Genomic DNA, 61,985 nt, shown 5'->3' with positions numbered 1-61,985 from the left:
TGACACTCTTTCAGTACCTGGAGGGGAAAAAAAAGATTTAGAAATACTCTTTTTTTCTCCCCCAGTTTTAATCTTGGGATTCATAAGCACATGAACTAATACATTCCAATCTCCTCCACTGTAGGTTTTCTTGTCAGTTTGAGTTGGATACCCTGTTACATCCAACTATCCTGACTATATAGATTATCACAAAAGCAGGATATCTTCTCTCGGTAACTGCCAACCTCCTCCCTCATCTTAACGTGTGATCCAGGCAGCACCATGCCTTGCGGTGTTTTTAGAGTTCAAGGCTTATTTGCTCTCCATCTTGTAACAGAAGTTGCTTCAACCTTTTGCATATTGTCTCCTTGACTTCTTCCCCCACACGTCCACATGTGCTTATTTCACAGCTGCAGGTGGCAGGAGAGAAAGATATGAGGTTCAGAAAGATCTGAAGTTGCAGGCTACTGATGGAAGAGTTTTTGTGCAAATCAGAAAATAACTCTCCCTCTGAGCCTCATGCCCACCTCTCTGGGTCCCAAGCTAGGTCTTCACCTCCATGCCTACCTTCCTCCACCTCCACCAGAGGACCCTTTGTAGGGTACAAATGACACAACACTGCTGAGGTCCTACACTACTAAGAAGCAAGAGTTGGAGCCCTGAAAACAAGCCTTCTGCTCACACACACTGTTACTGTGGACTCTCCCGAGGCTGATGACAGGTGCGGATTCTGTGTGTCTCGGGGGGCACCCCCACACTGGGCATACCCCACTGTGGTCTCAGCAGTCATCACAGATGTCGACAGGTGGAAAAACAGTATCACTTGCACTTGAAAGCAGCATTTCTCAATATCATTTACATCTTAAGGTATGGTTTCAGGAGGGCCTTCCAAGTTCAGCGTGGAGACATTTAATTCCAGTCTTTTTTGATGAAAGGCAGTGCTTCAAGAAATCCAGCTTAAGGCCACCTGGTAATTGGACATTAGAAGAGAACAGGGCACAGGGTAAAGCAGGGCGTTTGGCAAGGCTCCCATGCCACACACCAGTGACACACCTTCAGGGGCCAGTCTAGGAGCCCCAGCTGGTCTTTAGTTATTCAGTCTCCTGCACTCCTGGGGGAGACCGTCAGCACTGTGTTAGGGTTAAAGGAACAATAAGCAGGAAACAAGAAAGGAAAGGCAATTCCACTGGCTTTGGGGACGCGGGCTAGAGCATCGTCGCTGGGCAGGGGTGTGTGTGTGCCTGGGGAGGATGGGTGGGGGGTAGAAGAAAAGACCCTAACGAGGAGAGGGCGATTGATTGGGAGAAGGCGCGAGGTTTCACGAACCATCGTTGGGGGGCGCCAGCCAGGGCGAGGGTGGCCCCATGTGCCGGGTCGGAGCGCTTGTCCTACCTTTGCCCAGGCTGAGGGGCCACCAGACCTGGCGGGAAGCTCGGGAAGCAGACTGGAAAGGGCGAGCGCAGCCTCCCAGGGGCACCCCTGACGGCGGCCTCCGGAATCTCTGTCTCTGTTCCCCACGCTCTTAACTTGCCTCCCCAGCTCCCTCTGTCCACCCCCTCACCTCCGGCGCTAAAACGCGGAGGGCGCCTTTAAGAGCGAGCTTTGGTTACCCTGGGGGCGGGAACCCCCAGCAGATCGAGAGGCGGCGGCTCCCGGCCGCGGAGGTCCTCACTTTCTGCTCCAGCTCCCGCCACCGCCGCCGCCTGGAAAGCCCCTACCTTCTCTTCTTCCTTCTCTTCCTCCTCCTCCTCCTCCTCCTCCCCAGCCTTTAAGCGTTGTTTTCTGCAGCGGAGGAGAGAAGTGCTATGTCAGGAAAGTTCCGGGAGGCACTGGATGGGGCCACGCTCCCTGGGCTCTGCGGCCGTCCGCGCGCAGCCCTTTGTATGAGGTGAGATTCGGGGTCCCAGGGCGTCCGGGACAGGTAGCCGGGGTCGGGAGCCCCTTGATCACGACGTTGGGAAGGGCTGTGCGGTTGGGCGGAGTGTGTGGCGGAGAGGGAGACTGGTTAGACTGAAGTTGTGCGGGAGAAGCTCGGGTTTTCGGGGAGATGTTTGCGCCTGTACTTGAGTGATTTCAGCGGCCAGCGCCGCACGGTGGGGCCGGCCGGGACTCGGTTTCCCCGGGCGCCGCCTCGCCTGGCCTTCCCACGGCCCCTGCCCCCATCCCCTGCCCCCATCCCCTGCCGGCCGGAGCAGTTAGGCCTTCTAGGAAAGCGGGAGGCTGCAGGTTGGCTGCCAGTGCCAGATTTCTCCCCGCAGGGCTCGCTCCCCGGGAGGCTAAGCAGCGAGTGAAGGATGGGGTGGAATCCTATTGAACTTTTACACTGTGGACTCATCACTCTTGGGGGTGGGGGGTGGGGAATTCACCTCGTTTGCCCAAGTGGGAAGGCTCCTTGCGAGCTCCGACACTTCGGAGAGGTTGCTTCTTGCATGTGGGTAAGCTTGCGGCGCTGTGTGTCTTTTCTGCCTCGGTCGTTCAGCATCGCCCTGATTTTCGTTTTCCCTCCCCCGCCCCCTTTGCTTTTGGGAATTTTTTTTTTTTTTAAAGGAAAAATATCCTAGAGGCCCAGCGTGCTAAACAACAAACAAACACACTCAACAATATATCTTTCTGAAATTGGCACGCCACCCCTAACAGTGGCCCGAATTTTCAAAGTGATCATGTAGTCTCCGATTGAATATTTAGACTGAGTCTATGCACTTAGGACAAACAAGTAGCCCTTTTGCAGGTTTTTTTTCGGTGATTAAGATGAGTTTTTACCCATTTTTTTAAAAAATAGTTTTCTCTTGCTGATTTTCATCGTCTCACATTAATAGGCTCCAACTAATTTTAGAGTACTTTTTCTAAGAATTATAAATAAAATCTGATGTTTCTTGCATAATATGACATTGCTTCTGACAGTTTGACCCTTGGATGAGGTATGTAATGCATGTAATTATTTGGTGAAACCTAATTTGTGAGTACATTTATTACGCAAATGAGTAAGTTTTCTTTTTTCATGTGTCCTTTGGTAACTGAAGCCTATTTTCTCACATCCCTAAGTGTCTCCCACACCTGTCTATTCCTGTTTCTGTCTTCTCCACTGATACTGTGTATGTCTGATGTTAGCTACAAATCAACGGTGCTGTTGAAAAGTCCCTATATTTTGTGAAGTGTTGTAATGGCCCAAATTTTAGTGACATAATTGATTACATCATCCAAATTATTTTGAACAATAAAAATAGAATGTGGGAACTTGTTTGAAGAAAAAGGTATCATGAAGTATTTAATCAAGTATATGCTTTACATATAATTTTGTGTGTGAAAAATATACTGCCAAAATAGACAGGGAATAGTGTATCTAACATCTCGTTTGCAATGGGGAAGTTATGAGAGAAAATTATTCCAGAACAACCATTAATACAGCATTTTACTTGCGCTATAGATTTTCATCTCTGAGCAGTTTTGTCACACTGCTGTCAAATATACCAGAGCTGAAACTTTATGTAAAGAACTCATAATCCCAAGGATTTTCTGAAAATTGCAGCAAACTGAATATTCTTGGAAAAAAAATTTGCTTAGAAAAAGTCACATACTTAAACCCTAACTGCAGTTACCATTTTACCTTAAGTGTGCTGGACTCCAGGCCATACGAATTTGGGTTTTTGAGGTAGGTGTGACTTAGTTCTTGAATTACATTGATTAATATTAGTCCCTTGAGATTTTGTATGTGGTTTATTTGATTTGAGATGATTGCTTTGTGAATGATTCTTTTTGAAAATAAATGTATATGTATATCACAACATATACTAAAAAATCCATATATATTTATATGTATCATATATATAACAGGACTAATACATAATATTTATTATATAACATGTATTATGTATAACTATATATAATAATAATATATATAACAAGGAAAACTTCAGGGACTTGATAATACACATGCATTGAGAAGAGCAGGCCTAAAACACCAAAAGCTAAACATCGTTACTATTAGAGCTTGTCATCTCTTCAGCATTTTCATAAATACCAGTTAGGTTAAAAAATACTGTTTCCCAATATTTTCTTATTCTGGCACAAAGCTAGGACCAGGGAAGCCATATGCCAAGGATCCCAGTCACATATTTATTGAGATGGACTGAACTATTCCATCAATGGAAGATTGAATCAGGCATTTCTTAACCTTCAGTAGAGGCATCCCTAGGTCAAATTCCCCGTGCCAATGTAGGTTTGTTTAACTCTTCAAATGACCTTCAGGGCATCCCCATTGGTTTGGGCTTAGAGCAGGGGTGACCAGCCTGTGGCCTGTGGGTGGTCAAGTTAGTGGTCACAAACTTGGAACCTGCTTGATGATTTTAAGAGATTATCAAAAGGGCCACTGCATAATTAGGGTTATTATGTGAAGACCTTTTTGCTTATCTGTGGTGGTGGATATCATGAAAATTATGCATGAACCTTTTTTTTTTCCTCATCAGTTTTTGTTAGTGTTTGTGTTTTTAACGTGTGGCCCAAGACAACTCTTCTTCCAGTGTGGCCTAGAGACACCAAAAGGTTGGATACCCCTCGCCTGGAGAGTAGATTTCAAAGGCATGGGGAGGCAATCTTTGAGAAGGTTTTGGTATTCCAGTTTGCGAAATGATGTCCTAAGTATTTGATTTGAAAGAGGGACCCATTAATGCCTGGAAAAATAATACCTACATTAAAATTTTAAGAAATTTGGATGAGCATAGAAGGAGAAATTTAATGTTTTACATGGAAATACAGGGTCAAGAGAGGAATTTTTGCCTTGAGGATGATAAGTACGTAATTTGAAGTTGTGGGAAAATGGAGCATGTTTGTAAGTAATAGAGCAGTGAGAATAGAGATAGACAGATTGAAGAAAAGGGGGGAATAATAGAGTTTTTATCTCAAATGTTTATTGTGATAATTTTTAATGTCCACAGTTTCTTTGCTACTGTCCCATCAAGAGGTGGAGACTCATTCTCTTTTTTCTAGGGGACTGAACTTAGTGATTTACTTATAAAAAAAATAGAACGTGGTAGAAGGGATCCTATGTAATTTCCATAGTAAGTTTAGAAAATAAATAGCTTTTTCCTGGCTCTTTCTTCTGAGATTTAGCTATTGAAACTCAGTTACCATGCTATGAGGAAGCCCATCCCACATGGAAGGAAACCTGTAGGTATTCCTACTGAGATCTCTGCTAACAATCATGTCAACTGCAAGATATCTGAATGAGGAAGCATGCAAGATGATTTAGCCACCTCTTACTTAGTAAAAACCATCAAGTGAATCTGTTCAACCTCAGAACTGACGTAATAATAACTGTTGCTGCATTCCACTAAGTTAGGAGAGATTTATTATGTAGTAATAGATAGCTAGACTGTTTTTTGAGTACTTACTATGTGTCAGGTACTGTGTTAAAGATGAACCATATAAAGGTGTTCAACATCAGATCCGTTCTCCCTGTCCAGAAAGAGGTTTAAATCTGATAAAAGACATTATTGTATAATCCTATACTATGTGCACAGTCTTAATAATAAAGTGCTCAATTGATGAGGAAAAAAACAACACAAAAACCGATAATACAGGGCTTCAGTCACTCTAAGAAAAGCTTTGAGATATTTCTCACCACATTCCACAGCTGAAACTGCTACATTTCAGCATGTGTATGAGAATTAGAAATAGAAGGAAATAATTTTTATATTAATTTTTTTGCTTTAATATGCTAAGTATTTACCAGAAATGTGTTTATATTTGCTACACATGCCCTTGCATGTAGCAATTTTTTTTTTGAAGCTATGACATGTGTGTATTTAGGGTGATTTCTTAGTTGTTTACTTGAAACAGACAGTAATGTGTTTCCCAGAGTTTATGTTGTGAGTCTTGGGCTCTCAAAAAACAACATTTGAAATGTTTGACTATGAGCTTGAAGTCACAGACTTTCAGTATTGATGGGATTTGGGTCAATTATAGTTTCAAGTTTCCTGGGAATTTTCTGTTAAAGGTCAGATGTGGCCCTAGTTTCAACGGGATAATCCACATAATAGGTACTTTTCCAGCCACAAAACATGCAGAACATTCCAAATAATTTGCAGTGTGGGCAGCCCAACATGGTTTCACATTTAGTTGGCTTGAGGCAGTTTGCCATGCTTGTAAAAAATGGTTTCTGAAGCTGACAGACAGCAAGCTGTTTTAGTCTTTGAGTTTGACACATAGGATAAAGTGCCTTTTAGTTTCTGTGCCAGTAAATATGGACAAGATTGGTAAAAGTAATTTGTTTCCATTTCTGTCTATGTGGCAGAAGATTCAAAAACTCAGGCATGAAACTCTAGCTTAATATACTGGAAAGTTTATTCATGTTCATTAAAAATGTAGTGAAGAGTTGGAAGCCTGGATTTTATCATCGTTTTTAGGCCTTGGGCAAGAGTGAATGTCCATTCACAGTTAGGAGGATAATCCTGTGATCACCTATTGAAATTAATAATAACACTGTTATTTTCATTATTTCATTAAGGGAGAATGCTGAAGAAGTTATACCCTCCCAGACCCAATTTAGATTAAAAACCATCCCCAGCCAGATACTGTGCCAATCACCTGGCATACATGTTAATCGATTCTTAGATAATTTTCAGTTGAAACCATTATGTGTCATTATAGTTGTAAGCTTTACTTAGCCTTTCTAGGTTTTTGACCAAACCTTCTTAGTTAACTATTTTTCTTTCAATTGGCTTGATGAAACCTATGTCACTAAAGCATTCGAAAAATGTTTTGAGGAATTTTTTTTTTAAATCCTCACAAGAGGGTATTGATTTGAGAGAGGGAGAGAGAGAAAGACGGAGAGAGAGAAGCATCGACTGGTTTTGCCTCCCATACATGCCCCAACCGAGGGTCAAACCCACAGGCTAGGTATGTGTCCTACCGGGAACTGAACCCTCAGCCTTTTGGTATACGGGATGACTCCAACCAACTGAGCCACCCAGTGAAGGCTAGGCAATTTTTTTTGTAATGTGAAAACTCCTAAGACTCTGCCTTGGGCAGGTAGTACAAAATAGATACAATTCTTACTCTAGCTGTTATCTTCTAAAGGGAGGACACCTCTTCCTATTTTTTCAAACAAAAATAACTGCATGGGTAATTTTAGAGAAAGAATAGTTTCAGGCATTTAAAGGTGCTGGAAATTTGGGTCAGAATAAGTGTTTCAACGGAAGTTATGCAGCAATCAGTTGACGTCTGTGCCGGGTGTTAGTGCGGTATATGGCTGAGGGTTTCTGCTGCAGGGTTTTTGATCTAAGTTACTACTGGGAGAATGTAGATTCAGAGGGAGTTGATATAGAAAGGGGCTATTCCAGGCATAGCATCCGTTGCCTTCCAGAGGGGAAAATGCTTGCCTAATAAACTTACTTCTAATAAAATTAATTCTTTTCATCTTTTAAGTGTATTTTTTTCCCCATTTCCTCTAGGCTATATATGTAGGCTGTTTTCTTGCTCTATTTTGATTAACCTTGCCCAATTGTGATACTTTCTAAAGTTTCACAGTTGTCAAGCACTGACAAAAAATTGGGTCTTTAATTCTTTCAGTTCATTCCCACCTTTTTCTTTTTCAAGCATTTTTCCTTCTCTTGAATTATTGAATTCTTTAATGTATATTATGAGTTTTGCATTTGTTTCCTTAATTTTCCATGATAGGCTTTGGGTAAAATTGTTCTTACTTAAAGGTATAGTAATGTTAGGAACTTCTCATTTTTGTTTCCATATTTCATGTATAGTTCCTATTGTAAAGTTTCAGATCTTTATCCTTTTGCTATAATAGATATTTTCTTATTATGGAAGTAACATGTGTTCATTATAGAAAATTTGGAAAATTCAGACAAGCAAAAAAACAAAGAAACAAAACCAAACCAAAAAACAACAAAAAGAAGAAGAAAGGGAGAATTATGTCCAGAGATAACTATTGTTAACATTTTGGTGTATATTTTTATATACATAGAGAGATGAATACTATAATATTTTAATTTCTAAAGATGACACTTTATTATATGTATTTTTTCTATTTTCCATACAAAGAAGAACCATATTTCGTATCATGGAGTGATCTTCTGTAATATATTTTGAATATTGAATAGTATTTTAGTCTATCGATGTACTATAATTTATTGCCACCATAATATCAGACAGGTTTTCTTTCCTTTTTTTCCTGTCTTGTACAATGGTATCTTACAGTTCAGTTTTTGTACACACCTATGGTTATTGTTTCTGACTAAAGCCCTAAATATAGAAATTTTGAGTGGGGGTAAAAGGCAGTGATGTCTTTCATTTGATCTCAAGGCATTTCATTATTCTCAATATAAAATGTATAGACTTATTCATGGTCTTCCTTCATTACCTCTGTAGTTTTCTGGGTCAGTGGAATATGGAAGATTCACATTAGATAGTGTTTGAATGCAGACCTGACTGACTAGGGCTTCCTTCAAATGGAGTAAACATTTACGCACTCAGCTGTAAGGTCCTGCCTTGGCAGCGAACTACCCGTTAGTCCTCAGTCAGAGCTGTAAACGCTAGTTCCACCGAAATTGGCACATCAGTTGATAGTGTGCCCTGAGAATGCCCTCCCATTTTCACTTTCAGTCTCCTTACTGTATTACCTTCTGACCTCCTGCCCACCTGTATTGATACTGATGCATACATAATTGCTGTGTGATTGAGTGGATAAATGTTGTTTCCTGTATAGTCATACCTACAATTTAAAACTATTCTATTTTCTGCCCTTTGCCGCCAATTCCTGGACTCTTTTTCAAAAAGATTTTATTTATTTATTTTTTAGACAGAGGGGAATGAAGGGAGAGAGGGAGAGAAACATCAGTGTGTGGTCGCCTTTCACGTGCCCCCTACTGGGGACTTAGTCTGCAACCCAGGCATGTGCCCTGACTGGGAATCGAACCAGTGACCCTTTGGTTCTCAGGCCAGCGCTCAGTCCACTGAGCCACAGCAGCCAGGGCAAGGACTCTCAACGTTTAGGAAAAAAAATTGGAAGATTTAAATGTATAGGATTTAGCTTTGAGCCCTGTGTGTATGTGTGTGTGTTCAATATCTATATATTTAATCTATATATTTATCTTTTTCTCCCTTTCTTTCAAAAATAGGAAACTTTATTTTAGCCAGAAATTGCCTTTTGAAACCAGGTATCATTCTGGCTATCAGAAAAACATGATCACTCCCAAGAACAAAACTAGAGATATAAGATGGGCAAAAATTAGTCAAAGGACACGTGTGCAAACTGAAGAGGCTGATGGTTAATGTTGGGAGAAAGTTTTTCTCTTCATTTTTATAACTAAAGTTGTCTTTAGCCATCAAACATGGCCCTAATGAGTGCAAGGTCACACTTATATTTTCATTACAATTTTTCATTTTTAGAATTTAGTGCTGGCTGTAAAGGAAAGAGAAACACTTACCACAGTCAAACATTTTCTGGGCCAATATTCTTTTTTCAGACAGTGTCTTCACTGTGAAAGTATCCTTTCCTCCTTCGCTGAGGTTCTCTGTTCCCTTAGTACCTGGCACGTGCCCCTGTTCTAGCATGTGCTGTTTGACCTGTCTTTTTTCTTTGATATTAATACAGTAATACAAGGTTCTCTGTAGGTTGGGATTGGCTTGATAGATCTCTCTCTGACTTTGAAGTTGGACCTGTGTATTAATGTTTTAAAATGTTTTTTATGAATAGCTGGATATTTGCTTTTAACAAGAGAGTTTAGTCATTATCCTATTTAGAATGAGGATTGACATATTTGGATTTATTTATCACACTGTTACATATTTTTTTATTCTGTTTCTTGTGTCTTCCTATTCTCCTTTCTTGCTTTTTTGGGGATAGATTGATTTTCTTCCTTTTTTACTATTTTTATTTTTGGGTTATGGGACTGGCTATAAGTTTTGTGTCTATTTTAGTAGATACCCAGACAATTTTGCTCTGCATACGCATCTTAATCTAAAGTTAGTATCTTTGCCTTCTGCTGTGAAGTGAATTGTATCCACCCCAAAATCCATATGGTGAAGCCCTAACCTCCTATATGATTGTATTTGGAGACAGGGTCTGGAGGTAATTAAGGTTACATAAAGTCATAAGAATGAGGCCCTAATACAAGAAGACTGGTGTCCCTAAAGAAGAGAAGAGACACCAGGGATCTCATTCTCCTTCTCTATGTGTGCACAGAGGAAAGGCCATGTGAGGACACAGTGAGAAGGCAGCCGTAAGCCAGGAGGAGAGGTCTCAACAGAAACCAACCCGCAGACTCCTTGTTCTTGAACTTCTAGCTTCCAGAACTATGAGAAAATAAATTTGTTGTTTAATCCCAAGCCTGATGTTTTGTTAGGGTAGCACAGGCAGACTAGTACATTCTCCTTTTTAAAAAATGCAAATTCCTAAGAATATTTTAACTCTTATGATATCTACTTCCAACTTATGTGTCATTGCTGCTGAATATTATAGTTGTAGCATGATTTTTTTCCCTTAATAAGTCAGACATTACTTTCATGGTGGTATATGGCATCTACTATATTTAACCATGTATTTATCAATCCTTTTTTAACCATTCCTTTTTGTATATCAAACCTTCTACCTGGGATCACTTATTTTTTTCTGCCCCAAGTACATCCTTCACTTTTCCTTTATTGAGTGTGTGTGTATTTGTGTGTATGTGTATAAAAGGCAGAGGGGAGGGGGAAACAGAGACTTTGTTTTTGTTACAGCCCTTTTACTTTCTTTCTTGAAAGAGAGATTCCCTGGGAATCCAATTCTATTTTGACAGTTACTTTCTTTTAGAACAGCAGAAAGTATCATTCTATTGTCTTCTGAATATTATTGTTGCCAGTATGAATGAAGCAGTCAAGCTAATTACTTTTTCCTTTGTGGGAGAATCTATTTTCCCCCCCTCTTTTAAAAGCTACTGGTTTCTCCCAGTAGCTTTTAAAGATATGCAGATAATCTCCCTTTCCTTGAAGATTCTTAAAAATTCTCTCTCTTTCTGTACCATCCTTTTCCTCTCCCTTTTCCTGCCTCCCTCCTCCCCTTTTTTAGTTCTGAATTTTCATTCTGATGTTTTCAAATATGAATTAAAAAAAAAATCCTGATTGGCATTAGATAGGCTATAATTGAGAATTGTCATCTTTCAGAAATTCTGAAAAGTTTTATTTATTATCTTTTAAAATATTTCCTCTATTAATTTCATAATCTCCCCTGAAATTCCAATTGCATGTTTGTTAGGCCTTCTATATTTATCTTTTTTTGTTTCTTATCTCTTTTATTTCTTATCTTTCCTTGTTTCCTCTTGATTACGTTTGGGAAAAATTTCTTAAGTTCCAACTTGCGGTTTACAGATTCACTTCAGTTAGGCCTAATATTCAACTTTGTTGATGTAATTTTTAATATTAGTTATTACATTTCTTATTTCTAAAGCATTGACTCTTTTTCATATCTGCTTGTCTCCTGCTCACAAGTTTCAGCCATTTTTTTTTAAATTTTGATGCTCGTCTAGTAACTTCTATAACTGAAGTCTTTTGGTGGGTCTGTGTTTTTTTTTTCTTCCTCCTGCTTTTAATCATTCATGTTGCTTTAATTATTTTGAGGTTTTATGGGTTTTGATTATAATCTGCTCACTTTCCTCACAACTTTATGGTGATTTTTTCAGGCCTAGATTGAAGGAAAATTCCTCCACGGAGGAAGAATATTTTGGGTGCTCTATTGACCTGGGCACATTTTAAATCAGATTTGTGCTTGGAGCTTTTCCTTTCCTTTTTTTATTTGAAATCTCAGAGCTACTTTATGATTACAAATTCTGGTAGGGAAACTATTTCCCTTTTTGGTTTAGAGGAATTTATTTCTTGTTCATCTTTAATATAGCAAAAGTGGCCTTTTAAAGTCCTGGTTGCTGTTGGGATCCTCTGACAAATATTATACTTCTGTAATCCCAACTCCAGTGATTTAAATTTAACTATACTAAAGAAATTACTTTGTTTCTGAGATTAAACACAGTGCAAAATAAGATAATTTTGTTATTCAGGTTCATGTGCATACCTTACCTAACCATTCTATGGTATTTGTTTTTGAAAAGAAAAAGACACGAATGTGTCAAGATATAATGGCCAATGCTTACTTTTATTTTCCCCTTTAACTTCAGTTTTATAATGTATCATTTTCCTCTGCTGATAAATTTGAAATTTCGGTATAGGATATTGGTATTCGCACTTTCTCTTTCTAAGCCCTAAACATCATCTTGTTTACATTCATTTAGTATTGACTTATATTTTTTCCTTAGAAGTTAGTGCAGGCATGTTATTTTAAATTTCTCTGTTACATCTGGTTACGTTGTCCAGCTTGAAAGACACTGCCAATCACATTTTGTTTCTCCTTTTTTCCCAGGTTTCTGGGCCTTGCCTTTAAAATGCTAATAGGGAAAGTGAAAAAACCAACCATGGGTTTCATTGCCGTGGTTTGTGCTCTCAAAAGCAAGTTAAAGGTGGCACGCTGCAGGTTTCTTCTAGGTAGGTTCACTTCTGAAAAGCAGTAATTCTGTGCTTTTTTTCAAATACTTACATCTTGGTAAACATTTTAAGAAACATTTAGTTTTTATCTTTTGTTATTATAACATACTCAATTTTTTTCTTTAACCTTACATGATATAGATATACGGTACAACCTTGGCTGTGAAGAACAGTTAAAGTAGAAGTTTAAGAATCTCAGCATTTATATCTCTCAGAACTCAGTTACCTTGGATTAGCAGTAAAAACTTAAATACAATGGTAAAATGAACCCAAATTAAAACAAAAAAAGACTAACATGATTATTCTGGATAATTATTCTATTTATCACGTGATAATTATCCATGCCATAAAATTAAGCTTTTACTATTTTCTGTGCTCTTTTTATGAAATAGTTTTTCTTTTGCATTCTGAGTTTTAAAGTTTTTTTGTACTCTTTTTCCACATCTTGCATAGGATGCACCAGACTAAAAATGATATCTGCAGCTCACATGCTAGAATCTCATTCTTGGAAAGTCTTTGTTCCTATCTACATTCTAGGTTGGAATAAAGTTCCAGGAACAGATCCTTCTGGTAATTATTTTTGTTTTTAATAGATCAGGAACACTCATATGACAAGCCACATTACATAAAGTGTCTATTTAGTTTGTAGCCCTTGTAGAAATGGAATTTTCTATTTATTTAACATAAACTTGCAATTTGGAGTGGTCATTTTACTAAATATTGTCCCTCCCAGAATTTATTCTGCTGCTTCTACTGAATTCCAATATAATCAATATTCTACATATAAGAAGAATTTTTACATTTGTTTCATCAACCATTTGGGCCATTCTACTGCAGTGATTCTTGCCATTATTGAATATATGTTGAGTACACATACACATACATGTACACATACACAGTATTTTCTGGTATCACTTTCTCATAGGCCATGTCGTCTAGGAGAAATTAAATGAGAAGTGGTTATACATGAAGTATAATAAAATTGGGAAAATTTCACATAGTATAAACAGTGATGTTTATATAGCAATATTTATTACTCTTCTTTCCCCTTTTTTGTGTAAGAGGAAATCCAGGAATTGTAGTTCTGATTACTGTGTGTATAGTTGATACTGGGCCAGTGAACTCCCAATGGGTCCATGGTCTTACCAGCGATATGTCAGTTTCATCAGCACTCTGTGAGCCTGCAAAATTTTTATTGATGCTTTGATCTCTGAGTAGAGGACCAGAGGACTAGCAGCAAGCACCTTACTGAATGGCAACATCATTGGGACACTATCAATGGACAACCCAATTATGATCAAACAACACAACCTCACCCCAAAACCTTTCTCCCTTGTGGTTTTGTGATACACAATGAGACATTGTTCTTTGGCGTTTAGAATACAGCCATTTTTTACCTTGATTTTTTCCACTTCTAAAGGTTTGAAGTGCATGTTGCAGATTAAAATATTTCTTTGCCAAGGCATGCTTTTCTGTGTGTGGTGGGGGCAGGGTGGGTGTTGGCAGGTGATATACACAGTACTTTTAATGACATTTATGTAATACTTTTTACTAGACCAATTCCTCCCCATTGTTGGATGCACTGAAGACTTGATTGAAAATTAAAATTCAGAAATAACAGAAATGGAAATAAGGTTGGGTTGTAGGAGGCCATCATTTCTACGCAAGAACTCTTCTCTATGGCAGGATTTAGTACAGAGTCCTTCAGCTAGTTTGATAACTACAAAACCAAAATATACTGGTTTTCAGTCTAGTACTTTAGGATTCATGTGAATGGATAATATACTGTCCATGAAATTTAGAGAATGTTGCAAGAAAATATGGACACACATGAGGAATTATGCTTTCTCTGTTTTCTACTCTTGGAGCATCCTGAGGTTTTCTTCACAGCACACATAACATGGTGTAATCCAATGGTTATTTTGCATATGTATGTATGTTTATGCATGTTTCATATGAGTTGGGGATTTTCAAAGAAATAGAAGAGGAGATGTATATGAATTATGACAAGGAATTGGCTCACATGGTTTTAGAAGGTGAGACATCCTATGATTTGCCGTCTGCAAGCTGGAGACCCATGAAAGCCTCGGGTGTACTTCTGAGAACGGGTTGGCTAATGGTATAAGTACAGGTTGAGGGTAGTTGGGTTTGTTCCAGCTCAAATGGGCAGAATGCGAATTCCCCTTTCCTCCGTCTTTTTGTTTTATTTAGCCTTCAACCAGTTGGATGATGCCCACCAATCAGTCCACCAATTTGAATGCCATTATCATCCAGAAACACCATCACGGGCACACCCAGAAATAATGTTTTATTCAAATACCCTGTATTCTGGTCAAGTCAATCTGTGAAATTAACTATTATAATGGGTATCTCCATTAGATTCCTGAGTTACATAGGATCAGGAGATATATATTTTGTTCTTCATTTTATGCCTTGCTTAATTAGAAGCTGGCTTAGAACAGGTGCTTGATAACTACTAAAGGAAGGAAGGAAATAAATTTAAAGAAGTGTGTAAGTCAAGTTAAAAAGTATATTAACCAATGATTTAGATAATGTACATGGATAATATGGTTGAAGACCGAGGATCACAGAAAGATATGCAAGTGCCATCAGTTGGCATATGATAACTCTGTTGATGTTTCCTCTGTCTTTATCTGGTGGCCATTTTGAATACTAAAACTAAAGTCTTACTTTACTCAAAATATTCAGAGAGATTTGAATACTAAAATTAAAGTCTTACTTCATAGATTTTTGAATGCTAAGTATTTTAAGCATGACCTTTAGATTTTTCAGAATCTTTCCAAGTTAACTGGAATTATTTTGATCATGGTCAAAGAGAATCAAGGTCAAAGAGATTTGCCATTTATTTCTGAGAATGAGTCAACATTGCTCTTCAGCAATCATATTTTGAAATAGTATAGTAAGAACAGGGAGATCTTTAATTTTTTGCTGCCTCTCTTACATTATTTTTTAGCTTTTCACTCATGAAAACATTTGGTACAGCAGTTTCGCCTTGTCTGCAGGGTGCCCAGGACCCACAGAGGATGCCTGAAACCACAGATAGTTCCAAACCCTACATGTACCATGTTTTTTCCTATACAGTCATACCTATGATAAAGTTTAATTAATAAATGAAGCACAGTAAGATATTAACAACTAGAAACAAAATAAAACAATTATAACAATATACTGTAATGAAAGTTACATAAATGTTCCCTCTCCCTCAAAATATCTTACCCTCCTACCTCCCCTTTTCACTTAAAGGAAACACTTTATGGCTTCTTGTTGGCATTGCCAGCGTCACTACTCTTGTGCTTTGTGGCCATTATGAAGTAAAATAAGCGTTACTGGAACACAAACGCTAAGATCCCAAAGCAGTTGATTTGATAACTGAGGCGGCTTCTGAGCAACTAATGGGCAGGTGACAAACATAGCAGGGATGTATTGGACAAAGGGATGATTCAGATCCTGGGCAGGATGGGGCAGCATGGCACGAGGTTTCATCACACAGCTCAGGACAGCGTGCAGTTTAAAACTTATGAACTGTTTATTTTTGGAATTTTCCATTTAATACAGTTGGACCACGGTTCATTGCAGGTAACTGAAACTGCAGAAAGCGGAACCGTGGATAGGAGGGGACTACTGTAATTCCATACATCTCTTACGTTTATTGGAATTTGCTCTGGTAATGGATTACATTTACATGAGACAGGACCGAGGACTTAGCATCTCCTTTTCTTTTAATAAAAAAAGATATATACAAAATATAGTTAACTATTGTATATACAGGTTATTTGAAGCCTCTGTTAATCTCATTAGGGTATTCTGATTTCACATTCTATGAAATGTTTATTATACCAGAGGAGAACATGTGTCCCGTTGATGTGGGAAGGTGAGGTGCTAAGATGGTGGGGTAGGGAGTCTTCTGTCTTATGCCAAGAGATGATGTTTTAACCATCTTAGGCAGTGGTGTGCCCAGATGTATAGGAAGTAAGAGGAGACCATGGTGTGAGCATTTGTATCCCTCATTTGTTTTTAGTAGACAGATAACACATCTTATGAACCTGCAACAGTTAGTACAGTGCCTGGTGCATGGTTGATGTCCTAGCCATTTCTGTTTCATTAACTTGGCTGGAACTCTCAGGATAGTCACAGTCAGCAACAAAAGGTGTTATGAAAGAACGAGTAAGCTGTAGTATAGTTGTATCTGGAGACATAGGGATAAATTGGGCATGGTTGTTGTGGACCGTTTCTAGAAGGTCTAGGAAGGACTATATAGACTCGCATCGTGTCTGAATCACTGAAAGAACAAAGAAGTTACATCTCTTTTGTTCTGTAAAGAGGTTACTGAAGGTCACTTTTCTGAAATAAAGGGTCCAGAAGCTGGAGTGGAGATGGTCAGAGGAAGAGAAACAAAAGTATGTCAAATTCATGGTGTGGAATCTTGAAATGAGAAACAGGTTTAAATTCATTTTGGAGTGAGATATGGACAATAGTCCTTTGCAAGGGTGAGGGGGTAGAATCCTCAGTGTCACAGAAGTGCCGATACTGTGGAGGACATGGTTTTCTTTTCAGGCTGCATGGAAATTCTGGCTCATGTTTACTGAGCTCTGACTGTGTATCAGGACTGTACATTTGCCATGTCATTTCACCTTCACAACAGCTTCAGGAACTAAGGCACACTATGATCACCTCCATTTTTCTGACGAGGCACTGAGAGGTTAAGTAAGCTGCCACACGACACAGGGTTTGTAGATGGCAGCCGGGTGCTCTGCTGACTGCTCAGGCGGCCGCCGTGGGCATCTGGGGGAAGAGCCCGGACGTGCTCAGTAAAAAGGGTCCCGTGGTCCTGACTGACTTTCTGTTTCCCACAGAGGACATGCCAAAATCATTTGTGGTCAGAGGCAATAGAGAAGAGAGTACCAGCATTTTTAGAAGAAATACCAGTTTGATGGAGCTTATTTGAAGGCCTTGGAAACTTTCACTGTGCTAATTAGCTTTATGACTGGTAAAGAAAAATTAAATGTCTAATTCTCATGGAGATAGGCATATGGGATCCGATGAGTTACTGTTTCTAAAGGGAACAGATTTAAAAAGTGGAATGGTGAGCGGGGCCGATGACTCTAATGCTGGATTTAAAAATTTAAAACAAACAAATAAGCACAATTATTGCTGAATAGAAAAAAATACAGCTTTTTCTTTTAAAAAATTGCATTGATTATTCCCAGGGTTTATTTATGGAACCAGAAAAGCGATCTAGAAATTAATATGAAAAAGTAGGTACTGCTTATTTTTAAATTAGGAGGTAAATAATTGGAAGAAATAGAGGGTTCTTTTCAAAGCAGTGACTAGATAAATAACTATATTTAAATTTTGTGCTTTTGGGGATAAAATAATTATATTCCACTCATAAGTCTGTTATGCCCTTTGCCAATGAGAGCACATGTCTTGCATCATAATAATAGTAACACTCGCCTGAAGGATAAGATACATTTGTGTAAATCCTCTTGTCATCAGTTTCCAAATTTTTAAGTATTGTGTTGTGTTCTACCCAAGGACAACGGGCATGATGAGATAAGTAGGAAAATGCTTATTTTGCTTTCTTCAGATCTTTTCTAAGGAATATAGTTTGTTTTAAAGGTATATGTCTTAGGATAATTGAAAGGAAATATTAATATATATTTATAATGTATGAAAATGTTCTTCAAGAATTTTTTCTTGAATATAAACAATCTACTCAATTTACAAGATTTGGAAAATAAAGAAAAGAAAAAATATATCACCAATAATCCTCCTGGTCAGGAACATCTTCTCATATTTTGATGTGTTTCTTCCAATCTCTTTTAAAAATTAAAAAAAAAAAAATAGAGCATATTGTATATACAGCTTTGTAGTCTTCCTTCTTCACTCAACATGCTTCTCTTGTGACATTGCTCTTCAAAAACAGCTTTAATGGCTATACAACATTCTATTATATAAATCGCATAATTTGATCTATGTCCTCAATGTCAACAATTATGTCCCATATTCTTGCTATCATGTACATGAAATTTTTAACAGCATTATTTAACATATATATGTTATAAGTGAACTAAAGATATATTTAATATAAACATAAATTTAACATATTATAAAACTCAGCCATTTCAAATGTACAGTTCAGTAAGTTTACTAAGTGTTGGGACCACTACCATTATCAGTTTAACAACATTTTCTTAACTTCATAAGATCCCTTATACATATTTATAGTTAATCCCCCTTCTATACCTAGTTCCAGGCAACCACTAATCTACTTTCTGTCTCTATACAATTGCCTTTTCTGAACATTTCATATAAGTAGCATTATGTGGGTTTTTTTGTGATGGTTTTTTGCTAACTGTAATATTTTTGGTTCATTCATGACGTAGCATGTATCTGTATTTTTATTGCCAAACAGTATCCCATTGAAGAGATATTTTGTATACCCATTTACCAGTTGCTGGACATTTAGGTTGTTTCCAGGTTTGTACTATTAAGAGTAATGCTGCTGTGAACATTCATATGCATCCATTGTGTGGACATACATTTTCATCCCTCTTGGATCAATACTTATGAGTAGAATTGCTGAATTTTATGGGAGTTTTATGTTTAAATAATTGAGAAACTGCCAAACTGTTTTCTGAAGTGGTCCTATCATTTTACATTGCCGCCTGCAATATATAAGGGTTCCTATCTCTCCATATTCTCACCAATACTTGTTATTGTCTGTCTTATTTACTATAGCCATGCTAGTGGGAGTGAAATATTTCATTGTGGTTTTAATATGCATTTACCTAAAGACAATAATGTTGAATATTTTTTCATGTGCTTATTACACCAAAGAGGAAGGTATACAAATCATAGGGTCAAAGTTCAGTGAAATTTGGAAAAATGAATTCACGTATATAACTACTGCACAGATTGAGAGAATATTATCAGCATGTCAGGAGCCCCTCAGAACCTCCCAGAAGCCCCTTCCTAGGCATTACTTCTACTCTTCCCCAAAGATAACCAATAATTACTAAAGCCATAGATTTATTTTGCCTGTTTTTGAATGTTATATTAATGGAATAATACTGTATATACATTTTTGCGTCTGTGTCTTTTGCTCAATATCATATTTACGAGATTCATCAATGTGTTCTAGTAGTTTGTTCATTTTCATGGCCTTATAGTATTTCATTATAGGAATATATTCATATTTATTTATCAATACTGTTGATGGACATTTTTGCTTTTCTGGTATTTGACAATTTTTAATGGTACCACTAGGAGTATACTTGTACTTGACTTTTGGTGCACAAATATGAGCATTTCTGTTCAGTGTATATTCAGGAGTGAGTTTGCTGGGTTATAGAGTAGGCATAACTACACAATTACCAAAATGGCAAATTGTTTTCCACAGACAGTTACCAATTTCTCCTCTGAACAGAAATGTATGAATGTATTATTTGTATCACTTCCTGACCAATACTTGCTTTTTTCTGTCTTTTTAATATAGTCTTTCTGTTGGATTTGTGTATTACTCTGGTTTTATTTGCATATCCCTGATGAATAATGAGGGAGAGGATCTTCCATGTTTTTGGTGTGTGTGCATGTGTGCATGTGTCTATTTGGATACCTTTCTTTGTAAAGTTTTTGTTCAGTTTTTTGGTTCATCTTTCACTGGATTTGTGTTTTTCTTATAAATTTATTGGCATTAAAATATATATATTCAGGGTATGAGTCTATTGTCAGTTATGCAATTTCAAGTGTTTCTATCATTTGACTTGCTTTTCATTCTTATAATGACACCTTTGGTCAACTTATTAATATTTCCTTTATATAGCTAATACTTTTGATGTTTTATTTGTGTCTTAAAAATAAACTTGAGTTGTTATCAAAATAAGACTCTTCTGCATGGCTAAAGAAAACATCAGGAAAATGCAAAGGGAACCAACCATATGGGAAAATATATTTGCCAGTGATACTTTGGACAGGGGTTTGATCTCCAAAATATATAAAGAACTCGCATGACTCCATTCCAAGAAGACAAAACAATTCAATTAAAAAATGGGCAAAGGACCTGAACAGACACTTCTCCAAGGAGGACATAAACGGGGCCCAGAATCATATGAAAATATGCTCAACATCACTAGCCATCAGAGAAATGCAAATTAAAACCACAACAGTATACTACTTCACACCGGTCAGAATGGCCATCATAAATAAATCAACAAACAACAGGTGCTGGTGAGGTTGTAGAGAAAAGGGAACATTGTTGGCGGGGTGCAGCCACTGTGGAAAACAGTTGGGAATTTCCTCAAAAAGCTAAAAATGGAACTGCCTTTTGACCCAGCAACTCCACTGCTGGGATTATACTGTAAGAATTCTGAAACACCAATTCAAAAGAAGCTGTGTACCCCAATGTTCACAGCAGCACAATTTACAATAGCCAAGTGCTGGAAGCAACCTAAGTGCCCATCGGTAAATGAGTGGATCAAAAAACTATGGTACATGTACACAATGGAATACTACGCAGCAGAAAGAAAGAAAGAGCTACTACCCTTTGTGACAGCCTGGATGGAACTGGAGAGCATTATGCTAAGCGAAATAAGCCAGGGGGTAAAAGACAAATACCACATGATCTCACCTATAAGTGGAACCTAATCAACAAAACAAACAAGCAAGGAAAATAAAACCAGCAACATTTAAAGAAAAAACAGACAGTAATGAGAGGGAAGGAGGGAGGTAGGTAACAGGGAAAAGAAGGAGAACGATCAAATCAAGGAACGATAAAGGACCCATGGACAAAGCCAAAGTGGGGGAGGATTGAGGGTGGGAGGTGGGGGTGGGTGGGGCAGGGGAAAGTGGTGGCAGGAAAATGGAGACAGTGTATTTGAACAATAAAAAAAAAAATTTAAAAAATTGATTTGGAGACTCAGTTAAGGTTAGGAAACACAAACGAGCTAGTTAGAGGCTGGTGTTGGCTGTTATGAGGCCTTTTCAGTTTCCTGTTCATGCCTATTCCTGGAGTAAAGCCCTTTAGAAGTTGTTTCCCCCACTGCCCATGAGCCCTGAATGCTAGCTTCCTGCCCCTTGAGACTGTAAGATTGCTCTGTTCAGCTTCTCAGCCCCCAGCTGCCTTTCTTACTCAACTTTAAGCTTCTCAGCTGCTGTAAAGCCTTTCAGCTGCCATTTTTCAGGCTTTTAGCTTTCCAGTTGCTTTGAGAAAACTTTTGAGCTGGCCTTTTAGAATTGGCTCATGCCTCCAGGGGAAAGGTCAAGTGCCTCCCTTTTCCACACTTCCCTCTCTCTGAGATAGTGGCCTCTCAGGTTCTCACTGCTTTGGTAGCTCTTAGATCCCTTCAAAGAAGTTTAAAAAAAAAATGTATGCAGCTTTCCTGGTTGTTTTCGATGGGAGCATTTGCCTGTTTTTTTGTTTTTTGTCAGGGAAGGAATTCCCTGAGAATGTTTTTTAAGGCTGTTAATAAAGCTTGTTGAATTACTGTGAGGTTGTGTTTTCATTACTGGAGTGCTAGTTTGCCAGAATTATTTTCATATTTTTTAAATCTTTGAAAATGTGCACGGCAAAAAGTAACATTGCAATTTTCTTTTTCTTTTTATTTTAGTGAGACTGAACACTGTTTCAAATGGTGGTTGGTCTTTGACATCTTCTCTTTATTATTTACCTATAATTCTTCCTTATTTTTCATTGATTTTTTTTCACTCCAATAGACTTATTTTCACTGTAAAAATAAACAAGGAATGGTACGTTTTCCCAGTTGTTTTGGAAGATGTGATTTTGTAATCTATCTATTACCTTTGTTTGAAAAACTAAGGAAAACAACTTGACAATAGTTAGCTGATGACAAATAATTAACTAACAAGTACTGTCAGAACAAAAAATGAATATTTTTTCATTGGAATCATTGAAAACAAAGTCAATGCCACCTGTGAATATGCAGTTGCATGAGTGCAAGTATGTGTCTACTTGTACGTTACAGGGCAGACCTGAACCCCATGTGAGTCCTAGTCACTCACTGCCACGCGTCATATGCTCTTCTCCAGAATAACACGATCAAGTCACTGCTGTAGGAGTTCATATAAGTGTGTAATGTTCAAGTGTGCTTTGGCAGCACAAACGTAGGGAAATTCCCTTCAAGTGGATGAACAGTTTTAAAGTGCTGGGAAACAACGAGATGGTAGAATACAATTCTCAAATGTGTTGGGACACCAAGGTGGTTTTCCCTAATTAACAGACCATCAGAAAATCGAGTTACAGGGCAGCTCCATAGCTATTGAAGAGGTCAGTGCCTGAGAAATCTATTGTTCAGATGAGAGATGTGTTAATTATTGGATTTTTAAAAATACTTCTCAATTCTTCTGTAGTGACAACCGTGTCACTGAAAAAATGACAGAGCAGGATTACCTTGTCCACAGGCGCTGACTGCATTTCAAATAGAACAAATCTGAATGACTTTTTATCTTTCCTTTTTCTATTGACCAGGGGACATTCTAGGAGTCATTGATTTTTAAGAACTGTGTAACATTGCTTCTAATAATAAAGAATTCCTGCATCTGAAGATAAAGGATTATTACTTTAATGAACTTAAGAATGGTGGCGTTTCTGTTGATCTTTATAATGCTTGAAAGCTTTTGAAGTCAAGGAATGTATCTCCTTTTCTACCGTATTCTTTCTTGGTATCTGGTGTGTGGTATAGTCCATGTTAACATGAAGCAAATTGTATCAAAAGTAATGCAGAGATGGGAGCAATAACTTCATGAAGATTATTTACAGTGTCATGCTATATTCAGTGACTAATCACTGTGAAAAATTTCTTTAGTTATTGATTTATGTCATTTCATTTAGGATCATGGTCTCAAGTCTATGAGGCATCCCATTTTAGAGTTATTATCTTCTTTCTCACATCTATCCAAATTACTAATACAGGATCAGATTTTTCTTGGTGTTGTACTACATCTATGGGAGATAACTATCAGTTTGATAAATCTCCACAAATGTAAAAGGGGAATTAAATATCTTACCTTCCTCCCATGAAGTTAAATTAATGTCATCCCTAAAGTATTATATATATGCTGAATAGCAGTTTTATGAGTTATATTTTGAGGCATTTTAAGTGTAAAACAGTTTTAGACTGACTTCAGAGTTCTAAGGCATGCACATAAAATGTTTTAAAATCTAAAGCATTCTTCATTCACATAGTTTATCCAACTCTCACCAACTGTTTGGATTTCCAGAAATTATCCAGACAGTGTAATTCTTAGTGAACATAATGAAAGTAGTGTCTGAGGATAAGAGATAGTGGAATTTTCCTTATCATGTTAGGCATACTTTTTAATTGTGGAAGTATAATTTACTGCCAGAAATGTCCTTATTTTAGTCACTGCTCGCTCTCTCTCTCTTTTTTTTTTTTCTGTCATTTCATCAACTCTGCATAAAAATAATGCTCTCCTGCTGCCTCAAGCCCTCAGGGAATAGTTTTCTGAAGGAAAAAATGAAACCTTTGGGAAAGGCTGGTCTAAAAATAAAATTCTCAAGGTATTAGACCAGGGGTGTGGGCCAGGTCTAAGGACAGCATTTTTCACATTGCAGATTGCTCTATAAAATGAGTAAAAGTCTCTTTTTCCTTCCTCAGATGATGAGGATAGCAGCAAAATTTTGGAAAGAACAGGAACTTTAGAACCGAGCTGTTTTAGGTTCAAATTTCAGCTCTCCCACTAGCTGTGTGATTGGAGGTACATCACGGTCTGAGCCTTGGTTTACTTGCCTTCAAAACTGGTGCAATAACTTCTGTCTTTGTGGTGGTTTGTCAGAATTAGTAATGATATTTGTGAAGGTCTGATACATGGTGGGTGTTTAGGAAATGGTAGCTATGATTGCACACCTTATTTTTTTCTCATATTATGGAAGAAGAATTTTTTTCCGTCTGACATCATGATTCACAGACTAGAGCCAGACTACCTAGGTGCAAATTCTAGCTTTGCTATTCATTAACTGTGTGACTTGGGGCAAGTTACCTAGTTTCTTTGTAGCTCAGCTTCCTCACCTGTAAATGAGAATACTTATGATACCCACCTTCTGAAGTTGTTGCAAATATTAATGTTCATAAGGTACCAGAATAGTGTCTGGCTAATATGTAAGCACTAGGTTAGTATTTGATATGTGAAAGTAAATGCTCAAAGCCAACATTAATTTCTTATTGTTATTAATAAAGGTAAATAGGTTAGAGATGGGACTGGAGGCAGCCATGCTACACGGTAAATGATTGCTCATGGGTAAGAGAAACAGGCACAAAGAAGCTTACGGAGGTAAAAATTGGCACAAATTCAAATGGCTGCTTTTGACCAATAGAAATATCAGAGTGGTGGACATACTTACTTTCAGTTACTCTTATGAGAACCTGTAGAGAAAGAATAATCTGACATGAACGTTTTCTGCTGTGTTCTCCAATGTCAGGAAAGAGACCAAAAGGAAAAGGAATGTGACTTGGGCAGAAAATACTTTTACGCAGCACTCCGCTGCCACGGCATTCACCAACACCGTACATTTTGTCCTTTGGTTGTTGCGCGCACGCACGCACACAGTGTGTTTCAGATAGAAATTGTATGTTGAACAAGTCTATGGATTATTTTCTGAGTACTGTTGAATGTCATTTTGCATGGTACATAAAATGTTTATCATTTTTTCCATTTTCTTTGAATTAACATAAATAATAACAGTTCTTTTTTCTTGACTTCTTGTAATAATTTTATCTCCCATTTTAGGTAGTGCCAATCTTCACATAGTCTTTGTTTTAATACAAATTGAATATCTGGTAGACTATGCAGATGTTCATATGTTGCCATTCTTATTGGCCCACTCTCATGTTAAGAAACCATAGCTACTGCTCAGAGATAAATCAAAGAATAAAAGACATCTTAAAGGTAAAACAAACTTATAGAGGAAACTCAAGAAGGCGTGCATGCCTATAAAATCAGAACTGATATGCTTTTTATGGAGGAGTGATTTTTCTCTTCATCTCATATATTACAGAAATTTTTAAAAAGAGGAAGAATAAAAACAGATGGGTTCAGTAATTTCTTAGTGTGAACATTGAGAATCCTTTTATGACTGAGAATTTTTGAAAGTTCACCACACCTTGTTTTTTGTAGACTTCTATTGGCCATGATAGGTATTTCAAGTTAAGAGAAGATTCACAATGTTGTCTTAAGTGCAATGAAGGGTCGGGGGTAGAATAAATAGTTAAGCCACAATCTACACCTGCACTGTTTTCCTCTATCTGCAGCCATATGCTATAGGATAGAGCAGCGTAGCATTTTACCCAAGTTGAAAACTAGAGACTTCTTTCCTTGAGAAGTCAAAGGGACAGCCTGGGGGATAATTGGAGCTGATGAGGGGAGTGAAGCCCTTGCCCAAAGTGAAACCCTTGTCTTCTTGATATTTGAAGACCCACTTTTGCTCAACCTAAAATAACGCTTGCCTTTTGACAAGGCTGATATCTCCATACACAGAACTCCATGCCAGCTGCCTTGTAGGTGAGACTGTTAAAAAAAAGGCAGAAGAAGCCAACAACAGCCATAGAGGCAAAAGCCTCCCTGTTCTTTAATCAGAAATATCCACAAGATATATGACAGGACAAAAACAGTATCACGAAAGAGTGATAAACAGAACCAATGTCTTTGGAAGAAACACATACTTAAGGAATGGAAGAGAATATAAGAAAAGAAAAACTTTAGGGAAGGTTTAGGAATACAATATCTGGAAAATAATAGGATATAATAAAATAGGAACAAAGAATAAGGAACTTTTGAAAATTAGACATTTGTTTTCTAAAATTAAAATAATTCAATGGAAGATTTGAAAAATGAATATAAGGCAATTTCCTGGAACACAGTGCAAAAGGGAGGCAGACAACTTGAAAGAAGGGCAAAAAGACAGGCTTAGTCAAGTTGATATCTAAATGCTTGGAATTCCAGAAGATACAACAGTAAATAAAGAGTTGAAAATACCAAATAAATAATAGAAGCTCCTCTTGTGCTCTGGGAAATAATCCAAATCTTCAGACTGATGAGTTCTGAGAGTCCAGCAAAATGGATGAAGGCATCTTTAAATTCAGACTAATTCTTGTGAAATTGAAGAACATTCATGATAAAGTAAAAGTTCCTAAAAGCTTCTAGGGAAAAGTGAGGTTGTCAAGTTTCCATTAGTCTTGGAGCACTTCTTTGCTTTCTAATCCAGTGAGGTACTTCAGCCTCACTCATCTCAACTTTTCCTATCCCACACCTGGAGCCAGACATTTTTCTAAGAAGCCATGGTTCTTTTAATGGCGTTTAGAAACCAAGACCTGGATGTTCATTGTATCTGCAGTGTGGCTTCTAGACCCTTTCACTGCATAGAGCTGGGTGGGGAGGTGACATAAATGTGTATATGCTTTATCCTATGGTGCATACAAAATAGTTTTACCAAATATCAGTATCACAACTATCAACAAATGTGTGTTAAGTAAAGGGAAGAGTTTCTTTGTCAGGTTGTATATATATTTTGTCCTTAGAATGTAGGTCATTCATTTTAAGGGCATACAATCAGAGTATATGTTCAGAAGACAAAATCTTTCTTCCTGTGGTTATTAATTTGATATAGAGGTTTAGGTTCATTTATTTTTGTATATATTAGATTTTGATGGTTTATATTTTTATCCCTTTAATATTAAATTTTGAATATGTAAAGTATTTAAATGGTTCAAAAGTCAAAACTGTAAAAATATACTCAGAAAAGACTTTCTAATCTTAACCTTTTCTACCTCAATACCCTGCACTCCCCATTTTTGGACTATTCTTTTTCAAAAATAAGCAAATAAATACATATATTCATGTTTGCCTTTTACTTTACAAAAATAATTTATTATATATACTCTTTTGCACTTTGCTTTCATCACTTTACAGTACAGGTAGGGCAAAAGTGTAGGATTAGGGTTGTTTGTATGGAAAATGATATAATTAACAAATAATACAGAATAAAAAACTCTGTGTTTTGCATACTCACAACTGTAAATCTACTTTTGCCCACCCCTGTATATCTGGAAATCACTATCAGTTTACTGAAATCATTAATCTTTTCGACAGCTCCATGGTATTCTGTTTTGTGGCTGTATCAAATTTATTCACCCAGTCTCCTTGATGAGCAGTTAGGCTGTTTTCAGTATTTTGTTCTTACAATCAATATTGCAATGAATAATTTTATGCATATATTATTTTGTATTTGTGAAGGTATTTCTTTAGGGTAAATTCTTGGAACTGTGATTTCTGTGTTAAAGGGTAAATGCACATAAGGTTTTGTTAGATTTGCCAAATTTTCTTTTAAATAGGTTGCATTATTTTGCCCTCCCACCAGTATGGAGTTGGCTAACAGATTTATCAATGTCGAGAATGTTAAACTTTTTGCCAGTCTTATAGGTGAGTAATAGTATTTCTGAGAGTTTATATGCCTTTCTTTTAGTGAGAATAAAGTTGAGCAGAGCATCTCTGTATGTTTGAGGGCCATTTCTGTTCCTTCTGTCAACTGTCTGTCTTTTATCTATTTTTCTTCTTCTTTTTGTTTATGTAGATATTTTATAAACTTTCTTACTGATATGCAACATTCTCACACAGTAAAGTACACAAATATTAAGTGTTTACCTCAATTACCTCAATTAAATGTTAAGTTGTACTGAGGTAATCACGAACAGATAAAGACAGAAACATTACCAGTTCCCAGAAACTTTTCCTGAGCCTCCTCTCATTCTTAACTCCTCTAGCAACAAAGATAACCTCTGTTCTGACATTTATTACTGTAGATTAGTTGTTCCTGCTTTGGAACTTCATATAAAGTGGAACCATATATTATCATTGCTGTATATATTTTTTAGTATGAGTATACGAAACATTTAATCTTACATTGTTAATGGACATCTGGGTTACTTTTGGTCTTTGGCTCTAAGAACACCCTTACATGTGTCTTGATATATATATCAAGACCTGTCATTAAACCTGTCATTAAACATTCCAACATCTGAATCATATGGGTGGCAGAAGGAGAAGAGGAAGGGCAAGAAATTGAAAACTTATTTGAAAAAATAATGAAGGAGAACTTCCCCAATCTGGTGAAGGAAATAAGACTTCTAGGAGATGCAGGAAGCTCAGAGAGTCCCAAAGACCCAAGGAAGCACACACCAAGGCACATCGTACTTATATTGCCCAAGATTAGAGCTAAGGAGAGAATCTTAAAAGCAGTAAGAAGAAAGGAGACAATTACCTACAAAGGAGTTCCCATAAGACTATCAGCTGATTTCTCAAAAGAAACCTTGCAGGCAAGAAGGGGCTGGCAAGAAGTATTCAAAGTCCTGAAAGACAAGGACCTACATACAAGATTACTCAATCCAGCAAAGCTATCATTTAGAATGGAAGGGCAGATAAAGTGCTTCCCAGATAATGTAAAGTTAAAGGAGTTCATCATCACCAAGCCCTTATTATATGAAATGTTAAAGGGACTTATCTAAGAAAAGGATGAAGATCAGAAACTATGAACAGTGAAATGATAATGAACTCACAACTATCAACAACTGAACCTAAAAGCAAAAACAAAAACAAAGCAAACAACTAGAACAGGAACAGAGTCACAGAAATGGAGATCAGAGGGGAGGGAAAGGGGAGCAAATGGGGGAAAAGGTACAGGGAATAAGAAGCGTAAATAGTAGGTACAAAATAGACAGGAGGAGGTTAAGAACAATATAAGAAATGGAGAAGCCAAAGTACTTATATGTATGACCCATGGACATGAACTAAGGGGGGGATGCTGGTGGGATGTGGGGTACAGGGTGGAGGGGAAGAAAGGGGAGAAAAAAATGGGACAACTGTAATAGCATTCAATAAAATATATATTAAAAAATTAAAATTAAAAAAAAATTTCAAAAAGAATACAATACCTGGGAATAAATGTAACCAAGGATGTAAAAGACCTGTACTTGGAAAATTATAAGACATTGAAGAAAGAAATTGAATATATAAATGAGTGGAAGCACAAACCATGTTCATGGATAGGAAGAATGAATATCATTAAAGTGTCCATGCTACCCAAAGCAATCTGTAGATTCAGTGCAACTTCTATCAAGATTCCAATGATGTATTTTACAGAACTAGAACAAATATCTCAAAAATTTATATGGAACAACAAAAAGCCTGCATAGTAACAACGATCCTGAGAAAGAACAAAGTTGGAAGAATCATGCTACCTAATATCAAGCTATACTATAAGGCCATAGTAATCAAAACAGCATGGTACTGGCATAAAAACAGACACATAGATCAGTGGAACAGAAAAGAGAACCCAGAAATGAACCTATACCTTTATAGTCAATTAATATTCAACAGAGGAAGCAAGCAGATACAATGGACTAAAGATAGTTTATTAAATGATGTTGGGAAAATTGGGCAGACACATGCAGAAAAATAAAACGAGACTACCTTCTTATACCACGCACAAGTATAAATTCAAAATGGATCAAAGATTTAAATGTTAGACTGGAAATCATAAAAATCCTAGAAGGAAATATAGGCATTAAAATCTTGGACATTGCTCATAGCAGTATTTCATATGTCTCCTCAAGCAAGGGAAACAAAAGAAAAAATAAACAAATGGGACTACATCAAACTAAAAAGTTTTTGCACATCAGAATTGGTGCAGCCACTGTGGAAAACAGTATGGAGATATCTGAGAAAATTAAAAATGGACCTGCCTTTTGACCCAGTGATCCCACTTCTTGGAATATATCCAAAGAAACCCAAAACATCGTTAGAAAGAAGATAAGCACCGCAATGTTTAGCACAGCATTATTTACAATAGCCATGATTTGGAAGCAGACCAAGTGTCCATCAGTAAATGAGTGGATAAAACAACAATGGGACATTAACACAGTGGAATACTACTCGGCCATAAAAAGAAGAAAATTTTATCCTTTGTGACAGCATGGATAGACTTGGAGACTATTATGCTAAGTGAAATTAAGCCAGTCAGAGAAAAACAAATGCCATATGATTTCACTCATGTGGAATCTCTGAACAACCTGAACTAACAAGCAAAATAGAGAACAGGATGACAGCTATGGTGGGGTGCGTTAGGAGGTGGAGGGATCGAGCAAAAAGGAGAAAGGACTCATGGACATGGACAGCAGTGTGGTGGTTGGGCGGGGGGAGGAGGGTATAAAGGGGATAAACGGTAATGGAAAAAATACAATAAAAAACCCTGATTTGTCTGTTTTTAATTACTGACTTGTAGAGGTTCTCTGAGAATTCTGTATGAGCCCATCATAATTATCTTCTCTCTGTCTGTGGCTTGCCTTTTTATTCTGTGATGACTTCTTAAATCAGAGGTTGTTAATTTTAATGAAATATTATTTAACCATATTTCTCTTGAGCACGTATTTTTTGTGTGTCTAGTTAATACATTGCTGCTTACCTAAGTTCCTGATATTATCTTCCAACATTATCTTCTCGACCTATTCATATTTAGGTCTAAGATTCTATTTGAAATTGATTTTTACATGTGTGAGTTAGGAGCCAAGGCGCATTTCTTTCCTTACAGATACCTAATTGATTTAGCAGTCTTTACTGAAACCCTCTTCCATTTCCCCCTTGAATTGAAGTGACACCTTTGTTGTAAATCCTGTGACAATATATGTGTGGATCTGTTTCCGGACTGTCTATTATCTTAAGTTACTCTTTGTAATGGGAGATACAATGAAAAGCTTCAGGGCAAAGCCACATTCTTTTTTGAGCAAAACTCTCATCTCTTTATTTTGGTCCTCTCTTGTATTCCAGGAATATGGAGTTCATTTCCAAAGAGAGCCTAAGATATTTCAAAAGTTTCTTAAATGAGGAGCATCAGTAAGTAAATTAGCAAGCATTCATTGAGCACTGACTTTGCTGTGTGCCTGTCCCTGGGCTGGGTGGGGCCTGAGGAAACAGGGTTTGGTTTTGTTTTGCTTCTATTTGTCCCTCTGTGGTTATTAAATGATCTCAAGGCAGCATTTATAAATAGTGGAAGGTGTCTGAAACTTTATTTCTGCATATTTCTGTGATTATTTTCTTCTTTCTTCTCCTTGCACCACAAATAACATTAAAAATTTACATTGGAACTTCTGCTTCCATCAAGGGGGCAATAGGCCCATTCTTCCCGGGTCCTCATCTTGGACATAACACAGAAACATAAGAAAACTGGAAAGAAGGCAGGCTGCCTAGGGCCCATGGGACTGAGGAACAACACAGCAATGACTTTCATAAGTGCCTTCATTGCCGTTGATGATATCAGAGTGCTGCAACGTGGACAAAGATAAAAAGAAAGAAAGAAAAGAGCCTGTTCCCTTATCCCCCTAGCCAAAGGATGAGGAAAAGGGTGGCTGTACAACAGGAACGCTTTTTGTCAAAACCTCCCTATTTTTCTATGTTTTTGCAAATATAGCTAAACTTATTCTAAAACCTAGATGGAAAAGGTCAGGCCCTAAACTAGTTAAAATAATCTTGAAAAAGAAGTGGAAGGAATCCCTCTACCCAGTATTATATAGCTGCATTATCAAAATAGTATGATATTTGTGGAACAATGGCACAGAATAGAACCCAGAAGTACATCCACAAAATATGCTCAACTGATTTTTGACAAAGCTGCAAATCAGTGGAGGAAAGGGTAGGCCTTTCAAAATGGTGCGAGAGCGATAAGACATATGTAGGCGGGGGAAAAAAAAGAACCTCAACCTAAATTCCATACATTATATAAAAATTAACTCAAATGGACTAAGGACTTGATGTAAAGCATAAAGGAGTAAACCTAAAAGGAAAAAAAATAGAAGTAAATTTTCGGGATCTAGGATTAGGAAAAGATGTTTTTAAACCTGATACCAAAAGCACCATGCACAAAAGAAAAAACTGACAGATGGACCATATCAAAATTAAAAATTTCTGCTTTGCATTAGATTGTTAAAAGGATGATTAGACAAGCTAATCACAAAATTAGGAGGAAATAGTAGCAAACTGCATATCCAACAAGACAGTATGTAGGTATATTGATAATTTTTAAAGCAGTAAAAAACAATTCAAATAAAAATAAACACAAGATATGAAGGAGACATTTCACTGAAGGTGTTACACAGATGGTAAATAACCTCGTGGAAATATCTCCACATCACTAGCCATTAGGGAAATGCAAACTAACACTGTCATGAGATACTACTACACATTTGCTAGAATGACTAAAATTAAAAATAGTGACAACACTAAATGCTTGTGAGGATGTGGAGAAACGGAATCACTTACGCATTGTTGGTGGGAATATATAATGGTACAGCCACTCTGCAAAATTGATAGTTTCTCATGAATTTAAATATGCATCTACCATATGACCCAGTAATTGTACTCTTGGGCATTTATGCTAGAGAAATGAAAATTTACAATCACACAAAAACCTGTATATGAATGTTCGTAGTAGCTTTATATGTTATATACAAAAACTGGAACCAAACCACATATCCTTCAGTGGGTGAAAGGTTAAACAAACTGTTGTAGATTGACCGAATATTATGCAGGAAGAAACAGGAGCAAACTATTGACATGTGAAACAACTTGAATGACTCTCCAGAGAATTAGGCTGAGTGAAAAAAATCAGCCCCAAAAGATGACATACGGTATGATTCCATTCATATAACATCCTTAGAATAACAAAATTGTAGATACGGAGAATAGATGAATGGTTGGCTGGGACTCAGGGAGGACTTGGGGCTCTGGGAGGGCCCGCCCGGGGTGGGACTCTAAAGGGGCAACAGCAGAGATGCTCGCGGCGATGGAACTATTCTGTACGTTAACTGTATGGTTTGCAGTCTCTCGTTTGTGATATGTACTATAGTTTTGCAAGAAACTTGGGGAAACTGGGTAAATGGATCTCTGTATTATTTCTTAAAACTTCTAGTGTATCTACAGCTATCTCAAAATAAAAAGTTTAATTAAAAAGTACATGTTACTTGGTTTGGTGTCTAGATGAGATGCTGCCAAAAATATAGATGTTATTCTAAAGGTGGAAGAGGATATATTTAAATTAGAGCAAAATACTCCATTATTGATTTTAAAAATGAATTTAATATGTCCAGCCATAAATTTTTGATAATTTGTAAAGACTCAGCTTATGAACTAGAGGCAATTTGTATTTCCTCAGGGTTTAGCTCACCTGGGCGCCAGTGAAGATCAAGAAAAAAATCAATGAGAAAGTATTTTTTTTCTCTGACTGGGCTTCCCCTAAATTTCTCCAATTTCTGAATATTTGATTTACATATTTAAAGACTTCTGAAATACAGGATAGAACATAATACAGAGTTTAATTTTTATGGAATTTGGAAAGCATGTTAAATAAAGCAGTAGCATTTTAGGAATTGGTAACTATTCTGTGTTTCCACAAGTCTGGACCAGTGTAGAGCTTAGTTGATTTAACCTCATTTGAAACCTCGGCAGCCCTGGCAGAGAGCCCTGTTCCCAGAGCACAGAGCTGCACATCCTCACGGCTTCATCCCTGCTGCTAGACTAGGAGTGAGTAATGAGCCTGCTTCTGATTAAAACTGCTAAGGTGGAGGGCAGGCATAGTCTCTGCTTTCCTCAGGTTAGAACAGTGCTAAATGTGTAAGTAGAGCCATAGACTTTTGGCTACTGAAAACAACCTAGGCAGAGACACCTAAATCAGTGCATACATAGTGCTCTTCAGTTCACCTCGGAATCACCTCAGGATCTTTTTAAAACACAGATTCTGATTGAGTAGCTCTAGAGCTTGATATTCTGCATTTCTAACAAGCTCCCAGGTGATGCACATGCTGCTGGTCCACAGACCACTCTTTGAGGAGCAAGCTCCTAGCTAATGTCGCAGATTCGCAACTCTTTCATTTGGCATCCAAAGACAAGGGACAAGATAGCAACTGATTTCATATTAAAGGCTTATCCTTTCATTCAAATCAGGGTAGGAGCGAAATGATAGGAGTTAGGAGATACAGGAAAAGGAGGAGGAAAGAGGAGCAGCTAGCCAGTGCCGTGGAGAAGTCCTTTCGAGAGCATCCGCAGCCTGCATTGCAGGAGGTCAAAGCACTGGAGAGAGTGGCAGCTGAAGGCACTTCAAGCCGGAGGAGCAGTCAAAGCCGATGTTGAAATAGGTCTGCTGGGGTGATGGAGGCTGGGGCAGAATAGCCACGACTCTTCTTTGCTTTAGGGCTTCACATACAGTTCAGTAACTCCCAGGGACAACCACGTGTCCCATTAAGAAAAGCACCCCGTGCAGAATCTCTCTTTCTGCAGTCTTTCGGGAGCTCTCAAGATGTATAGTAGCAGACCAGTTATGAAGCTGAGACCTTCAGCCCTGCGTCCTGCACATCTGATCTGCATCTTTAATGACATCGCAGCATAACTGAAGAGGCTAGGGAAGTGAATAGTACTTGTCCAAATGTGTCTGTCAAAAAGGTGAAGTACATTCACTCACCTCAGTGTTACCTGGATTGCTCAGCTATAATGAATAATTCTTTTAGAATGAAGTTTTACTATATTTGAATTTTTTTTTACAATTCTGTCATATATCATCTGCATATTGTATTATGTGTTCACCACCCCGAGTCAAGTCTCCTTCCATCACCATTTATCCCCCTTTTACCCTCTTCTCTCTCCCTCCACCCTCTTTCCCTCTGGGAATCACCGTGCTGTGTTTGTGTCCGTGGGTCTCCCCAGCCCAGACCCGTCAGCCTGCTCTCTGAGTCTGTTTCTGTTTGTTTGTTTACTTTGTTCATTAGAGTCCACATAATGAGTGAAATCACACGGTACTTGTCTTTCTCTGACTGGCTTAACCTTGGTCACTCAGTTATCATGAATAATTCTTATAGAAATAGGTTTTACTATATTAGAATTTTAATGAGGCATGGCTTTATGCTTCCTTTCAAATACATTGAAAGTGTTTTTAGGATTCCAGTTAACTATTTTTATAATAAAGGTAATAGAAGTACGTTAAAATGTGGAAAGAAAAAAAGCCCATATTTCTACTGTCATTAACATTGCTTTCAGCATTGGAGTGATTATTTCCCCTGAGCCTGTGTGTGTATGTAAAACTGTTATACTTTATATGCAATATTCTATTGCATTTTAAAAGACTTTACATTGCAAGCGTTTCTCCATGTTTTTACAGACTTCATAAATAACACGTAAAGTGTCTGAATCATGTCTCATCGAGTTAACTAGGTCCCTAACTGTTGGTCATTTAGGTTGAAAGATACTTAAAGAACAGTCAGTGTTTGAATATATGTGGGGAAATTGGAAGCAGAAGTAGATGACTAGGAAAACAAAATGTTCTTGTTTTATGGTACCTTTTCTTTCCTCTAAGTTTAAAATTATCTCTAAATCTTAAAGTGTGAGACAGTTCTGTTACTCTGTTAAAGGGATTCACAGAGATGGGTATTTTACTTTGTGGGTAGTTATATTTACAGAATGTATTTACTCCAGAGGAATCCCAGATTACTTTGTAAAGTCAGTCTTTCCTCAGCACCTGGCCTTAATTAAAATCCTAATAAAAACTTCTTACAGGTGCCTTGCTCCTGGGGCGAGAATGTCTTTGTAACACAGTGCTAACCTGGAGGTGTGCACAGAGTGCATCTGGAGCACAGAGAGAAGGTGCTTAGTTTAGTTTGCATTATTGAGAAGGATTCCTGGAGAGAATGAATCTTAAGGGAAGTAAGAGCATGAAGGAGGAAGCTGACAGAAATGTGGAAGATCCTCTGGGTAGAGGGGTCAGCAGGTGTCATGGACCCATCTCTAGAATGGTCACTTTGTGGAGATGGAGTGTTTGGTAGTCACATGACTACCTCCATGACCTAGTGACCCTCTCTTTACCAGGTAGGTGATGGGAGAAGGGGCACTAGTCAGAAAAACAAAACAAAACAAACAACAAATAAATGGATATATTATAATGTAGAGGAGCAGAATTTCTTTTAGAAATTCTGATGCTTGTATTTTTTGGTGACCATCCTTCCATATCCCCTTAGCCCCAGAATTCTTATCAGTTATGAGTATGTTGGATCCCTCAGGTTTGAGGAGAAAAAAAGGCTGATCACCATTGATACTGTTGATGGGAATCCATCCAAGTGTTTAAATGATTAGAATTGTGATTTTATAGAAATTTCATTTGGCTACAGTTTGATGGGTGGATTTAAAGTGGGAGGGAAAGACTGAGGAAGAGAGACCATTTAGGAGGCTTCCCCCCTGGACTAGAGACATGGTGATAGGGGTAAGGAGGAGGGAAACAGTTAAGGAGCTACTTAGGAGGTAAAACTGGCAGGCTACACCTTCTGGTTTGGGGTGCTGGAAGAGGGACAACAAGAAATGGTGTCTGAACTGACTGTGGGAGTAGGGGTGGGGGCTGGGATGGGTGGAGGAGGGCAAAGGGGGAAAAACGGAAACAACTGTAATAGAATAAACAAAATTAAAAAAATAAAAGAGATGGTGTTTGACTTCCAGGTTTTGGGTTGGAGTAAATTGATGATGAGTTCATTAACTGCAATTAGAGTACAGAATAAAAGTAGTAGTAATAGTAGTAGTAGTAATACATTTTTAGATTAGTATCTGTTTCTCAGCGCTTTGGTCTTACGTAGCTGGGGTTTGCCAGAAACCATAGCCTGAGGTTTGCCTTATCTAAATAAGCTAATGTAATGGAAGGCTGAACTGAGAGGTGCAATCTCCGGGCAGCAAGTGGGAGGGGAAAAAGGAAGTGAGGCAGGGAGGAAGGAAAGCAATTGCAAGGTAGTGTGTTACTGATCTGGCCACAACTCCATCAGGTGAGTTGTCTAAACAGACTTTAAAGAACTATCCATAGACCTGCTGGTCAGTCAGGGATATAAAAGAAGAGTCACCCTTTCGGTCTCCTGCATCTCCTACGCAGACATTCTCGCCATGGAGTGTTGTTAGGCATTCACTCCTTGGTTGGGATAAGGAGCCACTTTGGCAGCCAGTGGAAGGCAGATCTCGTGGCCAGCATTGTAGTGTGTAGTATGAATTGGGGAGTGTTCGGAGGAGCCGAACCGTGGTGGGTTGAGTGGGGTCAGAGTTGAGCAATCAGCTGAGATCCAGGGGATTTAGGGACATGCGGGTGGCAGATGGAACTGCATGAATATAGAAGACATGTAAACAGGGCCTAAAGCACTTTTCCAACTTTTCTCACCTCTGTTCTCTCATTTCCTAGTTTCCCTGTTATAGTCTGTAAGAGCTTTATAATGCTCTGATTTTTATTATACTCTTTTATTTTTATTACTGCTCAGGTTTTAATCTTAGATTCATATTTCCCTGGTTTCTATGAACCTGCTGCCTCCATTCACATAATTTCTACACTGTGGGTTTAATATAATTGTGTTCCTCTATTTATTTGTTTAGTTTATTTGGGCTGCTGTAATAAAATACCACAGACTGGGTGCTGGCTTATAAGCAACAGAATTTTATTGCTCACAGTTCTGGAGGCTGGAAGTCTGAGGCCAGGGAGCCAGCATGGTCAGGCGCGGGGCCCACTTCCAGGCTCCAGACTTCTCTCTGTATTCTCTCGCAGCAGGCGGTGCAGTGGAGCTTCTTCACGCCGTTTTTATTTATTTATTTTTATTGTATTTTTTCCATTACCATTTATCCCCTCAATACACTGCCAATTCTCACCCACCTCCCTCTCCACACTCCCAATCTAATTCCATTCATGAGTGCTCTTCTCTCATGACATAATCATTTCCCAAAAGCTCCCGCCTCCTAATGCTATCAAATTAGGCCGTTAGGTTTTCATCGTATGAATTTTGAGGGGACACAAATATTTGGACTAGAGCAACTCTCTGACGTGTTGCTTAGAGGATGGAAACCTACTCTGACAGATCGCACTAGGTGCTTGTTTCATCTCTTCTTTCTGTATTATTACTGTGCTGATTTCTGTAGCTTGCTTCTCAAATAGACAAGATACACTAAATGTTTCAATGAAGAACTATAAAGGTAATGCTGTAGAATGAACTCTTTGTTTAAGGGTTCCATAAGCAGGGAGTAAAAGGAGGCATTAGGTTATGAATATGATAACAGAATTTTTTAAGTTAGTGATTCAGTAGCTTTTTGAGTGTATACTGTATGCCAGGCTATTAACTGAGTTTCAGGATACAGTCCTGAGCAAAAAACATATCACATCTTTGTCTTTCTGAAGTTTGCCATCTAGTTGGGGCCGGTCGAGTGGGGTGGGCAGAGACACAGACACGTGCCAGGGGGTGCTGTGGATACTGTAAAATGATTGTGGATTGGATGTTATCATAGAGAAGCACATGCTAAAATGAGACAATAGAATGGGGTGGGGATTGGCTTGGTCAGGGGACCAGGGAAGATTACCATAGTAATGGAGGAGTAAGAATTCACAAAGTGAACAGGGAATAAAGATGGGTGAATAGTTAGCAGGAGGCTTTTTTAAATTTTTTAATTGAACAGATGTTTACTGAACATCAGCTGTGTGGCAGGCACAGTCATAGTAGGTGCTGGGGATCCAGTTGTGAATAACCCAGGCAAATTTTCTGCCCTGTGAGAGTTGTTGGTTGTTTGGGCAGGATGATGTAGATGGGTTGGAAAGATAGGAGAAATACTAGGAATTAAAATGTACAGTTCTTTGGTGATGGAATAAATTATATCTGAGGGAGGAAGATGTGAAAGTGACTGTTAGGTTTCTGGCTTGTGTAACCAGATGGGTCGTGATCCAGTCGTTGAGCATGGGGACACTGGTGTGGGGTCGCTTAGAGGAGGGAGGGGCCATCCCCCTAAGATTGATGTGGACATGCAGACTTGGAGGTGCCTTTGAGATATCCTGGTGGAAATGTTAAATGAGGGGTTGGGTGCATGAGGCTGGAACTCAGAAGTGAGCTTTGGGCCATTAAAACACATGCCAGTGTCTGCATGCAGGTAGTTGAAGGAGTGGGCAGGAGGAGACTGCTTGTCGCATGAGAAGAAAAGGGCAAAGCTTTTAAACCTTTAAAAATTGTTTTATGTGTGTTTCTAAAATCAGACAAAATCGTTGCTTTTAATTAGCATGAGGATTTCGTTCTGAGTGCCCAGGTACTCCCTTAGGTGTAGAAAACAAAACAAAACTTTTCACCGTCGCCCTATGCAAATAGTTTGCAGGTGATAACAGGAAATATTCAAGTTTCAACATAACAGTTATAGATCTCAGCAGGCTTATGATTTGTTTTAAAATTCCAGATTCATTATCTAATTAGACTTGGTGTTTCACTCCACATGTTGAATTTACAGTCAGATATCATTGTGAGAAACATCCATGGCAGGTAAATAATATACCTGTGAACTATTCGAAAAGGCTGATGAAATTAAAGTGGCTTGCATTTTCCCCAATAATAGTTTCAAGGCAGGTGAAAATTCACAGCAGAACAATAACTTAATGAATGTGAGCCCAAGAATAAAAATGGAAATAGGAGACAAAAGGAATATTAATAAAACCTGTCACCCGTGGGACTCATCAGTTTTTTTTTTTTCTGTATTTCTAGAAAGGTTCCAGAATGTTACTCTTCTATTCGCCACTTAAAAAAATACATTTTCTTAGATTTTAATTATAATTAATATACTTTTCTACTAAATGCTGACCTGTTTTGCCACTTGAATATCAGTTTTAATTGTCATCAGAAGTCACTTAGAATATTCTCCTTGAAACAGTGCCCTTGCTGACATTTAGTTTCATTTTTCCTTAGTATTTGTGGAGAAAAGTAACATGAATGCAAATAAATCCTCAGGCTTAATAATTTAATTTTAAATATATCCATGGAAGAACTAAATGTTTTTTCATAAGAAAATTAGACACATTTGTTGGGCGGGGGGGGCGGTGAACATTCTCGTTGGAATTAGAAATATATCCGAAATGGAGCAGTAGTATAAAAAGAACACTGCCAGTGGTTCATCCTTAAATGTGCGCATAGCATTTTTCCCTTAAGTTTTATTGCATGCAGGGTTTAAGTTAGATATATCTTGAAAATACGTGAAATTTTAGTGCAATGATGATAAACTCTTTATAAAAATAACTTTATAGAGACCCCTCCCCACCTAATCCACTACACTTAATTGTTACATATTCTCTTTTGGTTAGTTTATTCAAAACTTCCTGTTACTCTACCTGTAAGTAAACCAAAAAACTAACAGAATTCAGCTCCCAAAAAGCAGACATTGCTATTGTGATATAAATTTAATTGTAGACCATTCATTTTAATTTCAAAGCAGATTGCCACCTGAAAGTGATGGCTTTTAGTTTTATTTTTAATGAAATACAATTGAAATTTGGGTTACCTCTCAGGTGAAATGCCTGGCTCTTTATTTCTGGCTCTACCTATCTCATAAGAAATCAGGAGTAGGCTCTCCTCCATCCTGCTGTGTTCTTTGCCTACCATTCTCCTTTTCTAATTAGAATTTCTAAACATGTAGCAAGGGCCTATTATACGCCATATACATATATATCTGACTTTGTGTGCGATACTTGTCTTATTTAATTGGTACTTCCCAATCCAAAGCTTCTCTGGGGATCTATAGAGTATGTCAGCTTCTAAGCATATTTCCCTGGAGGTACCAGGGAAAGGAGTTCTCTGTTCTGGCCTGTTCAGTCAGTTACCATACTACATCTGCTGTTGGCTTAAAAAAAAAAATCCCTATCTATTGATGTATCTTTCATTCTTACCTTTTGTCCTATTGGGTTATACATTTTGTTTTTTTAAAAAAAATCCCTCTACTGTCATTTTAGTGTGTTCTTCAGATGCAGGGTTTATGGTTAGTCAGCCTTGTTTAACCAGAAATCCAGGAACCATTTGTTCATTGCCACCTCTCAAGTGCTTGGCACATACTAGATTATAAAATAAATGCTTGATAAATGAGTTATTGAATCAGTTGAGTTAGAAGTTTTTATAGTAATGGGAGGCTTTGATGGCAGAAATATATTATGATTGTATATGTATATATAACAAAGTAAAAGACATCTTTTAAATGTGGTTTTGCTTTAGCTTCATTCCATTTTTTGTTTTTGTCTCTCAAGGTAGCTAAGGAAACGTTTTGAAGTGTGTCCATCAACAAAATGAAAAGGCAATGTACTGAATAGGGGAAAATACTTACAAATCATGTATCTGATAAAGGGTTAATATCCATAGTATATAAAAGAACTCATACAACTCAATACTAAAAAGACCCCCAATAATCGAATTAAAAATGGAGAGATCTGAATAGACATTTTTCCAAAGAGGTCATACAGATGGCCAACAGGTACTTGAAAAGATGCTCAACATCAATTAATCATTAGGGAAATGCAAATCAAAACCATGATGAAGTATCACCTCACACCTGTTAGAATAACTATAATAAAAACAACAAGAAGCCCTGGCTGGTGTGGCTCAGTGGGTTGAGTGCCGGCCTGCGAACCAGAGGGTCATCAGTTCGATTTCCCATGAGGGCACATGCCTGAGTTGCAGGCCAGGTCCCCAGTAGGGGATGTGCAGGAGGCAACACACATCGATGTTTCTCTCCCTCTCTTTCTCCTTCCCTTTCTCTCTCTCTCAAAATAAATAAATAAAGTATTTTTTAAAAAATGGCAAGAAGTGTTGGTGAGGATATGGAGAATAGGGAACCTTTGTGCAATGTTGGTGGGTCTGTAAATTGGTACAGCCACTATGGAAAACAGCATGGAGGTTCTTCCAAAATTTCAAGAAAACTACAATATTACCCACAAATTCTACTTCTATGCATTTATCCAGAGAAAACAGCAACATAACTTGAAAAGATATCTGCAAGCCCATGTTCTTTGCAGCATTATTCACAATAGCCAAGATAATGGAAACAATCTAAGTGTTCATCGATGGATGAATGGATAAAGAAAATCTGGTATATACATGCCTATGTTTGTATATATGTATGAATGTATATGTATGAATGTATATGTATATGTGTTTACACATAATGGAATATTATTCAGCCATACAAAAAATGAAGCCTTGTCTATTTGCAACAATATGGATCAATCTTGAGGGCATTCTAAGTGAAATAAATGAGACAGATAAAGACAAATACAGTGTAATTTCCCTAATATGTGGAATCTAAACAAAACAAAATAAGAAAACCGTGCTCATAGATACAGAGAATAAATTGGTGGTTCCAGAGGTGGGGCAATAGGGAGTGGCTGAAATGGGTCAAAGGGATCAAAATGTACAGACTTCCAGTTATAAAATAAATAAGTCATGGGGATATAATATATAGCATGGTGACTATAGTTAATAATATTGTATATTTGAAAGTTGCTAAGATAGTAGATCTTAAAAGTTCTCATCAATAAAAATTTTAACTATGCATGATGACAGATATTAACTAGACTTATTGTGGTGGTCATTTCATAGTGTATAAAAATATCAAATCATTTTTGTACAACTGAAATGAAACTGATGTATGTCAAATATTTTAATACAAAATAAAGTGTATTCTACTTCCGTATGATATATGTTTATTTTCTTGGTCAAGAAAAATTATAGCTGTTATTATCAGGCTTAAGATACACATTTGCCTGTTTATAATTTTTCTCTATAGACAGACTTGTATTGAGGCTGATTTATGTAGCAAGCACAGTCTTTATTCTTATTTATACATATATTTAGGTTTTCCTAAAGAGATTATGGTGTCTAACTAGCACAGCCCCCTAATCATTGGCCCTTTGTGTTTAATAAAATTTGAGAGTCACTGGTTTAGTGTGGTATCTCATCCACTTTGCATTTCAAAGTGAAAATGTGAAGATGGATAACATCTAGTAGGGACAAATAAATTGCGCTATAAAAGTGAGAATAACTAGTAAAATTAGTTTGAACAAGTAGATTATTCTCCTTATTCATAAAGGCAGCCCTGACAACAGAGGGGGTTGTAGAGAGATACAAGCGTGGTAGACATTCCATGATTTGGCTATAACACTGGATTTTGGGTCTGGCAAATTGGGTGTCTCTACCCTCCATACCCCAAGAAATGAATAAAATGACTTTTGGAATTTACCCCTAAAATTAATGACTAATTATAAGTCCAAATAATGAGCAAGTTAAGCTTCCATGCATTTATTTTTTCCAAATCTTTGGGATTTAGTAAAGGAATCTACCCAGAAATCTGAAGAGAATTCCTTCTAATTAAAGAGGCTATCTCTGCAATAAAGAAGGAAGAACCTACCTCACAAAAATGGGTTAGTAAGATGATCGGCTAATAAAGTCCCCTCAGAGAACTTTAGGTTTGCAGAAGTTGGGATAAAGATAAGAGGTGAAAGGAAACTTTTTGGAGTAAGATAAACAAATATATGTATGTTTTCTGGAACATTATTCTCTGCTGCTGAGTATTTTTCTGGTCCTCTCCTTTAGAAATCCCATCTTTATTATCTGGTTGACATCTCCTGTCAAGTTGCTAACACATAATAAAGTCGGTTTTGGGGAGAGGAAATTGAGAAGATAGAAGTATTTGTATGAGGAAATAAAGGATGGAAATTGGTGGGCATTGGAAAGAAGAGAGAATATGAGGAGCAAAGTGAGCTTTGGAAAAAGAGGCCTTGAAAATATGATCAAGACTTTTTACATATAATTTTCCTTGTCCTTTTGAATAACTTTTCTAGGGTGGTGATGGTGGGATTCCTGGGGGTGTTGGGGGGAAGCAAAGAAACAGAAAGCCAGGAGAATGTTTCAGACCTTTTTAGAAAATAACCTATTACCTACTTATAAGGGTGTTAGGACAAAAGCATTAAATAGAAAACTGAGTTCAGGTTTTTTCCATCTAGTTTTGTGCGAATGTAAAAATAGAATATGAACCTGTACCAAAGGTCTATTAAGAAAAATATTAGTACTCAGGAGAAGCAGATAATAAAATCTGTATTAATAGTGACTATGAAAAGGCAATGCCACTATTGGAAGTTTAAAAGAAAAATTAAAAATAAGGTGGTGACTTTTGACTTTGAAGCAGTAATATATTTTGATTCTTTTTACTTTCACATCATATATGGAATTACCACCATGGCTGACTAAAAATGAAACAACAGAACAAAAATATTTTTGTGCTGTCTTTGCTGGAGACATAAACATTTTTAAAGGGTTAAAAAAGTCAAACTGATTCTTCATGACGAAATATAAGAAGTCAAGTGTTATTTACAAAGCTCATTTCTCATTTACTTTCTGTGTTTTGGGCTTATTTTCAGGCAAAAGGACTCCTGTGGAAGATGGAAGCCTTTGTTTATTTTCCAGAATATGTTTCCAAGCCCATCAGTGAAACGTGATACTGCTGCTCGGTGTTGGAATGCTTGAAGAACACCCACTTACCTGCCGGCCCCTTCCATCCTACTGAAACCATGGTCTTCTCTGCAGTGTTGACTGCGTCCCATACTGGGGCAACCAACACCACGTTCGTAGTCTATGAAAACACGAACGTGAATATTACGGTCTCCCCACCATTCCAGCATCCTGGTGTTGGTCCGCTGCTGAGATACAACTTGGAAACCATGGCTCCCACGGAGATGAGTTCCTTGACAGTGAACAGCACAGCTGTGCCCCCAACACCAGCAGTTTATAAGAGCCTAAACTTGCCTCTCCAAATCCTTCTCTCTGCTATAATGATATTTATCCTGTTTGTGTCTTTTCTTGGGAACTTGGTGGTTTGCCTCATGGTTTACCAAAAAGCTGCCATGCGATCTGCCATTAACATCCTCCTTGCCAGCCTGGCATTTGCAGACATGTTGCTGGCAGTGCTGAACATGCCCTTTGCTTTGGTAACTATTCTTACTACCAGATGGATTTTTGGGAAATTCTTCTGTAGGGTATCTGCTATGTTTTTCTGGTTATTTGTAATTGAGGGAGTAGCCATCCTGCTCATCATTAGCATTGATAGGTTCCTCATTATAGTCCAGAGGCAGGATAAGCTCAACCCATATAGGGCTAAGGTTCTGATTGCGGTGTCTTGGGCAACTTCCTTCTGTATAGCTTTCCCTTTGGCTGTAGGAAACCCTGACCTGCAGATACCTTCCCGAGCCCCCCAGTGCGTGTTTGGGTACTCAGCCAATCCAGGATACCAGGCTTACGTGATTTTAATTTCTCTTACTTCTTTCTTCATACCCTTCTTGGTGATACTCTATTCGTTTATGGGCATACTCAACACTCTTCGGCACAATGCCTTGAGGATCCATAGCTACCCTGAGGGTATCTGCCTCAGCCAGGCCAGCAAACTGGGTCTCATGAGTCTACAGAGACCTTTCCAGATGAGCATTGACATGGGCTTTAAAACACGTGCCTTCACCACCATTTTGATTCTCTTTGCCGTCTTCATCATCTGCTGGGCCCCGTTCACCACTTACAGCCTTGTGGCAACATTCAGTAAGCACTTTTACTATAAGCACAACTTTTTTGAGATTAGCACCTGGCTGCTTTGGCTCTGCTACCTCAAGTCTGCATTGAACCCACTGATTTACTACTGGAGGATTAAGAAATTCCACGATGCCTGCCTGGACATGATGCCCAAGTCCTTCAAGTTTTTGCCGCGGCTCCCTGGTCACACAAGGCGCCGGATCCGCCCCAGTGCAGTCTACGTGTGTGGGGAGCATCGGACGGTGGTGTGAATACTAGAACTGCCTGACGTTTTGGGTCATGGTGGTTCTTTATCTGACTCTGAATTTTCTTTCACATGGCTTTTCCACTTACACTTTATTGTTTCATAGGTTTGTGTGTAAGTGTGTGTGTGCAGTGTAAAGAAGGAATGATGATTAGTTATAAATCTGTTACCAAGGATATACACAAGGGAAGTGATCACCAATGTTACCTCCAGGATTCAAGAGAAGTCCTCGATTTAGGGTGGGGGGATGGCTTTTTGTTTCTTTGGCTGGTTTTGTTTTGGAAGTGGGAATCAGGATTGTGTTTCATTGAGCCTGCAGTCACACTGAATTGTAGGTGTTTTGTATGCTTCTCAGGTGTACTTAGTGGATTTTATTAATTCTTTTTCTTCTGGAAGACACTGCTGCTTTTTTTGCCATCATATTGGAGCCAAAAACCACATACATCTCAGTGGATAAACATTTATTTTTATTTTAAAATAACCCAAGGGGGTTAGTGACATTTCAAAGGTCATTAATATTTGCTTTGGTGCACTTTAAGAAACAATGTACAAACTAATTCAGTCATGTTTTTCAGAATTGTTTTTATACATGACATGTTGCGCTTTAGGAAACATTGCATTATCATTTCTAAGGAGATAGTTTTTTTGTTTTACCTGCATGTGCAGTTTACAGGAGAGAACATAGAAATGTAGAAATTTTTCTAAGCACAATAGTGATTCTTTAGAGTAATAGGGCAAAGTCAAGGAGACAGAGCATCCTTGCATATTTAAATGGGATTCACTAAGGGATGGTCGGTGTGGGCTTATGGGATTCCTTTTACTCAAGGATTCTCACTGAGTCCAGCAGGGAGAAGGCCCTACCACTTACTGGACACCTACCATGTGCCAGGCACTGTGCATTTTTTTATCCTCACAGCATCCTGTGAGGTAGGTATTATTTCTTCCTTTCTACAGGTGAAGAAAGCGAGTCTCAGAGACTAAAATTCTGCCCAACGTTAGTGGTAGAGCTACAATCCAAAAAAATTGGTCAAAAGTCTTGAGGCTGTTTGTTTCACTGTGCCACGCAGGCACATCATTCATCATTCAGGTTTAGATGCTGCAGAGTCAAGAGGGAACTTTGTATATCCTTTTATTTTTTTAAGACTATAACACCTTTAAAAAATCATTTTTTTAATTTCCAAAAGAAATATGAAACTATTGTAGAAAGCCTGGGGAATATAAAAATGAAATGAAATCTCTCCCAACCCTCCTTTTACAGTGGGACTTTAAAGTCTCAGATAAATAAGGCTATCAGGAAATAAGGTGATTTTTTTGGTTTATACAAGTGACTTACAGTTATGGAGAAGTTAAATTCAGCTGTATGTAGGTCTGGACCTGCAGGGCTAGAGGTGTCCTGTTGTTCAGCAATTTCTCAATGTTCTAGGGCTTCCAGAACAGCACTATTGCCTGTGCTTGCCCATAACAGAGCTGGAGTTTGTGAATGTGCTCAGAGGTGAGTCTCCCATAAAGAAGCAGATGTAAGCCCTTCTCTGAGCATAGAGCAAGTTGTAATAGGGCAGGTCTGGGGTTTCATATTATTTTTTTCTTGTTTACGATCTGATCCCCAAGGCGCATTCAGACCCTTTCTTTGGTCCCCTTCTCTCTCCAGCCACTGAGATGCTTTAAGAAATAGCTGACAGGGATGGGGCTTCAGACGAAGGCTGTAAGGGCTGAAAATGTAGCCTCTTGGCTATGTCATGGGCTTTATAAATGGTTAACCATGAACACTTAGGGATTTATAGCATCTTTTCTGAATTTTAGTGCTTTGTGAACCAGTGGGGAAAAGGAGCCCCTGTTTCTTCAGTTGTACAACCAGAGAGTGGATTAGTTGAAGCTACTGTCTGACCCAGCTATAATGGGCTTTCCTCCACGTGAGAGTGGAGATTTTGGAGAGCACAGTTGGCGTCAGCCTCACTCTCTGGTCTCCAGTATTACTTCTGTACACTTTATTTTACTAGCTGTTTCTTAACATTGAACGTCTGAAGAGCACGGGACACAGTATCAGGAGTTAAGGCTTTGGCAGGTTGACCGCATCACAAAAGACCTGGGAAACCCTGTTCTTGAAATTCTAATGGTGTCAGAACTCATTCTCCAGTAAAAGAACTTTTTATGGACTCAAGCATATTATTTAACATGTTTTGGAATCATCTGATGATGGTCACCTACCTCTTTGGTTTCTGCTTCTATGATTCACAGGTAAAATTTTTGTGTCCATAGGGACTTTATAAAACACAAACACTATGGTAAATACTAGCAGCACGTAGAAGGGTATCATGCTTTCCACTTTCAATATAAACTGGATTTCAAGCAGATATTAAGTATATTTGAAATTAGACTTTCTCTAAGGAAAGTTAGCATGCTCTGTATTCACCTTACATATATTGGCAGTAGGCCTTTGAGACTCCTTTCAGGTTGGAGTTGAAACTGAGCTTTTGTTGTCTTTGTCATTTTTCTGTGAGCAATCCTTTGGTCCTTTTGTGCTGTCTGTCAGGCAGTGTTATCACTTGCTGAGAGCTCTGGAGTGCCTGCTGAGATGCTCGGTGTTTGTGAAAGAAAACCGAAGAAAGGAGCCTTTGGGAGAATTCAGCAACACCGATCAGCAGTTCTCTTTACACTGGATAATCTTGATCAGCTGACAGTTTACAAACATTTTGAACGTTTTTTTAATTATGTATACAATTTGAAAGTTTTTAAAAAAGTACTATGGAGTACCTTTGAAAAATTTAGGTGCAGACTCATATGTTGCCTATTCCCCTAGATTTTCTTGAGGGGAAAATAAATACCACTACTAATTATCACCACTGACTGACATAATGAGAAATGTTTTTGTTTTTATTTTTCTTCTGGCTAATAAGTAAGAAGCATGAAAGACACAGTGAAATATTTGTGGTTAAAAGAAATCCCTAATAGTCTGCAGTAGTGATATTCAAACTTTACTATGAATGTGTATCTGAGTATTCCCAGGGGTGTGTGGACCATGCAGCCACCCGGGACCCCCGAGGGTCTGGGACTGGGCCCAGGAATGCATGCTTGGGTTTTGTTGAGCACGCGCCCTGATTCTGACACAGGTGGTCCCTGAGGCATACTTCAAGAAACACTTATGTTGAAAATAGACCTGTTTCAGCATTGTCTGTTTTAATAAAAAATGTTTGTTTTGTGTTGGAAGCCATTATCTTCTAGTGCATGGGTAATCCTCTTTGAGAGGAAAATCTCCTTCTCACTGAGCCTAATATGCTGCCACGTGTGTTAGTGCTGGGACTCCCCCAGTATTAGCTGTACGTTCTTTCAACTGGCAAAATCTGGTCAACCAATCTTGTTTCACAGTAGAGCAAAAGGAGTGACTTAATATTTGAAAGCATGACTTTCTGGAGTCTAATTCCCCTAATATCTTCTTTTCTCCTAGAGAGATATCTTTATTGGATGTAACCTCCTGAAGAGTCTGAGGGGAATGGAAAGGTTCATCTAATTCCTGTTGCTCTGCTTATGCCAGTTGTGTTCAATGGAAGCATGAAGAAAATAAAATAACCTTTTAAATCTATGTATTTTGGTTGCTAACAAAGATATTTAATTTTTTCTTGGTCTTTGCTTTTGTTTACATGAAAATGTTTATGGACATATCACAGAAAAATGTTCACTTGCTTGACATTTTATTCTTCCATGATTTTAATTTAAGTTAAAGGACTGCTTAATTCACATTTATTTTCTCAACCATAGTCCTTCAAAACTGCCTTCATTGAAAACTCAATTTTTATAATAAAAATATCAAAACACTTGTTTGTTATTACAGGTAAATGGTAATACATTTCTTAGATATATATTGGTACTAGTACTTTGTAATTAAAAATAATTTATTTTACAATAGTACCTGACCTGTATGGGAGAGGGGGCACTTTGAATTTTTGGCTGTTAATATTTAGAAATCAAAAAGTATGGTTATTTGTGCATATTCTTATTACAACCAGGAAAAGTGCTCCCAATAAGAAAATGAATAAATGTTTAACATTTCTAAAAGTGGAGTTTTTTTTTTTTAAGGAGTACTTCATCTTTTTTTAGAAAAATTGTCATGAATAATACTTTATGTTAAATTAAAATCTGAGTTTAGTTTTAAATCCTTTTTGGGGTTCTAATTTTCAAATTAGCTCTCAAAGCCTGTTCATGTGTAATTGTACTCTAGTTTTAGAAGTTCCCAGGGTACTTAAGGATGAAATAAAATTTGGAAAGAGATCATTGGTATTAACAGTTTTAAGAAATTCTGTCTGGAAGAGTTACGCAAATTTTACAGCTGAGTCATTTAAAATTAGATTGTCACTTGGCACATCAATGACAGTATCTGTTCCTATTTTGACAAAATGATTTCATATTGTGCTTCCATTTCTAAAATCTAAGGCCTATCTAAAACCTATTAATCTTGATTGTAGGTCCTTGCTTTTTAACACTTTAAACATTTCTTGCCAGTCCCCTACAGCCTGCAAAATTTCTGTTGAGAAATCAGCTGACAGTGTTATGGGAGCTGCCTTATTGGTACCTAACTGCTTTTCTCTCGCTGCTTTTAAGAGTCTCTCTTTGCTTAACCTTTGGCATTTTAATTATGATGTGTCTTGGTGTAGGCCTCTGGGTTTATCTTGTTTGAGACTCTGTGCTTCCAGGACTTGCATGTTTATTTCCTTCACCAAGTTGGGGAAGTTTTCTGTCATTTTTTCAAATAGGTTTCCAATTTCTTGGTCTCTCTCTTCCTTGTGACACCCCTATGATGCAAATGTTGGTATGCTTAAAGTTATTCCAGAGGCTCCTTACATCATCCTCATTTTTTTAATATTCTTTTTTCTCCTTGCTGTTCTGATTGCTTGTTTTTTGCTTCCTTATATTCCAAATTGCTGATTTGATTCTTGGCTTCATCCATTCTACTGTTGATTCCCTATAAATTGTTCTTTATTTCAAACAGTGTATTCTTTTTTGACTGTTTTTTTTTGTTTGTTTGTTTTGTTTTGATGCTGTCGAGGTCCGCACTAAGTTCCTTCAGCGTCCTTGTAACAGTGTTTCTGCATCTAGTACATTGCTTGTTTCCATTTTGTTTAGTTGTTTTTCTAGAATTTTGTTCTGTGCTTTCATTTGGGCCATGTTTCTTTTCTCCACATCTTGGCAGCCTCCCTGTCTTTGTTTCTATGTATTAGGTTGAGCTGCTACCTTTTCCAGGGTTGGTAACATAGCCTAATATAGTAGGTGTCCTGTATGGTTCAGTGGCACAGTCTCCTGTTTTACCCAAGTTGGGTACTCAGGATGCACCCACTCTGTGGGCTGTGTACACCCTCCGTTTGTAGTTGAGTCTTGATTGCTGTTGGTACATCCAAGGTCAGCCACCAACTGTGTTCTGTCTGAGATCACACAGCATAAGCTATAAAGTGATACACAGATGGCTGCTACTTGTGCTGGGTTTGAAGGCGCCCAGGCAGAGCCATGCTGTGAATCAAGGCGGAGAGCTGCTAGTGTTGGGCCTGGGGCAATTTAATGAGAGCGTATGGGGCTTGGGACTTGCTGAAGACAGATGCTGCTTTTATGGAAGAATTTAGGAAAATCTGAAGCATGAGCCAAGAAAAGCCGTTCATATGGGAAAGCCGCTGGAAAACAGCTTGGTTGGGCCTGAAAGTTGGGTGGGGTAGGGCCTCGGAATCACCAGTGTGGAATAAACAGTGGGAGCCTGGTTGACGGAGTCTCAGATATGGTGCCTGCCTGCCTGCCTGCCAACTCAGTTACTCTGTGGAGGGAGGGCTCAGGAAAAGAACAGTGGCCTGTGCCAGCAATTCTCTCTGGGAGGAAGTTGCCCCCTGCTTCTTGTGCTGATGCCATACAGTTCAGTTCCTTCCTGTATGACTCTGGTGCCTTTTAACCTGCTGCTCCCATACTGGAGCTCAGAGGGAGTGACTCTGAGTAAGTCTGTGTGTGGGCCCTTTAAGAGGATCTGCCTGAGACTCCAGAACTTTCTCAGCCTCAGTCTCCACAGGTTTTTACAGCCAGAAGTTATTACTCCATCCAACAAAGCTATTATTTAGAATTAAGGGACAGTTAAAGAGCTTCCCAGAAAAGAGAAAGCTAAAGGAGTTCATCATCACCAAACCAGTATATGAAATGTTAAAGGGTCTTCTTTAAGAAGAAAAAGACCAGAAATATGAACAATAAAATGGCAATAAATACATACCTATCAACAATTGATTCTAAAAAACAAGCAGAAGAGAAACAGATTCAAAGATACAGAGAACATTTGATGGCTGCTAGAATGCGGGGAGGGGAGTTGGGGGGATGGGCAAAAAAGTGAAGGGATTAAGGAGTCCATACTGTTAATTATAGAATAGCCATGGGAAATGTACAGCATGGAGAACAGAGCAGCCAAAGGACGTATATGCATGACCCATGGACGTGGGCAATGGTGTGGGGACTGCCTGAGGGAGTGGGGCAGGGCTGGGTGGAGGGGTGGGAAAAGGGGAAAACTCTGGGACAACTGTAATAGCATAAACAATAAGAATTTAAAAAATTTTAAATTCATAGGACCTTACATTTATTTGTTTATAAGAGTTTCGGTTTTATTCCACTCAGACATGCAGTTTTATCTTCTCTTTTTCACTCATGTAATAGCTAAATATATTTCTTTTGAGTTAAAAAAGAAAGTTGACTTACAAAAGGAGGTTGTCACTGAATCCACATTTGACAGTTTTTTCCTGAAATGGAAAGAAAGCAAAATAGAGGAACATGTTAAACTAAAAGCATTTTTACATTTACCGTGAAAATAATAGACCCCACTCAATTTATTCATAATGAAGAGAAACTTTAGGGGCAGTTTCTACCTTAAGTATCAAGGTCCAGTCAGATATAAAACAAGGAAAGAGAAAAGTTTACTCTATCAGTCTGTTTAACCAGAGAAGCAGAACTAGTAGAAGATGCTTATCAAGAGATTAATTGCAAGAACTGGCTGACATGATTGTGGGGCTGGCTGGTCAAAGTTGAGATCTGAAGGGCAGTCCCTCAGAGCGAGCGAGCAGGTGGGAACCACAGGCACAAACTGCGGTGCACAGTGTAATTTCTTCTTCCTCAAAGAAGCCTCAGTTCTGGTTTTCAGACCTTTCAACTGATTGAATCAGGCCCACCAGGTTATCTGGGATAATCTTTCTTAATGTGGATTGATTATGGATTCTAATTCCATCTGCTAAATACCTTCACAGCAACACCTTGGTTAGTGTTTTATGGAATAATTGGGGTATGCAGCCCGCACAAATTGGCACATCAAAAGATCACGATGCTATTCAAACTTATAATAAAATTCTTTTATGATGCGGTGGTGGTAGTCTAAAAAAAAAAATCATGTAGATCTCTGTTGAGGTTAGTAAAATGGCCAAGCCAAGGTTGTTACAGATGACGGGATGCACATGCTCCGCTCCCCGCGTTACATGCAGGTTCTGGTGATCACAGGGTGCGATATTTATCCCTGATTTTCACTCTAACTGTTTTGAAATTTCTTAAAAGGGAGTAATAACCAATTGATAAGATTATGTAAGCCAACTTTCTATGTGAGCTTTCATTATTTGTGATACTTGTCAAGGACAATGCCTTTTAAGGAATTTGAAAGCATTTATAGTTATAACATTATTAACTCAGCATGAAGGTATGTAAATTGTAATAATGATGGGTACCATGTGTTGGCCACTTACAGTCAAAATACTCTTTACCTATTTTAATTCACAGTATTTTCTTATTTTTCCAACTGAAGAAACTATATTCCCAAGAGAGTAACTTTTCAGGCATAGTTGCATTCAATCCTAGGCCTAATGCCAAATTCATATTTTTCTAGGCCACCTTGCTCCTATTATTCTCTGATAACAGACCTGAGTCCCCAGTGAAAAGAACTCACTAAGCATGATACTGGATGATTATTACTCTCTATGCATTACATAATAAAAACCATAACAGCAACACCGATCACAAAGTCATGGATATTAACACAAAACCGAGGATTTGTTCTTGGTTTTAAGTCTTTAACTCTATTTGGCTAAGTCAAGAAAGAGACTGTCAAGCTGACTGGGCCCCTTTTGGGGACACTGTCTCTAATGTCATAGAACTTTCACGGAATGTGCTGACTGTGGCTGAAATTTTAGGGATGCTTCAACACCCACACAACTGAAACTGTAAGACGCAGAACCTTTTTTTGGAAAGGCCATCATTCACGCTGGTGCACAGTTGGGTTCTAATTATATACTGATTTGTCTGACGTACTGGGGTATATCTATAGTAGCCAACACTACTTGGGTGAAGAGGTGGAGGTGATGAAGTCAGAAACCCTAGGGTCCTGTGTCAGCTTTGACATTCCTTGCTGTGTCACCAGAACTCTCAGCATGACATGAAATGACTGTTTTTATGATACCCATTAACTCATGATTGGTATCATAATTATAATTTCTTAATCAACCAAGTCATTTGTAGCAAACAAAAACTGTACCAAAAACTCTGTTTCTGTAGTTTATTATATATTTTTGAAAATAAAAATATTTTTAATTGTGTAATTTTATCTTACATCTGTTCGGTGACAGTAGCTGTTAGAGGTTTGCAAATGCATTATACCCCAATCAGCAGATGATGAAACAGTTTCAGAGCAATTAAAGTATTTGCCCAAAGTCTTGCAGCAATTAGGAGGCAGAGCTGGGACTCAAACACAGCTTGACAGCTCCCAACTTTAGATCTCTTTCCATGTCACTTTGACTCAGTGAGATTTTACTGTTGGAAAGAGAAGGGCTGGATAATGGGGTTGCAAGGTTTGGAAAAGCCAGTAATCAAGTAAGCAGAGATCAGAAGAGTGACGCTGGGAAGTATCTTAATCTAAGAGGTACAGTTTTATTAGAAAGTACAGAATAATGGAATGTTCACACTTTTAAGAAAATAATGGGTTTTTTTTAGTTTATCACCCAAGCTCAACCACTAAACGGCTGAGCTCACTGACACAGGAATTTGGCGGAACAATGTGACGAGGCCAGGAATTGCTGCTTCTCAGTGTAGGGGCCGCACTGGGTTCTCCTCAGTCTGGATGTAAACCTCTGAGCAGACCCAAGTGGGGTCTGCACCTGCCCCTGGCTTGCTCCGGTGAGTATTACTATCACTTTTGCCCTTCAGGACTTGAGGCTGGAAGAACTTTTCCCTTGTGGATGCTGGGGGTCCTTGGGAAACTGTCAGAACCAGGGCATTTCTTTCTGCTCTCACCTCGTCTTCTAGGACTAATCCAATGAGCAAGGTACCTGCAAGTGGCACAGGAGACTCTTTACTCTGACAGGAGGAAAGATGGAGTTCCCTTGTGCGACTCCCCTAAAAGTATTTATAGTCTCAAAAGCTGCGGTTAACGTCTATTAGAAGACATCCCAGTATCTTAGGTTCATCTGTGTGAAAGCTCCTATTGCCAAGCAGCAGGTTCCACTTGATCTCTCTCAAGAGCAAAAGGCTTCTCATGAATGCAAATATACAGTAAAACAAAATGCACACTGAAGGGAAACCCAGCAATGTAATCTGACAGAGACCTGATGACAACCCCCGCCCCCAATAACAAAAAACCATCAGCTCGGTTGATTTCTAGCCTCACCTTCCTCCCTTGAGTTCACAGGTTTCTGTCCCAGTAGGTACTGTGCTCTCTGATGGCTTGTTTATTGTTTCCCGAGCACCTAGGGTGGTAGCTCACAGAGACCATTGTTCCCAGAAGTCTGGAAATGGACCTTTTGATGGTAGAATCTTGGTAAAAATCCTAATGGATTTATCCAAACCAAGTAGGTGCAAAGTGGCAAGATCTGAGACCCAAGCCTTTGGTCTGCAATGCCAGTGACCTGCCCACTATACACACCTGCTTCCTTGACTTAGGGAAGAAGGTCACCTGGGGATTTTCTGACACTGCTTCTAGGCTACTTTGGGGGACAAGTATGTAGACAGGATAGGGCTGCTAAATTTTTATTTGCCAAACTTGGCAAGGCTAAGTCGTAGTGCACTTAGATGTATATGATTTTTTGACCCTATGACGTACAAGTTACGTAATGGAGGAGATTGTCTGTTCCTTGCATTTGTAAGGCTGAGCTGTGGTTACATCTGTGGTCTTGACTAAATATGCTGCGGCTCAGGCTTCAAAGGATAAAGGGAGGCGATGACTCATGGTGCAGTCAAGGAGCACAGAGGCAGATGGATGGATGACAGCAAGTAAAAGGTGTGCTTCCCTAAACAACCGTTTTGTGTCATCTCAGTGTGTGGATAAACGAATGAGGGTGGTGATATGGACAAAGCATGTTCAATAACCACCTGCATCAGGAAGATTTGGGATGGGAAAACTTTTCTGTTACTGGAATTAAACATCCATATGTTGAATGCCATTTGAATACTTGCAACAGAAATTCAGAGTTTAAATCATTTTCACCATAGTGCTGGCAGGATTGGGAACACTTTTTTTTTTTCAGCTGCTCTTCCTGATGGGACCTATAAATAGCTTTGGGGAAGTATAAAATTATCTCAAAGGAGAAGCTAAAGATAAAAACTGCTTGAGATTTTAAAAGAACATTTAATAATTATTATTATGTAACCTTTATTAAGCATGCTTACTGTGCTCATTGTCTTTGCCAGGAAGAAACTTGAAATAGAAAGTCAATCCAAGATGTCACATATATAAATAGACCAACAGGCATGTTAACATGATGCCAGAACAAAGGGTTGATTTGATTGAAAAAAAAATTGAGGAGAACAAGAAGGCAGTCAAGTCAGTGTAGTATATAGAAATGAATAAAATTTATATTTAGTAACAAATCTTTAAAAACTGGCAGTTTAAAATAAAGATGGGTTGGCACATAAAAACACATGACATTATGGTGTATGCATGGGGTCCTGGGTTTTTGGCAGCTGGCTCAGACTTTTACATGTAAGAGAAGTTTACTTTGTTACGTGGGTGAAGAATAAGCTTTAAATGCTAAACAAAGATTCTTTGTTGGCTGAAGCAAGGTGTTATGAATAATGATTCCAGTCATCAGTTCCTGGCTAAGACTGTTACTACCTACAGAAAGTTCACAAATAATCGTGTTAATGGCAGTCATCATTTCTTTGATGCTTGCTAGATGATGCAAGTATTATATCTAAATAAATATATAATTTCTAATTTTTATAATAATTCTAAGATGTGGATGTTCTATTTTATAAGCCCCCTAAAGCTTCAAGTGTGTTGTTGAGTTTAAGAGGCCACAGGACTCACAAAGCTGAGACAAAAGAATTCACCCCCACATCTGAGTAGACACTGAAACTCAGGTTTTTTTCCAATTGTAGTATCATCTGTCCAACCTCTTACCTATGCTTTCTTGTTTCTTTCACCCTTTTTTTCTCTCTCCATTCATGAAGGACTTCTTTTCTTTTAAAATCTGATTGTCCCCCTCAACCTTGCTTGGGTTTTACAGTTCACCCTGTTGCCTTTGGTCCTGCTGTCAGCTTGTTCTCAGCAATTTTATGGTCTCCTGGCCCTAGGCTTTGGTGATCTCTCTACATTGGCCATCACATCTTTGTCTTAGAATATCCTAAGTGCAGCTTTGCTAAAGACTTCTTAGCACTGATAATTTGCATAGGTGTTATCCCATGAGATAAAACATGAGTATCTTCATCATGAGCTGAAGTAATGTATATTTCTCATTTGCGAGAAAGAACCAAAGATCCTTATTAAGTATTATTGGCCCTTGTATCCTGAGAGAAGTTCTGTATAAAGGGCAGAAATCCTACAGGCCAGGAAGGTACACAGCTCCTAGAGGTCAGGGCTTCAGAAAACTTGAAATCTAAATAATCCAAATGTAGTTAACTTCTTTGTATTGGGATTCTCCCCAGGAAGATGTTCAGACATGGTGACCTCTAGAGAGGCAGACAAGATTTGGGTAGAGGAGAGGGACTCAGGCTGATGAAGTCTCGACCCAGACCTTTAACCAAAAGCCAGATACCCCCTTCCCCAGGAATGCTAGCTTGGCCAAGAGATCATGGAATGCTTAGAGGCTTGTGACTGAGGTCTTAGAAGCAGGACCTCATGAGGATTTGTCCCCTTTTGCATCCTGAGTGCTCATCTAAGTACTTTCTGTTTAATCCCAGAAGGAGCTGATAAACAGTGGTATTATGAAATTACAGGGTTAGAAAGGACATAGAAGCAAAAATAGCAGTTCTTTCTTCTTTTGGAGAAGGGCCAGTTACTCACAGTAACATGACACAGCAATCCCTAGCTTGTGAGAAATCCCTAGCTCGTGACAAATCTAGGCATGGATATGGTGAGAACATGGAAGTGGAGCGCGAAAACCCTGTCAGTGTCTGACAGGTGCAGACCAAGGTTAACTCAAATAAAGTGGGAAATAAACCCTGAGCAATGTGATTTGCAGGAATGAGGCCAGTAGGTTAAGACTTCTGGTGGGTAATGAGATGCAGAGCTGGCGATAAAAGATGCGGGTGATGGTTAGATTTGTGCTGTTCCTTTACACATTTAGGTCTCCCTCTATTGGCAGCTGAGGAAAATGGATCTTTGCTACACCATGTGCAGTAATTCATCTGCCACCCAATTCGCTCACTGGCCTCCTGGCTCGATTTTCAGGACTTACTCTTTTGTGAATGGCTCCCTCTCTTTACCCTGACTTTTGGGATGCTTTTCTAGCAATTAGTTTGGCTTTCTTCTTACACCATAATTACAGTTTTGTGCCCGTGCTTTTTCAGGTATCTCTGGGTGATCATCTACTCTGGTCAAACTATAACCTGGGTGGTATTACCCTGACCTCACAAATGTGACATGAACATCAATCTGTTATTCATTAAAGTAGTGCTAGCTTTTGTGACCACAAACCCCTCAAGTGAGTGACTCAATACAAAAACGGTTAATTTCTTTTTCATATAACAGCCCAATTCAGATAGATGTTTCCAGTTGGCTTCCCAGTAACTTTAGGAATCCAAGATGATGGAAGTTCTATCTTTAGTATGTAGATTCCAACATACAAATATTCAGCCAGTAGACTGGATAAAAGAGGTGTCATGCCGGGACACCTCAGAGATCTTTATGGTCCAAGCCTGAAAGTGACATTTATCACTTCCCCCTCATATTCCATTGGATAGAATTCAGCCACATAAATATACTTCCCTGCAATGATGACTGAGAAATGTGGCCTAGTTGTGTGTCTCAGATGAAGAAATAAGTTGGGCGAAACAGTGTTTTCTGCTGCAGTAGAGCTGGCTGTGACCCCATTGTTTCTGTCCAGTGTCCCAAAGAAAGGAAACCACCTGAGACAGTGGGTTTCTCTTCTTGCTAGTGGTCCAGGAGGGTTACCCCGTGAGCAGGCTGAGTGTTGCTTTGGTACACTTAGCAGAAAGATTCCCCCTGACATAGTCTAGCACCTCAATTTCCTTATGCCATTGATGAACTCTGTACCCTGGACTGTGATATTTATGGGGAAGTAAAATGAGTGACTATCTTGATACCCTGGCAGAGAAGGGAGACAGATAGACGAACGATCCCACACTCCTGACCAAACACCTCCTGGAGCACCATGCAGGATTTCTGGGTGTTTCAAGCTGTGTCAGGTCATCCTGGCCTGGCAGCAAGTGCCTCTGCCACCATTTGCCACCTCTACCAGGATGTCAGTCAGTGTGTTGCTGTGTCTTGGAGTTCTGGTTGCTGGCACAGGTCTTATGTAGGAACAATGAGAACCAAAATGTATGACACCAGAAAGGCTTTCTTCACACATAATTTATTAATCTAGACCCACAAAAGTTGTCTGCACATAGAAGATCAACTGGCAAGCCAGCTATATTGTCTCAATAGCTGAGAATGAGATAAACTATGTGAGTGGAAGAAGCATATTACTACCCCATGAGAGCGTAATCATCGGGTCCCCTTCCAGTTGTATACCAGGAATTCAGCTACTTCTGTAAATACTCCCCTTTGTCTATTCAAGGTCCCCTTTACCCAGTGACGGGAAATATGCTGCATGCTCTAGTGAGTACACCTGTTGCTTTTTTTCTTCTCTCTTCCTAGGTGCTCATGGGAATGACATGCCTAGGTACAAACCCAGAGGGTGGTAGTTGTAGAAGATCCTGTTCTCTGGATCCTGGTGCATAGGCCCAGCTACTGAGCTGCCCCACATTTGTTCAAATCTAAGTAATTACTCCTGGTTACCACTGATGGACCCGGAGAGAAGGCTCACAACCCACGAACATCTGGATAGAAGACATGGGAGGACTGATGCTGGAGATCAACCAAGGGACACATAGGCATTCCATATAAAAGTGGATCTCAAACACCGTCATGTGTTTCATGGCCTTAGCATTTGTGATGACTCACGAGTGAGATTCTCCTGCCTTCTGACCTCATTTGTCCATTCTTTCACTTAGGAGTACACTTTTCTCTCTGGATATGATACTTGGCTATAAATTTCTGTTGTGTCTCCTTGATTATGATTCAGATTATGCCCCTGGAGTCTTGGCTGCAAGCTTTCTTGGAAAACATTTCACCTGGTCCAAAATTTCCTCGAGATCCCTGTGGTTTGCCTAGGCCTTAATCTGCAGCTCTCCTCCTGGGGCTTCCCGGACCTCAGGAACTGGAGTTGGTCAGAAGAGACTATTTGAACAGATGGGAAAAACCCATAATGAAGGTCAATGCCTGGAGTTGCCTATGGCTCAGATTCTTTTACCTCTAAAATACTATATTATGAATCCAATATGTGTGTGTGTGTATTAAACCCATTTGGTTTATTAAAAGCACAGAGCCCCAACCAATACTTACTGAGAATGTTTTATAAACAGTTTGATTCTTATTCTGCCTTCTAGGAGGTTCTCTCTTGTTCATTGCATTCCATGGCTACAACTCAGATGGGTATTGGGAGAATGAGCTATCTAACAGTACTGTCTTGGGTCAGTCTACTTGGGTTAGTAAAATTTCAGGATCCTGGCAATTGATTTAGAGCTCAAACAAAGAGCTTAATGAGGATCCCTAGCAATTTTCATTCCCTAAATTCCATGGGCTAATAACCCAAAGTCAGACATTATATCAATACAGTTTTAGAATTGTGAAAGTGGGCATGAGCATTTCAGTCGCTTAGCTGCTGGCTTTGCCTTAGTCTCAAAGATCGGCTCATGTACTTAACTCTAAACTGAATGGCGTCCATTTTGGTCTCTGCCCAAGGATAAAAGTAAACAACAGCTGTGGTAGGAGTCACCAGAAATTTGCCTCTCACTCCTACGCTCCATCCCAGCTTCTTCTTTGCAATTAGGTTAGTTGTTTCAGTAGTTTCCTTTGCCAGTCACTCCTAGTGTCTATAACAGCAGGTAGTTGAGTGGGAAAGCATTCCAATTTTGTCTCCTGGAACAACTCATTCCTGCAAAGCATTCCATTTTCCAACCTCTGGTTTCATTTCATCGTATTTTTAGGCATCTCAGATTGCAGGCCATGGGTAGAAATGGTCTCCATTAGCAAATTTATAATTTTCATTTTTTTCTCCTTTCAGATGGGCCAATTTCAACCCACGGGAATCTTTTCTTTGTAGGACCTTAGAGAAGGCCTAAATAAATAATACTGTCTGAACTCCTAACTCTTTTCTTCTCAAGGCTTTTGGTGGGGAAGCTGCAGGACGTATATGGTTTCAGTCCTAAGTCACAAGTGGAAGACTAGTTTCTCCTTTCTGATTACACCTTCCTGAGGAAACCAATCTTAACTATTGGCTATGTGTACTTGT

At 38.5% G+C, this 61,985-nt stretch overlaps 1 protein-coding gene across 1 annotated transcript; it reads left to right on the top strand.

Annotated features, from left to right (window-relative positions):
• Window positions 1-1,647: 1,647 nt before the first annotated feature.
• GPR63 (G protein-coupled receptor 63) lies at window positions 1,648-47,052 on the top strand. Its single transcript, XM_054569734.1, has 2 exons — window positions 1,648-1,867; window positions 44,807-47,052. The coding sequence occupies exon 2, from the start codon at window positions 44,957-44,959 to the stop codon at window positions 46,214-46,216; it is 1,260 nt and encodes a 419-aa protein (XP_054425709.1). The 5' UTR covers window positions 1,648-1,867; window positions 44,807-44,956; the 3' UTR covers window positions 46,217-47,052.
• The last annotated feature ends 14,933 nt before the right edge of the window (window positions 47,053-61,985 follow it).

This window comes from Pteronotus mesoamericanus, unplaced genomic scaffold (genome assembly GCF_021234165.1).
Source record: "Pteronotus mesoamericanus isolate MK-2021 breed Mesoamerican mustached bat unplaced genomic scaffold, CSHL_Meso_final contig_20, whole genome shotgun sequence".
NCBI lineage: Eukaryota > Metazoa > Chordata > Mammalia > Chiroptera > Mormoopidae > Pteronotus > Pteronotus mesoamericanus.
Note: the sequence above shows the minus strand (reverse complement) of the source record. Positions and strands in the feature narration are given on the sequence as shown.

What these genes read in the sequence shown, in the direction of transcription:
- GPR63 (XM_054569734.1), top strand. Translation starts at nt 44,957, where the DNA reads ATGGTCTTCTCTGCAGTGTTGACTGCGTCCCATACTGGGGCAACCAAC.